Here is a 72,089-nt window from a genome sequence, read left to right as displayed (position 1 = left end):
CCCTGTGTAGGTCATTTTACTCATTTCACGTAGTCCAGTGCCATGAAATGACAATGGTATGGCGGTACATCCTTTGGGGGAGACAGTGGCTCAATCGGTAGAGAGGTGGCCAACAGTCCTACCGGACCCAGGTTCAAATCCCTGCTGGGGCAGGGAACAGTTTAAGGATTTGAATATCATTAAATCAGACTTTACCGATCTACCAGAAGACCCGCCGACATTTCGTAAAAATACCCCCGCTAATACCAATACACCAGTCCTGTATGAGACAGCCCTAGAATGTATTTAATATGGACGGTGGGTGTTAGTGCCGAAGTGGTGACATGTAGAGGTGTATGGTATGTAGGAGAACTACTGGGCCTTGATAGTAGGCTGTGAAGCCTATGCCCAGAGTTGGACACACACACAAAAAAAAACATAGCACTACTTCGTGACTAGCATCATGTTTTGGTGTTCATCTACTGTTACAGCTCATCATTCAAGATGAAAAGATGGTAATTGTAGGTCCATTTAGGGAAAAGAGAGTATTGTTCTATATTCTAGTGTTAATGTATCCTTACAGCTCAGCATTTAATGTGAGAAAATGGCAATATTAGACAAAGTGAAAGTGAATTGAGTATGGAAAACATCTAAGAATAATTTCTGACTGTTTGCTACGGTCCCTCATGGTTCCTCTACGACGGTTTTCTCTTATGCACTCAGGCTCCAAAGACCCAAGCCCAGCTGATTAAAATCGTCTGGAGTCTAATGAAAAAAGTGCTAGAGTTGTCACGATCATTGGAGGGTTAATATTTACAGCATTAACCCTCTCAAACACTTATAAATAGTTCACAGGTGCATAATTGCCTCTTGTATTAGCTAGAATAAAATGCTAGAGTTACCCTGAAGATAAGAGGGCCTCCGTGCCTTCTAGTGGTTGTAAAAGTAGTTGGGTAAAGTTTCACACGAGTTTCTGGGCTGAACAAGCATGGCATTCCATTGGTCAGTCAGTGGTACTCGGACGATAAGAGGGTGAGGCTGCGTCGGCCCCGTCTCCTGATGTAAGTGTTAAATTTTACTGTTTGGGGGTTAAATTTCGCTGTTTTTGCCACTAACATGATTCAGATAGGACACAGAGGTATCTTGCTACCAACCAGGAAGTGTCATAGGTCAAATAGATTCAACAGATGAGGGTTGTAGACGTCGTTTTGCTGGTTAGGGGATGTGTAGGCTTCTCCTCTTGCTACAGGTGTTGGGTTTTGCTGTTTTTGCCATTAAGGTGACTAAATTAGGACACGGGGATATCTTACGGTCAGCCAGGAAGCGTTGTAGGCCAAAGAAATTTTAGAAAATAAGGGAAATGGATGTAATGTTAATAGTCTTGAATCCGTCACCTAGAGCTATAGTCCAAATTGTCTAATTATCTATAGCCAGACGCCTTAAACCCGTAAGGGGTAGCCACAAACAAATCTTCTCCATATCGCCCTGTACCCTGCCATTTCGCTGCCCTCCCCCCATCGTACACCTCTTCTCTCGTATACCTCTCTACCCCATCCTCCATCACATCCACTTAACTATGCTCATTTTACTCTTACTTGGCCTAAAATTGCAACCTCTTCATATCGAATTCTGAGTTGTAACAATAGAATATTATGTTAGTCACGAACAAGTGCTGTTTCAAAGACGCAACTGAGACGCGTGAAATAAGCTGCAAATGGACGAAAATTTGGGTCAAGTTAAGGTGAAAGGAGTAGAGTACAGAATCCTCCTAGATAACATAAAAGTTTCCGGATTAAAAAGAACTAGAAATCATCATCATCATCATCATCATCATCATCATCATCTATCTACTGCTACTATCTACTGCCAGACGCCTGTCATCATCATCATCATCATCATCATCATCATCATCATCATCATCATCTATCTACTGCTACTATCTACTGCCAGACGCCTCAGTCATCATCATCATCATCATCATCATCATTATCATTATTAAATTTTTTCGTGCCTTCACTCTTTAAAACATGCATACAGTTTGAGTTACACACTGGTATTCGCACACAGTAAATACGCACACAGAGCACTCACACAAGTACGCACACACTGAGAAAGCGCACTAACACGCACACATTGAATACGCACACACTCAATATGAGCGCACTGAACACGCACACAATAAACGCGCGCGCACGCACGCACGCGCACACGCACACACGCACACACGCACACACACACACACACACACGCACACACACACGCACACACACACACACACACACACACACACACACACACACGTACACACTGAACACGTACACACTGAACACACAATTTGACTACGTACACAGCACGTACACAATGATGCACGCACACACCGATGCACGCACACACCGATGTACGCACACGCTGCGGCATGTACTCACTAAACAAACGCACACGGAGCAGGCACACACTAATGCACGCACGTATTCATTCACGCAAAACACTGATACAAGCACTGATCAGAGCACACACGCACACTAATATACACACACACTGATACACACAGGCGCTGATACACACAGGCACTGATACACACAGGCACTGATACACACAGGCACTGATACACACAGGCACTGATACACACAGGCACTGATACACACAGGCACTGATACACACAGGCACTGATACACACAGGCACTGGCACTGATACACACAGGCACTGATACACACAGACACTGATACACGCACACTCAGATACGAGCACAGATACACGCACACAATGATGCACACACACACAGGTTCACGCACACACACACACACACACACACACACACACACACACACACACACACACACACACACACACACACAGCCACTAAACAGGTGGTGGGTCATATTTAGCTGACGTGTCGGAGTGTGGAGATACAGACAGATACGAGAGAGAGAGAGAGAGAGAGAGAGAGAGAGAGAGAGAGAGAGAGAGAGAGAGACGAGGGGGGGGAAAGAGGCATGAGGTAAGATAGAGAGAGAGGGGGGGGTAAGGGGCATGAGGTAAGTCAGGCAGGGAGGAGAGGGGTAGACTGCTGCTGTTCGTGTTCCTCCTCCAAATTCCCCTATTCGTCAACGCGATAGGATGGCCGGGGATACTGTAGAGATGGAAGGCAAAAGTGGCAGGAGATGAATTATATAAAATGGTGATTCCTGAACCTTACCTGTATCGAATCGTTCGTATCGTATCTTTTTTAAAGGATCTAACATGCTTGCATGTGTTGTCGGCCTTGGTCACATAATGGCGGCTCTCCACACTGCACAATCTTTTGCAGCCTCCCTATTCACTCCCTTTTCCCTGAAGTCACACACTATGACCTCGTCCCAGGCCTTTTCCGGTCTGCCTCTCGCAGCCCTACCTCCGACGTTCACACTTCTCTCTTCTCACCCAGTTGTCATCCTCCATCCTCCCCACATGTCCTAACCATCTCAATCTATCCCTCCTCATCACAACAGTACACTTTTGCCCCATCCCTCCTCTTAATTCGTCAATAGTAAACCTAGCTTCCCCCTAAACCCAGGCCTAGCATTTAAGTAAGAACTACACGTCCATCTAATCATTGTTATTTCTGTACGAAATGTGTTGAACTACGAAAACCTTGGTTAGGTAAAGATTGGTTTATTCCCCTGAACCAGAGTGAGATCACTCTTATTTTATTCTTATTGTTATCAAGCGATTTTATTCAGCTTATGAGCAGCCTCTCGTACTAAAGACTTTATTAGTATTGCATCTGACTCCTTCTGTTTGAAAAGTGTACCCTAAGCTGAATAAAATCATCAGGCTGTTTCAAGAAAAAAATGAACGACGTTTCCTGGCTGAATGGGTTAACACTAACATGATCATTTGTCCCAACATTATCCGATTTATTCACCTTCTCGATAACTGACTGAAAATTGGTAGTCGTCGTCGGTGACAAGTTGGGGCTTTGACCATAATGGCTTTCAGGTTGGCTCTCATGACTATACCGTTCATATATTTGCATAAAGATTGTGATTTACACCCTTCCTTGATCAGGGCTTGCGCTCTGACGTCGTGCGTTGCGTGAACTAAGGGGGTAGGGGGTGAAGATTGTAAGTACCCCCACCCCTCCAAAGAAATTGATTAAAAGAAATAATACGTGTACTCTATTGGATGACTTGGATGTGGACGTATTAGAACATGTTTACACGGTACAGCAATTCCACTATGACACGAGCTATTGACAATGTTGGTGCTCTTGGGTCTAAAGAAGCTTTTTTTTTTTTTTTCGGTGACAGTCCGTATTAAAAAATGAGTTCATTATTCACACACCCGTCGGACATGGCAGATGATACAATAATCCTGGTTAACAGCTGTTTATTTCAAAGGTGCCCTGAGGTTTATTATAAGTCCCAAATATTCCTTGCTAATTAAACAGCCGATGGAAAATATGTTAAATACCATTGTTAGATTTACCAACATTTACAAACAGCCACACTGATATATTATGGATTTTTATGTTTTAGCGCCGTAGAAGTGGCTAACTGTACACACCATCTCTAAACTCCCACCTTCTCTATGCCCGCTACTCCAGTCCCCCTTCCCTACCCCCTCACCTCTTCCCTACCCCCTCACCTCTTCCCTACCCCCTCACCTCTTCCCTACCCCCTCACCTCTTCCCTCTATCCCCCTCCCTTCTTCCCTCTACCCCCTCGCCTCTTTCCTACCCCCTCGCCTCTTTCCTACCCCCTCACCTCTTCTCTACCCCCTCACCTCTTCCCTACCCCCTCACCTCTTCTCTACCCCTTAACCTCGTCCCTCTACCCCCTCACCTCGTCCCTCTTCCCCCCTTCCCCTCTTCCCTCTTCCCTCTTCCCCCCCTTCCCCTCTTCCCTCTTCCCCCCCTTCCCCTCTTCCCTCTTCCCCCCCTTCCCCTCTTCCCTCTTCCCCCCCTTCCCCTCTTCCCTCTTCCCCCCCTTCCCCTCTTCCCTCTTCCCCCCCTGTCCTCTTCTCTACCCCCTGTCCTCTTCTCTACCCTCTCCCCTCTTCCCTACCCTCTCCCCTCTTCCCTACCCTCTCCCCTCTTCCCTACCCTCTCCCCTCTTCCCTACCCTCTCCCCTCTTCCCTACCCCCTCCCCTCTTCCCTACCCCCTCCCCTCTTCCCTACCCCCTCCCCTCTTCCCTACCCCCTCCCCTCTTCCCTACCCCCTCCCCTCTTCCCTACCCCCTCCCCTCTTCCCTATCCCCTCACCTCTTCCCTATCCCCTCACCTCTTCCCTATCCTCTCCCCTCCCCTCTTCCCTACCCCCTCACCTCTTCCCTACCCCCTCACCTCTTCCCTACCCCCTCACCTCTTCCCTATCCCCTCACCTCTTCCCTACCCCCTCACCTCTTCAGTAAAGGTATGTAGTGATGGAGGCTGTGGACTAAATCAGTAAAGGTATGTAGTGATGGAGGCTGTGGACTGAATCAGTAAAGGTATGTAGTGATGGAGGCTGTGGACTGAATCAGTATGAGTTTGTGGTAATAGTGGGTGTGGACTACCTGAGTTTTTGAAGGTGGGGACTGTCCATGGGTGTAGGACGACTGACTGGTTGTGGGTGAGTCACTGACGTGTTTACTGATTGAACTAACCTACTACCAATGACTGACTGATGATGAGGACTAACATGGGGTGTGGACACGCCGGTCAGTGAGGCTGTGGACTTTGAGTCAGTAGGGCTGTGGACTGACTGGGTCAGTAGGGCTGTGGACCGACTAAGTCAGTAGGGCTGTGGACCAACTAGGTCAATAGGGCTGTGGACCAACTAGGTCAGTAGGGCTGTGGACCGACTGGGTCAGCAGGGCTGTGGACCGACTGGGTCAGCAGGGCTGTGGACCGACTGGGTCAGCAGGGCTGTGGACCGACTGGGTCAGCAGGGCTGTGGACCGACTGGGTCAGCAGGGCTGTGGACCAACTGGGTCAGCAGGGCTGTGGACCAACTGGGTCAGCAGGGCTGTGGACCAACTGGGTCAGCAGGGCTGTGGACTGACTGGGTCAGCAGGGCTGTGGACTGACTGGGTCAGCAGGGCTGTGGACTGACTGGGTCAGCAGGGCTGTGGACTGACTGGGTCAGCAGGGCTGTGGACTGACTGGGTCAGCAGGGCTGTGGACTGACTGGGTCAGCAGGGCTGTGGACTGACTGGGTCAGCAGGGCTGTAGACTGACAGACAGTAAGGGTTTGGAGTATTGAAGGATGTGGGGTGAATCATGAAGGGCATGGAGTGATGGATGTGCACTGAATCAGTAAGAGTTTGGAGTGATAAAAAGTGTGGACTGACTAGAATGAATGTGGTCGACTAGAATGTAGACTGACTGACTGTGCCGACTGCTGATCAGTGAATTAATTGCTTAAAGGTACTGAGAGGCGGAATCAGTGACTGCAGAGTGACTGGGCCTGTGACTGCCTGACTGACTGGAGGTGTAACAAAACGGAAAGATGGTTAAGTATTCAGGACGGGGCGTGATATAAATTTATAAAGGGCCAGTGATGAGGTAGGACTTAGCTAACCAACTGACAAGAGAGGCAAACGACCTGAGTTATCAAAAAAAGCACAAAGGTGTAAGCAAGTCCATAATGATGTACACTTATTTATGAAACACGGTTAATTTATGTGATCAGCCTGGATTCCACAATACAGTGTAGTCAGTAACGGTACAGAAAAGCCAGGCATTCATTACGTTTCAAGTAGCAAATAAAATGGGTCATGTCTACACCTTGGCGCTCTTTTAAAATGGTACGACCCTATGACAGAACTGATGACGACTAAGGGGTGACCAAAGCCTAGATATGATTAACTGAAGGCCGAATGTTTGGAGCTATACCGAGTCGTGAACTAAATTTACTATATCCTGACTAACAACTGATTGGTGTAAAGTCAACTAAAATATTGTTAGGTTCAAAGTCCTCGTACATTACCGGATAAGAAAGATCAGGATACTTCAGGGTAGTCAGCGCATCCTCGGAGGGGTAAATTCAAGACGAGGTATCAATGGCACCGAGCAGTATGTTGAGGTGGTACAAGCTGGATGATTTCCCTCCTGTAAATGCCATATAAAATTAGCAGGACTTACAACAGTGTATTCATTATATCTGACTGTCTCTTTGTTGAAAATATCCACACTTATTTTATCGTCAAATATGTTTACATTATTTTGGCTTTGTCACTTACTGTACTAGATATTTTGCCCTTATTATATTGTCTCATTGTACGTAGTGTTTTGCGAAGTACTTACCTAATCTTCCCTTCAGATGAGGTTCTTTGTTGAGGTCCCTCCCACCGTCCCGGTCAGCATCATCCCTCATAATCTTTCCCACGGTCAGCATCACCAGTGTCCCTCCACCATCGGCTTCTCTCCAGCATCCCAGCCTTCACTCCACCTGCCAAGTAGGAATCTTATTTGTTTCTACAGTTCATTCATCAATTTGGGAGTTTTTTTTTTTTTTTTTTTTTTTTTCCGGCCATATTACGTAGCTCAGACAGATTATGAAAGTACTACGGTGTTACACATCCATAGCACTTTTTCGTAACAGGCACAAAGTTCTGTGTTAATTATGCGACAACTTATCAGTCAGGACGGGGATTCAGTTTTGAGCCAAACTAAAATTAATGTATCGTCTCCATAAAATAAGCATGTTAGATGCAGCCACTCATTATGTCAGCTTGATTCCAACATTTTTCTAATACATTAAAAACTACAAATTCAAGAAACTAGCAATTTAGTTTAAAGGTAGCAGTGGAAATTTGATTGAAGCAAAATCTTCCTAAATAATTGCAATTTAACGACCAAGAACGTTGAAAATGCCCTTTATGGCGAGGCTTTCCAGTTCTTTAATAACTGTACTGAATCTGTATCTTATTTAACTCAGAAAAATTTCAAGGCCGAGACATGTAAGCATTTTGGAGACGAAACTAAATTGCTGATCAACGTATGCAGCGGTATAATCGTTATATTAAACAGTATAATCAATCATATGTCATACCTGTATCAAAAGCCATAACCAAACTGTACCTGGCGTGATGAAATGCCAACACTGCTCTGGCATCCCGGTTCAGTTGTCCACTCATTTTATCTGACCTCTTGTGTCAAAGGCATGATTTCTTGTATTCTTTGCTCATGTCGTTCTCTGGCTTTCTCTCGTAGTTATTTTTCTACATGGCTGTTTATTTTCACTGTCGTGCAGATATTTAACTGACCAAGACATGTAATTACAGTCAGATAACACTAAAACACATCTTACCATTTACAGCTTCCACAGTTCCCCACGCTGACGCTTCATCTCCCGCCCTCACCTAATCCTGGCGACATCACAGCTCTGTCTCGGCAGCTCTTCACCCCATGCAAGATGAACGTACTCTCAGCAGCAGTTCTCTTAAGGTGTTTGTATGCACATGGATGTTTTAGTTACACATGCAGATATTTTAAAGATATTCCCAGGTCAGAAGTTAATTTAGTAAAGAACATCAAATCATACCATTGCAGCATACGAAGCTTACGCACACGCCATAGACCACGCCCACTCCGACGTCGTAGGTGCGCCGCCTCTGTCCCTGTGGAAAATTAACATTGTCACATCATTTCTTCCCGTAAGTTATTTTATTTCAGTAAAATAAGTCATTACTTCATGGGAGTGCCTTTACGTTTTTCTGCAATGCCCTTAGTTTTATGCAAAAATCGTACATGTGGTCTTTAGCTGACTCATTTGCAAACATCTTTTGAAAACTTGTCTCCATAAAAGTGAATTTATGCTAATTTATGGTAGTTGCTCGTATTTTTTCTTCACTAATTTTCGCCCTGGTTTGCCTAGTGTTTGGTACCTCAAGTTGAAAGTATAACCAAGCAATTTTATTAAACTGAAGCTCAAGAATGAATACAGTGTGATTTCTTACCACTGCAGCTGCTGTCGACGTAATGGCCGAAGTTCCACACACGCTGCAAGTCCCACGCCGACCCCGACACAACGACCTGACGAGGCCACAAGTCTCACTCCGAAACAACGACCCCTCCACGCCGACACAAGCCACCACGCCGACACAACCACCCTACGCCGACACAACCACCCTACGCCGACACAACCACCCTACGCCGACACAACCACCCTACGCCGACACAACCACCCTACGCCGACACAACCACCCTACGCCGACACAACAACCCTACGCCGACACACATCCCCCGTCGCCAAGGTCCCCCCTCTCTCCGACGTCGTAGGTGCGTCGTCAGCATCACTGTGGAAGATTAACATGGTGACAACAACAATTCTCAGTTATAATTCTCTATCATTTGTATTTTTTCAGTATATTTCAGTGACAGCATAAAGGGACGTTCTCGTGAGCTTCGAGTTTTTTATGCCTCAACGATTTTGCATGATTATTGCACCTCAACAGCTCCCTAAGCTTTGTCGTATATATATACATAGCATGCCTAGGTAATTTATCTTAATATAATGTTCCTTATCTAAAAATAACATGGTAAGTAGAGTTATTATAGTCTGTTTTCACCCGACAGAACTGGGCCACTCCCGCAACTTGACCTGTATGTCCTGGTTGCATCATATTCTAAGTTACAAAATAGGAATGAGTATCGATTATAAAACAAAATCTCCAGTTTGGGCACACTTAGCCATCAACCGACCATATTGAGTCTGAATGTCAGGTTAGGGTAAACTCCAAAAACTGCTGAGCTGACGAGAATAAGGCCAAAAATGAAAGGGTTGCCAACAGCTTGCTTACCGGCATCCCGAAGAAGTAATGCCTAGGCTTGGTTTCGTCCTTGCTTCCCTCTTCGTCCTCGCGTTCTCGTCCACCCTCATCCGTCCTCTCGCGTCCTCGCCCACCCTCTTGCGTCCTTGTCGGTCCTCGCCCCCTCATCCGTCCTTAATCACTCAGCACATCAGGTTTAGGGAAGCTGGGTGGTCCACGCTGCATCTCCGCTCCTCTGTGCTCGCCTGTCACAACAGAACCACTTGTCAAAACCTAATCTGCTTTAAGTGCTGTCTTATAACTAGCCCAGTAAAGCCACACTTGTTGAGGAATGCACCATATCTGACATGTATATTAGGTGTCCAGGTCTTTACTCTCCAGGTATTCAGTCATTATTGAAAATATTTTGGTATGTGTTACATTTGGCTAATTTCAATTATATTTCAGGAATATTCAGTTACCTGTCTTGTTGCTGAAGTTGCTCCTGCTGCTGCTGACGACGACCACGACGACAACGACCACGACGACGACAACCACGACGACGACAACCACGACGACGACAACCATGACGACGACGATGCTGCTGCAGATGCTGTCGCTCCTTCGGTGTTGTGTATCGCCGCTCCGACAACCTGTCGTGTCTCAACAACGTCGACAACCACAGACATGACCGGCCGGTCAACCATACAACCAACACCAACCAAGTAAGCTAAACAGATGACCTAAGACCTCACTCCTAACTTCACCTAGCCTAGAAAGCCAACCTAGATGACCATAACTCTGCTGCCTAACCCAACTAAGCTTGCCCCATGACCCCCCCTGCTCCTGGCTATCCCCCACCCCCACCCCAGCCTACCCTCCACCCTACCATCACTACACACCAGCGAGGCAACCTGTGGGGGAAAAGATTAAACCATATAAGTATAAAAGGTTGGGGCATATTATTACAAGAGATTATTAATAAGTGCATGAAAAGGATTAAGTAGTGTATTCAAGAGTTTACTCGTTTGTTCATATAATTATAAATGCTCACTTGCAACAACGATTATCGCAAAATTATAAGCAAATATAATAGCAATTTACAAAATTATTGCATATACCTGTTGCTGAAGCTGCTGTGTTGACCCTTCAGTACGATGACGCCTGTATAATTGTATTCTGGCTGACTCTGACGGATTAATTCAGATCAAGAAGGGTGTCCAACAGAAGGGATTAAAAGCAGCCTCCATCCATCCATTTTGGTGCTGGAGAGGGACACCATGTGGTGGCACTGATAGTACCAAAAGGATGGTGGGCTGCAGGACGGGTAACTTCAGTAATCAGTTCAGTGGTTCATACATGCATTTCTCGTACTGAAGGTGTTAATTCTTGCTTGATATTCACTCCTCACTGCTGCTGAACATTGTGCCAGCGAGCGAGGTAAGAGCCTGGAAAAAAAAAATGCAGAGTTTAGCTAATTTGTGGGGACGAAGATTGAGGCGAAATAGGAATATGTCATTTATCTTACTAAGACTTATTTAGCCATAGCATTTTTTATTCTGAAACTGAGCTTGGTAAAATAGGCTGTAAAAGATCGAAAATCCGGTCCAAAACCTGAGAACTAACATCTTACACTACCCATAAATCAGTTTTAACCTCGATTCAGTGACTTTTTTCGTTTGGTTCATGCTGCCTTCAGACGATTTTATCCAACATAGGATTTGTAATAGTGAAGTGGTGAAGGCTATATCAAACCCCACTAGACAAAAAATTCTCTAAGCGGATTTAAATAGCGAGAATAATAGGCAAAATACGCCATATTGGAGGAGTTAATTGCATTGTTGAAGGCACATCAGTGGCAGAAATTGATCCTGTAATAAACCACTCCAGTCTGATATCAGGCAACCATCAGACGATTTTATTCAGCTTAAGGGATCTCTCGTAGTTAAAGGATTAATGAAGGCTGTGTCTAACCTCTTCAGTTCGAAAAAATAATCCCCACATTTTGAAAACATATCTCTAGTTACAGAAAAATACCCATAATTCTCTTAATTCGTAAAAATAAGGTAAATGCGGTTGTCTTCAGATGCGAGGAATAAAATCGGAAAATTAGTCATCGGTTCACTGGGGTTAACGGGAGGATTTAGTCACGATCAGGCACCAACATACGTGGCCTATTGCCAGTCTTACTGTTTGTGGCAGAGTAGGAAAAATTCTTACTGTAAAAACATGTATATCAAAAATGAATTAGGCAGACAGCAGGCAGTAATGAGGACAAGAGTCTTGGTGTTGGCAGCATTGATATTTCACTAAGTTGAAAATACAGTCTGCCGGCTTCCTTCACCTCACTGGCAGACATATTGCAAAGACCGGTAAAATTTCTAAGAATATTTGTCTATTTCTTAAAAAAATATATATAAATTAAATTCGAGCTTCTTTTCCGCCGAAAGCCACCAAAAACTTGGAAAATAATTCATACTTGAAATAATACACTTTTAAATTCCCTTAACAGACCTGAAATGGAGTGGAAAAATCGCCAAAGTCATCAGCTGGGCAGGTGGAGCCAGGAGATCCGTACTGTAGGTCGTCTGGGGTTCAAATGAGAGGCAGTGGTTGCCGCCATAACGTCATCAGCTTGGTTGGTTCACCGCACCGCCACCAGAACCACATCCACCTCCCCAGCACCACGCCCGCTTGTTTTCCGCCATTTTAATGTCAGTTTATTCTATTATTACTACTTCTAGTGCTATATTCCTATATTTTTTCGTAGAATTAATACAGCTGACCTAGATCTCGTGCAAAGCATATCCTAGGTTAAATAATGAGATCATATATTGCCTTGAAACCAGTGTTACGAGTCGAACTCCATCCTGTACACTTTTCCATACGTATGTTGATTCCCAAGCTCATGATTCTTCTTTCTATATTTTTTGTTGTTCAGTATGTCCTACCAAATTACTGATACTAAGTTAAACAGATAAAGTTAAGCTTCGTTTCACCTTATTCTTCGAAGCCTCATATTTGGATCGTTATCTTGGTACTGTTTTACTCTCGATCTCCATTCCTAACTCTGTATAAAACTAGGCCATATCATATTTCTAGTGCATACTTCTAGAGCATTCTTCTAGAGCATATTTCTTCCCGTACTGTCATAAGGTGTGATTTTATTATATAGATTATTTTGAAACATTTTTAGGGAAATAGTACTGTCAGATATTTCATACATGCATTCCTACTGTGCTGGGCCTTCTATCCTTTATTCTAGCTAACGCAGACTATTGTCTAGACCTTAGATAGAGACTTAGGAGCCTGATAGTGTTAGTACTGGTACCATTAACCCTGTCATGGTCGGGACAGCTCCTATTCTAGTCAACATCAGGGTATTTTATTAAGTAGAATGAGTGAAAGTGGTCTAACAGTGAGGGTGTTTGTGGGTGCGTGGTGATTGTGTGGGGGTTGGGTTTGTTTGTGTGTGTGTGTGTGTGTGTGTGTGTGTGTGTGTGTGTGTTAAGTCATGGTATAGATGTGTTATGTTTATACTGTGCCGATGGAATTTCACAACATGATCTTTATCCCCAACAGTACCAGGGCTGAACCACAACACAACCAGCAACACCACCACTTTTATCACCCAGGGAGGTATGTGCCCTAGGAACACATCCAGTGGGGGAGAAGTAGCCTGTTTGGAGGGCCTTGTTCTCGTCACGTATACCATCTCACTCAACGGATGGAGGTATAGTGGCTGTTGTTTTTGTGCATGTGTGTGTGTGTGTGTGTGTGTGTGTGTGTGAGAGAGAGAGAGAGAGAGAGAGAGAGAGAGAGACAGAGAGGTTGGGAGGTGCATATGTTAGAAAATGATCATGTATATAATTATGTCAATGGTGTAAATGACGATGGTATGGTGTAAAACTGTTTGTGTACGTGTACGAGAGACAGAGATAGAAATGGAGATAGACAGCGATAGAGATATAGACAGAGGCGAAACAGATAGAGCCAGTGAATCTGGCAGAGTAGAGCTGCACGTCAGCCCTCACACTACGGAGGTCTGGCTGCAACTGATGTCTCTCTCTCTGCCACACTCGCCCCGACTCCACTCTGACCCCAACTCGGAGGATTTTCCAGTCTATTCTCCTTAATTTGCCTGTAATTCCACCAGATTTTGTACTATAAGGTAATAAACTAGCGATAAATTAATGTTTTTAGAGGGATTTCCATAATTTGGTAAAGTTATTGCGTTATGTATGCTGTACGATCAAGTGCCTGAAAGATTGGTTTGCCAGACGTACAACGGAAGGTTGGATCAATAATTGACGTATTTTTTACTGTTTATATTTATTTAATGGGTAGTTTTTGTCCCAGCACAGCACACCATATCACCACACACACAATACATGCATCACAACACACCCCAGCACACCACAACAGGCGGTGCAGCTGCCAGGTCACATAACCATCCTTTAACGCCCCCTATCTCCCTACAGGAGGACGGTGGACTTCAGGAAAGAGAAAATTCAGCCTGCACTCCACTGACATCACGTGCAGACCAACCTACGACCACAAGAACAGTAGGAGCAACAGCAACAAGGGGTGATTCAAACGAAGTCTACGAGTGTGTAATTGATTTTATTGCAATCTAATAAATAGAATACACCACAGAGTAACATTTATTGCACCCTCAGTAGCGTAGGAACCCGAGGAGAGGCTTTTAAAAACAATAAATTTACCCTAGTTACCCCTTTATTAATCATAGAAAACGGTTGGATCGAAAATTTTGGGGGTAAAAAAAAAAATATTGGGGTCTCCCATCATCACCATCATCATACGACACATGATATCCGAAGCAGTGTCGACCATAGCTAACGATCTAGGTAGGTGTGTGTGTGTGTGTGTGTGTGTGTGTGTGTGTGTAAGGGTGGCGATGACATGTCGGGTCAGAGGCTATGACAGTGAAGCAGCTGGCCTGGCAGCTTAGTTTTGTCTGACGTAGACCACATTACTTGGCCTGTCACTCTGGTCTGGCTCCTCTCTATCGAGGCAGGTAGTGTTCTTACGGGATTATACAGTGTCCCAGGATTTATTTTGGGGTGTTTTATTTTTCCGAGACCCATCAGTTGTGCCCCGTATAATCTATCAGTCCAACTTTGTCTTGACTTTAGTACAGTTAGTCCTTTTGATTATTATTGATAAATCTATAACTTTTCGTGTTTTAGTAAAATCTAGCCAAGCAGACCTTTTTTTCGATAAATCCAGAAAGTTAGGTATTCAAAGACACCATTTTGGCGTACATGGGGGTCAATAACATACTCAGAACTCGTAACATAAATTTTATTGGTTACAATTACTCGTACATCTGAATGTAATGACTTAATAATTACATGATGAATTATAGCTCACGTTTTCACTAAGTAATTAATAGACTCAGATCTATACCTAACAACTGAGGCTCACATAGGCTTCAGAGACTTGAACTGAGTGAAGACTAGCATAATTTACCTCTTTCCTGATATAAAATACATCACTATAACCAAGCTCTTCTAGCCTTGGGTCCCTAAATGTTAGACCTATTCACTTGGTTTAGTGTGGATATAAGGTACATATTCCCGTTGTCTGAGACTCCCTAGCACCTCTTTCTTGCCTGTTTTGCATATTACACATTAAGTTACACTAATAACCTACGTAGAAATAATCTTAAGAAAAAGGTGCTACAAGGAATATTGCCAAGATGAAGTTTCTGCAATGTAAAATTAAATAACTAAAGCTAACACTGATTTGAACTTATATACATCTGGGCCTCAGGTCGTGCTGGAGTCTGCTACCTTGACGCTGCTTCCTTGCCACACTGGTCATACCCTGCTGAAGTTTGGTCTGCCCCGCCGTGAGAAGCCTGACGGTGGTGTGGTGTCTTCCCCTACTCTGAGATGCCTGGTGGTGGTGTCGGCAGGGTGTCGTGTCTTCCCCAGCCGTGAGATTACTTGCTGCTGCTGCTGGTGATCTGCTCTGACCTGCCGAGAGAAGCCTGGTGGTGATGGTGTGATCTGCCTTGCAAGTCGGGTCGCTCCCCTCCAGGATGTTCTGTGGACAAATGCTACTTTTGAATGCATATTTTATATAGAGGTCTCTATTAATATATTCTGTACTGAAGTATTAATAATGAAAACTTAAATTTTCTGTCTTGTTTCATTACCTTTTTAACTCTGGCTTTGACTTAATATAGGTGATAAGTATATTGCACTCTGCAGTCTTGTGTGTTGTGGGGACGGATTTTGTGATGAGCTAAGACATTCTGATTGCTTCACCAAATTACTACTCAGCCGTGCGATCAGTGGACATAAAAGATTATACAGTACAATGATATACAGCTAAGCATATAAAAGGTTATGGGAATTCTCCACCATGCAATCAATGGACCTAAATTAAAGCCTATATTATAAAGCTAAGCCTGAAGAGGGTTGTAGGAAGTAGATAATGATGCAGGGTAGACACTGGTAATGTTCACTGAGCCGTGCCCGCAACACACAAGAACTGGGTGGCGTAATATATGGACCACCTTGTATAATAAGAGGCCGTAAGTGTGTGCTGATTCACAAACTTGCCATCAATGCCCCGTCATAACTATTATTGTGTCTTGTAGGAAGCACAAAGAAAACAGGCCACAGAATACCTTCTTGTCTCTTGTTCCTCCTACACAAACATACACTCCTTTCACTTTTACTTGGCACGGAGTTTCATTTAAAACATACGAGAATGTCACGCAGATCAGTATCAGAAACAGCCAATACTACAATTCTACATCTTTTCCACAGCACTCATTCGTGACTAGCATCATATTCTAGTGATAACTATCGCTACTACTCGGCAAACAGTATGGGAACTATTTATAAGCTATCTGTCTATCCATCTATCTATTGCCAGACGACTTAATCCCGAAAGAGGTGGCCACAAACAAGTCGCCTCTATGCCACCCTGTCCCCTGTCATTATGCATCACTTTCCCTAATTCACACACATCCTCTCTCATATACATCCCAACTCCATCCTCCACTTTTAAGTAATACATTAAAACAACCGTGAATTACTGTTGCACAAGCTGAGCCCTAATCTTACCCAATACAAACACGAAGAAGCTTTAAAGAATATAAAACAATGCCTTGATAGCAGAAAACACTAAGCCCACTAGTACTGACAACCTACACCAAGAAACGTAACTAATTTCAGTCAGAGACCAAGTGAATGTGAGAGGCACACAGTTCATCACTTCAGCTCAAGATCCGTCCCACCTTTGTAACCTTATGTTGCATCATCCTCTTCACAAAGAAACAAAATCGAACAACTGCCCAACGCTACACAGATTATCTTTGCAACATATCCCCTCCTCCACCAGACTCTACACTTCCCAGACACATACATAAACTCACAAACACCTCAGCCAGCCTAAACTTTCTATACCAGACACATACATAAACACATAGACACCCCAGCCAGCCAAAACTTCTATACCAAACACATACATAAACACACAGACACCCCAGCCAGCCAAAACTTTCTATACCAAACACATACATAAACACACAGACACCTTAGTCATCCAAAACTTTCTGCCAAACAGATTCCTTCATGTGCCACCACCAGCCATACACCCATCAGACACTACCGAACCCAGAGACACGAGTACACCAACCTTCCCTGCTACAATACTAACACAAAATATAACAGACATACAATCCCCTGTGCTCATACTGCAAACTGGCACCCCCACACCACAGCACACCCACTCACTTCCTGCACCACACCACCACAACACAGACAGTCCTTCAACATAGCACTGGGTTCACATCCGGAGGAGCCTAAGATGTAACAAGAACAACAACAACAACTCAGGCCAAGTTAAAGTGAAACGAGTATAGTTACGAAAGGAAAATTATTTCAAGTTATACTGCGGGTACACAAAGTTACAAGGCCGCAGGGAACGGACTGCATACCGAGGGGTATAATACTGTGGCGGCTTAGGAGGCTTTATACCACCTTTTCTTCAGTGATTTATTGTTCAAGCGAGCTAGCGTAGAAAGCAAGCGAGCGAGAACACTATATGACATGGTATAATAGGGTGGCAGAGAACAGCGCCAAGACTGTATTGTCTAGGAAACTATTAAAGCCACAACGGATCTATGGACATCATTAGAAACCTAGTAAAAAAAAAGAAAAAAGGGGGAGTTACTTGAGGGACTTTTCTCAAAATTTGCCTCGCCAGTTCTGATAAAAGGAAAATAAAAGTACCAAACTGAGCACCAGAACAGAGTTATTTTAGAAGTTAAAAGCTACTGCTGATCTGTTCTGACAGCTGGAAAGCTTATGAAGAAGCAATTGGTACTACTTAAGTAAAATAGACTTAGCTTTTAACATCAAGCGAGATGGATGGATGGACGGATGGATGGATGTGGAATCGTGGATACTTGGACCGATGGTAGAGTTCCTGCTGTTTCGTCCTTCCACCTGCCGACAAAAATCATCATCAGTATCATCATCATCATCATAGCTGTCGTCGTCATTATCATCATCATCATTATTAACACCGTCATTCTCATTATCATTACCATTCCCATCATCATCATCATCATCATCATCATCTTCATCATCACCTACCTATTTATTTATATCTGTTTATCTATAGCCAGACTCCTTAATCCCGTAAGGGGTGACCACAGGCAAATCGCCTTCATGATGTACTGTCCTCTACCATTTAGCTCAGTTATCGCACTCGTATGTTTCTACTCTTTCCCTCCATCTCATCATGTCTCCCCATCCCCCTCTACCCTTCCAGGTAACTCATATGCACTCTTCTAGTCATTTTCTTATTCGCTATCCTCTCTACATGGCCAAACCATCTTGAAGTATTTCTCTTAACGCTTTCAGTCTCATCCACATCAGCATCACAACGCTCCTTCACCTGCCCATTTGTCCTCTCAAGTAGCTCATTCCATTACTCTCACTCTTGACTTGTGTCCTTTCAGCAAGATCCAAGCTTCACTTCCAAACCTTAAAGCGGGAATCACAGCATGCAGTGCACTTTTTTTCATCCTCAGTTCCCTCTTCCTAATCACTGCTTTTTAGAGGACAAGCAACCCTCCTTCCCTGATGTATCATTTCAGTCACTTCATCTTCTAATCTTCCATCCTTATTCATCATATTACATAAATACTTAAATGCACTCATATTCTTCCATATCCTGACTATCCAGCCTCACTGTGCATTCAGTAACCTCATACGTTGAGATGTTAAAGCATCACCACCATCAGCACCAACATCATTATCACCATCAATATCATCACCATCAGTCTGTGACACACCACTGTATGATAAGCACCCTTTCACATTTCTCCACTCTGATCCATTGATTGTTAGCCTGTTCCGTCCTTGCTTGGTAGATCTGCATCATATGATCTCTCCATCTTGTTCTCTGTGCACCTCTTCTTCTCACTCCATCTCAGGCTTGCCTTTCAGTTACGCTCGCTGTCCTTGTTATCTGCTCAGTGAAAGACGTGACGTGAGGTGTATGTGTGGAGTTACCTGGAAACTAGCTCAGAATTACTAGATGCGGCAGCTTCAGGCCCCTTTGGTTAATCCCCTTGGTGTGGTGTGATGTAGGAGGGTGATTTTGTATGGTGTGGTGTGAGAGGCTGGTTGGTGTGGTAAGGTGTGGGGTGGTGTGGTGTGGGGTGGTGTGGTGTGGGGTGGTGTGGTGTGGGGTTGTGTGGTGTGGTGTGGGGTTGTGTGGTGTGGGGTTGTGTGGTGTGGGGTTGTGTGGTGTGGGGTTGTGTGGTGTGGAGTTTTGTGGTATGGTATGGTATGGTATGGAGTGTTGTGGTGCTGTGTGGCTTCACTATCCCTAAAATTTACAGGAACGTAGTACCTCGTTCGAAAATCATTAGTGAGAAGCAGATGGACATGATCGCTCTTTGATGTGCCCTGATAAAACGTAAACAAAACGTGTGTTGCATCCTCACAACTATTGCCAATATAAATAAGGATAATTATTCCATTTAAATAATTCACTGTCCAGAGAAAGACCAAAACTGAGCTACTATTTCGGACACACATCCATCCCTTTCCTTGCGATAAATAAAGAGACAGTGAACAATGATTTTTGAAACCCAGTGAGTGACCTTAGGAATCCAGTATGTTTTTTTCAGAATATTGTGTAAGTGTATAGTATTTCTATTGCCAAGAAGAGCAACGATATTATAGGCCTCCTTGGCACTCTTGAAATGTAAAGAGTTCGAGTGTGGGGGAAATACTGTGTATTCGCACGCACACACACAAATACACACACACACACACACACACACACACACACACACACACACACACACACATTCTCTCTCTCTCTCTCTCTCTCTCTCTCTCTCTCTCTCTCCTACACACAATCACCAACTACATTTGAAAAGAAAGGAAAAGGAGAAGGTGTCTCAGCCATTGACATGAAGATCGTCGCCGTCACCATCATCATCATCATCGTTGTTATCATCATCATCATCATCATCATCGTTGTCGTAGTCGTCGTCATCATCATCATCATCGCCAGGAGCATCACCGTCAAGCGCAGTAATCATTACAACCCTGTTAAAGAGTTACTACATAAGTTCCATCACCGTCATCATCATCATCATCATCATCATTATCCCAACTGCTTCATCATCATTTACAATCACCATAATCTCGGTCCAGTTAGTTGGTTCAGGAGTTTCAACATCACTATCATCAGCAGCATCACTATCATCATTATCATCATCTCCGACAACACTATTATCATCTTCATCAGCCTGTGACACACCACTGCAGAATAAGGACCCCTCTCACCTGTCTCCACTCCGATCCTTTGGTTCTTAGCTTATTCCGTGCCAGCTCGGTGGATCTGCGAGTATTCTCTCTCTCGTTCTCTGTGTACCTCATCCTCGCATTCCATCTCTGGCTTGCCTTTTAGTTACGCTGACTGTCCATGCGTTACCTGTTATGTGGATGACGTGACCTATGGACTGAGTGTGGAGTGACGTGTAAACAAGAGGACAAATGTACTCTACGTGTGTTGCAGCATCACTACTATACCTTGTTCACTCTAACTTGGTGTAAAATTGCAATTTCTTTCTTAAATTGTGTGTTATGACAAGGGGTTAACACCAGAGTGGTGCTAGTCACGAAGAAGTGGTGTGGAAATGATGTAGAACTGTAAGTCTGTCTAATTCATTCACTGCACTACCGTATATCAGTTGTAAAAAGATGACTCTCGGAGTAGGTAAGATGTAAGAACAACACCACAGTATACGTGTGTGTGTGTGTGTGTGTGTGTGTGTGTGTGTGTGTGTGCATGCGCTTCAGGACAAAATAATTAACATACAATTTTTTTTTTCCATCACACTGTCCCTCTTATATCTGAACCGCACTTATCAGTTTCCACTCAGGTCCCAAACTGTACTGTTGGGTGGACAGGGACAAGGGGGCAGGCAAACCTAGTCCATCAGTCTGATCGGCACGAGATTCTACAGAACGACACTCTCACTGCTATTTCACTGGTGCGAGACACCACGATTGAGAGGGTACATGGCAGAGTTCCAGTGAATTGCACACTGATTGTGACGTCATTATTCCACACGTTCTCGTTTAGTAACCAGAATGACAGAGGATGTATTGTTGGTATAACTACCATAAAATTTGGTATACTGTGAATACTGGAAGAGAGGGTATAATTAATTATGTCAGACCTATTATGATTCAAGTGTAAGGACGTTAAATGATTAAGAGAGTAAATAATTCAGCAAATGTTGATTAGTAACCAGTCAAGAGACAAGAAAGTTTATCTACATCCAAGTTTTCCAGTATATAGATAGATAGATAGATAGATAGATATAGCACACAATTTACAACATTGTTTCGGTATTTCTTTAATATTACAAAGTAAGTGTGGACTGCTAATGGCTGACATGTGTCTTGTAAATAATTGTTAATATGTTTTGTTTTTTTATAATATCGCCGGGTGGGTAGAGGTAGACTGTTCCACGACGTATTCCTCCATGTTTTAAATGACAGTATTATAGATAAACGCTACATATTCGTTGGTTTAACTGTGTAGGGTCTGAATAACAATACATGTTAATGCCTCCCAGTCATGACAAAATCCCCCGTATTCCTACAAAATAACGTGAACAATTAGTGTGGAAAAAAATTCCACACTAGTGTGGAATGACGTCAGCCTGCCCACATCCATGCTCGTCGTTCAATTGTTTTTCCACATTAGCAGACGATTTTACAAAACGGCAACACTGGACTTATACAAGGCCTCCTTATCTCCCCCATACTAACAGCCCCCTTGTCTCATCAGAATTACGTCTAGTAGCCTTATAGGTATTATTTCTTTGGGCCATGATACATCCTGGCTGCGAGTGCGATATCCTTGTGTCCTAATGTAGCCACCTTAATGCCTAAAAACAGCAAATATCCAATACTTACCTCAAAGGAATGATACAACAGCAACACACACACACCCTCGTCCTTCCACTGTCCGGCGACAACTAGCAAAAGCAGCCAAATAGCGACGCCTACCAAGACTAGAAACTTGTCCAGCTACTTTTACAACCACTAGATGGTACCCGGGCCCTTCTTCATGGTAGGGACAACTCTAGTATTCTATTCCAGGTACTGCTTGGCGATAGCAGTCAGTTGAGTGAGTCATAGTACTCTGAGAGTGTTAATGCTGTCTCTATTAGCTCTCATGATCATACAGCTTTCTTAACCAGCCCTATCCAAAAATAAAGTGCAAAGGAAGTCTTTGCCTGACTGATGGGAGGTGCCCGTGTGTTATCATGGCAACCTTCCGACACCACCACAGTTACATACACAAATTTCCCCACCAGCAACTTCCATTAGTACTTTGTGTGTGTGTGTGTGTGTGTGTGTGTGTGTGTGTGTGTGTGTGTGTGTGTGTGTGTGTGTGCATGTCTCACCATAATGCACCGATAGATACCCACTCCATCCCACCACCAAACACCTTTTTCGTTTCATTTCTTGCCACAGAAAACATTAATATTCATTGATCGTTTTTACAGATTAGGTCGGAGTATGTTCTACCACTCTGTGATGAAATAACGGGAATATTGGCATCAAATATGAGTACAAAGATATTTTATATAAAGTGTGAGACTCAGTGGGCAATACGCATGGTCTTGGCCTGGCTCGTGCAGGGAGTCTGTGTTACCATGGCAACCCCCCCCACCTCACCACACCATCGCAGACATACACACATTTCCCTTCCACTAAGCTCCATAACAGAATACGTGTGTGTGTGTGTGTGTGTGTGTGTGTGTGTGTGTGTGTGTGTGTGAATGGATGTGTTGTGTGTAGGTGGGGTCGGGGGGTGTATGGTTTAATGTGGTTGCAGTGTGTGTGTGTGTGTGTGTGTGTGTGTGTGTGTGTGTGTGTGTGTGTGTGTGTGTGTGTGTGTGTGTGTGTTTCTACCTGTCTGTTACTTCACTACTCATTAAAGAACCTTCGCTATACATGAGAAGACATGCTTTTAAAGTTAGGGCACAAATATAATGACCTATGAAGTCAGCTACACTAATAATAACGCCACGCTTCGTCTCTCCTTACTGTCTCCTTGCCTTGTGTCTGTCCTTCTTCTATCTGTCTGCCTCCCTGTCTTCCTGTCCCTCTATTGCAAACCACAAAATTCTCAACTGTCCACAACGTCCTAGATTATCATAGTATCCTGCAGTATACTATATTTTCTTTTTTCAGCGCAACTTGGCCCAGATTTTCGTCCTTTTGCCGCTTACTTCACATGGGTCATTGGCAGAAAAGGGCAACGCTATGGCTCCTCTTCAATGGCACTTTTTTGTGACTTATATTTTCTAGCATTAATCTATTGCTACAACTCAGTACTCAAGTTGGAGAGATGGAAATTTTAAGTCAAGTAAAACGAGTACAGAATTAGTAAAGCCAAATAGCATACCTTTGGAGGGTGCAGCGGGAACAAGGCGAGATCACAGGAAGGAGGACAATGGAGGGAAAATCCCGCAAAATCTAACCACCAGCTTATGAAGTGACGCCAACAACACTCGTGCCTTACAATCGGTTCAAACGCCCAGTCCGTTTTATCAATAAACACCTGTGGTTCTGAAGTAAGATAACAGGAAATCAAATAATCGTGTAGACGTGATATACTGATGCTCCCTCTCCACCGATTCTACCTCTGACCTACTGTTTATTGCTTGTTCGTCAAAGTGCTTCAAAAATTGATGAGCCTCTCGCTCGGACATGACGGCTGACTGACCCTTTATCCTTGTCTTGTACCCCTGACCTTTTACTGAATGCTATAAAAAACGAATTACTTTATCCAAACCTAATTCAGAGTTTAATGACAGAGATGATCTGCACGCTTGACTTCCCCGCGCACCTTTTGTGACGCAACAGACTAAGTCGGGGTGGGCTTTCTGTTCAGAGAAAAGCAGTAAAATGGATGGGTTACTGCGAAAAATTAGTCACTGTCCGCTGACTCATCCTGTTTGGATTCCAGCGACAACGTTCCCCAGATTGTAAGGACTTGTACGGAATGGCAAATTCTAAATCTAAATATATAACATATTCTGCTGCCTTTTTTCCATAGTCTTGCTAACAGACAGACAGGCAGACAGGCTGGCAGGCAGACAGAGAGACAAATACGAATATATAAACCGGGCTAAATACATAACTTCCTCTCGTTTTCGAGGTCGGTTGTACTAACACCTCCTTCTAGCAGAAAAAACGAGATTTTTTCGCTTTCCTCACTACCCATTTTGTTTCAGCCTTACTCGTACCGGATCACATTAGTCAGCAATGATGTGCGTGTTTGGGGATTAATAAAGCTTTAGTTTCAATTTCAATATGAAGGAAAAATGCAGTGAAAATATTGACAGTACCCTCCAACAGTCTTATACCAGTCTTCTCCCATTCGCCTCTGTCTACGTTTTTTCCTGTAACCATTCTTTTCCCCAAATGGAGAGTTGTAGCAGACTCCTGTATTCCAAAAACTAGCATGTTATTCGTTCTACGTACAGAGTATTGTGCGAAAATCTTGCTCGTCACTGGCCACGGGATTTTAGGTAAAGAGATTTTGAAGTGATGTAGGGGCTGGGAACTCTATGTATCTTGACTGCTTTTGGCCTGGAAGTTTACTGTTATTATTATTATTATTATTATTATTATTAGTAGTAGTAGTAGTAATAGTAGTAGTAGTAGTAGTAGTAATAGTAGTAGTAGTAGTAGTAGTAATAGTAGTAGTAGTAGTAGTAGTAGTAGTAGTAGTAGTAGCAGCAGCAGCAGCAGCAGCAGCAGCAGCAGTAGTAGTAGTAGTAGTAGTAGTAGCAGTTTGAGAGATCAGCATTCCAGATTTCATTGACGAATATTATGGACCCTTCAGGCTAGAAATGTCCGGTAGAGTTACAACACTTGAGCAGTGTCTGACTTGATTGATTCCTTTTAATTCAATAGACGACATTTTGAGCATTACTTCTGTTCTTGAAGTCTATGAACAACAAAGCTTTCTCATTTTCCAACCAGATTTTCATATAGTACTTTGTCGTAAGGGTATTACTGAGTTTAGAGCCTTCATGACTAACACAGATAGTGGAGTACCAACATATCCAGTACTCCAATGCTAGGGAAGCTATGTGGGGTGTTTTTGGTTATGCCTGAGTTCGCTGGCTTTTCTTTGCTTTGTGCTGAAATTCTGGTGTCCTCAGTTCACCCATTATGTACTCAGAGCATTTTCACAGAATGCTTATCTAATTAGACTTGTTATTTAAGGCTAATATTTAAGCCTGTTAATATTAAAAGAGGGTAATTGTACAAGATTGCGGTTATTTATTTGATGACATGCTCAGGTTAGGAAAGATACTCAAACATAATTGTATTTCATGTTTAGTTGTTTCAACATCTTCACTTCTTGGCTCTGGAAAGATGATGTTAGGTCATTTTGAAGACTAGTGAGTAGAGGAGGACTGGCGGGGATGTGTTGTGGTGTGGGGCGGGATATGGTGACACACTGCAGTAAAGAAATGCCACATAGCTCTCTGTTGGCTGCTCCTGTTACTGACTGCTAATCACCCCTGCGAATGTATGAATATAATAGTTAGCATTCACTGCCATAGATCTTTCGTAGGTTAAATAAAGTCGTCTTGAGATAGTAGGAATAAAATAAAACAGTATGATCTAGGATTCATTGGATTAATCACATCACAATCGGGGTCTTCTATGCCATATTGTACTGCATGTGACTTTGAAGACTTTGTGAGGTGTGGCTGTGTGAAAGTGCAGCTATGTGCAGGTGTGTGTGTGTGTGTGTGTGTGTGTGTGTGTGTGTGTGTGTGTGTGTGTGTGTGGAGATATGGCTATGTCTAAGGTTGATGTGCACGTATGTAAGTGCAGTACTGTGTGGGACGGTGTGGCCTTATGTATTCAGGGATAGCTGTATATATATGAAGGTATGGCTATATAGAAACAGAACAGCTTACAGCTAGAAACACTGATCTGAAAGCTTTAAAATTAGAAATTCGATGAATTAGTTAGTGCTGGTTAGTGGCATATAAATATGTAAGCAAAGGAACATCAGTGAATTGGTTGTAGCCTATATTAAGCTTGTAATGTCGCTAAATTGGTTTCTGTATCGTTTTAGTATGCAGAAAAACATAATATAACTAAAATATTAGTTATTTACGAAGTAAATCTACCGCATCAGTAAGAGTAATCAATAAACAGTACCATCATTACGGGCAAGGAGTGTCCTGGTGGTAGTAACAAAGGTGGTAGGCGTAGGCTGTCACCTGGGTATCCGCCATATTGAAGGCGTCTGGATGACAGATCAGCGGCTTCACAATCAGGTCCTGAGGTCGTCTCCACCTCTTTCCTACCTCCATGGGTGGTTCAGTGTTTTCCTCCTCCCCCCCGCAACCCCCCCTTCTCTCTCTCTCATTGCCTAATATTTTGTTCTTGCTTTGTTAAATTTTTTTTGGGTGGGAGTGAGGATATATATATATATATATATATATATATATATATATATATATATATATATATATATCCATCATCCAATCCTACGTTGCCCCATGAGGAGCGTAGAAGCCCGGGGCTAGGCAGTTGGTCCTGACATTTAAGATGAGAGTGACCAACCTCTCATCCTTGAGTGGCAATACGTGAGCAATAAACCCCAATCACCCCCTGGATATAAACCTTCACCGGCTCAATCCGATTGGAGCACAATAATTACCCACTAAACCACCAGGCGCCCCCCCCCCTCCCAAATATATATATATATATATATATATACCGTATCTATTTGGCGGGGGGTCGTGGTGCGCCCCATATTTTCGTCAAACTAATAATACTTATATGAATACTGTTATTTATTTACCAGAATATATTTACTAAACATCTTTAATAAATGTTGAGGGCTCCTAATTCCACCCGAGTTATCTGTCTGGCTGTCTGCCTATACATACATACATTCATATATACAGTACGTATGAACATATATGCATGTATACGTACATACATACCTACATACATATACACATACATACATACATACATATATACATACAAAAAGGACATAGAGATTAACCTAATATTGGAAATGAAAGCTATTTAAATACGTTTGCTGATGATGCCAAAATACAAAGGAGAATTACTAACACAGACTCTTGTAAAGAGCTACAAGAAGAAGTAAATAAACTTCTTGAATGGAGTAATAAATGGCAAATGGAAATCAATGTGGACAAGTGTCATGTAATCAAGTTTGGTAAAAGTGGGAAAAGACCTGATTGTGATTATAAGTTGGGAAGTTCAACCCCATACATATCAGAAAAAGAGAAGGACCTAGATGAGATTATCAATAACAGACTATCTCCAGCTGACCACATCAGTGAGAAGGTACGGAACATGTATACACTGCTTGCAAATATGAATCTGAGGCCCAAACAACAGCAACAACCTATCTTTTGGGACATCGCTCATAATAAAGGGATAGAAAGAAAATCTAATAACCTCAGCATGACATCTTTATTCAATACTTCTTACAAACAGCTGAAAATGATAATACATATTTTGGGAAATCCTTCAGCATGAACATAAGAGAAAAATACCCACTGGAGAAAGAATATTTACATACTTGTACCGTATATAGAAAAAATGATGGGCATGCTTCTTTAAGAGGAATCCCAATATTGAAGTTTGCCATGATACAGCTGATGCTTTCTATGTGTTGGAAGCTAACCCAAGTACCAAAACCAGTTACTTTTGACAGTTGCTGGAAGCCGTTGGAAAAAATTAAATATAAAATGTATGACTTGTAAAAATGTTGGAGTCTCACCTGGATTTTAACTTTGTTTACTTATGACTGAATGTTTCCCACCTCAATGATGATTGTGTGGCTACTTGCCATGCTTTTAATCAAACACTGCTCTTATGGTATTACCTCCTAGGGTTGATGGTTGCCACCCATCTACTACTTTAAAGTTGTTTCATAATAATGTTCACAAATTAACACCAATTCTTCACTTGACATTGCTTGTGACTCAAAATAATGTTGTTTTGAAGTCATAAATGCATGTTTTTGTGCTTTTAACTCCTTGATCATGAATATGAGCTCCTCACATTGCTTTACATAAAGTAGCATTTTGCTGGCACACATCCTAGATTTTAATCCTTTCAATCTGGGTAACATTTTGTACTTTTTTCACCTTAACCTGGCTTAGAGTTTCATCTATCCTCAGCTTATTATATGTAGCTCATTTGCTGAAACAGACAATATGGTTTCTTTACATCCTTTCTATTGCACTTGTTTGTGACTAGCACCAATTTCAGTGTTAGTATGTTGCTTCAACTCAGCATCCAGCAAGGAGGGAGCAGTTTTTGACCAAAGTCTGAGTAAAAAGAATATAGTTTATTCTTGCCCTTACTTGACAAGTTTATTCAGCTTTGGAAAATTCTCTAGTTCTGAAGGTGGTTATCAAGACATCATCTAAACCCTCAATTTGAAAGGTCTGCCCTTTGCTGAATAAAATCATCAGCTGGCAATATAAAAATGATGATGTCATTTCCAGGCTCAGATTTAAGTGACTGCTGACTTTACTGAGTTATGGTCTCAACAGTTCTGACTACTGTATCTCCACTAACTGAGCTCTGTAAAATTTGGGATCAGTCTACTAAGCTCCATTTCACTATTATATATATACAGTACAGTATGTCTATGTTAATTATCGATGATGAATTACAAAATTATCACAACCTTTTCATACAGCTGGTTGTAAACGGGGGGGAAAATGGTTTGTCAGTTGTACAGTATAACTTAAAAAACATGTTTCTGTAAATTACTGGAAAAAAAAAAAAGCCCCCATACCATTTTTTTTTTTTTTTTGAGCATGTAACACTTTAAGACCGGATGTCCTTCCTGATATCAACCAGCGACCTTTGGGTTGACTCAAACCTCCGACCCTTCGGGCAGAGTGGAATGCTCAACCCCACTGAGCCACGGTAGCTATAGTAATGTAAAGTGCATTTTTTCAAACCTGATAAAGATCCTTAACTCCCTTATGCAGACTGAAGGGCTGACATGACTAGTAATCCAAGGACTCTCAATTCTACCTCATAAACTAAGACTTACTGTATTGAATATCATGCAACCATAATTTAATATTCAAGCTGTGTGAGTAGCTTTCATCATTTGAACACAACAAGTATGATAATTAATACAATATCATGCCATACTCTGTTTCATTCCATGAAGGATATTACTGGATCATGTGAATTTTGGGTGATATTTTAAGTGAATTTGGAGATGTCTTAACACCTCTTCCTTTGCAATTTATTCTGCCCATTACAATTCAGCATCTTTTGCATATTAATGATGAACACTATGTTGATATTAAAACAATATAACAGACAAGAGGATGTTAAGGTACAGTCACAATCAAAAGTCCTGTTGCCTCTCCTGCTCTTCTCACCATGGATCTGAAAATCAGTGAAGTAAATATGCTGAAATTAACAGTGATGATACTGATCTGTGGCTAAATAAAGCCATCAGTGTCTATTAATGTGGATTCACTACAATGATTTTCAAAGTCCAGCAAGAGAAAAACAGAAGGGACAGCTTCTGATGATGACTGTACAAAATGCAAGAGGTGCTGTGAAGTCTTATCCACAGTAGTTTCAAGATAAAATGTTACAATAGGTACGATTTCTTAAGGCCATAAAACCCTTTAATCCAATGACACTTTAAATCTTTTCTTGCTGCTGCTGTTGTTGTCACTGTTGTTCTGGCTGCAGGTACAAGTGGGTGTGAAGCTATTGGAATGCAGGTTGAAATCACCCTTCAGGCCACCCTCCTCCTTTAAGGGGATAGAGAGGGAATTGAGGAACATTTGTGTAGCTGGCAATGGAGCAGACTGATCTTACTAGTGTCACCAGCTGAAGATGTCCCTTTCCAGCACCCAATTATTTCTTAAGAAATAAAATCCACTCAGTTTAGAGAACAATTTTCAACCTGGATGGGTTACACACTGCCTTAACTATACCCTTTATACATTAACTTGGTCCAAATGTTTTTCCAATGCCAACTATTTCACCAACCTAAATGGCAGAATGGACAATGCTATGGCTCCATATTCTTTACATACAAGTAGCACTTTTTTTGTGATTAGCACCACATTCTTGTGTTAACCATTTGTTAAACTCAAAATGGAAAGAGATCAGTTTCAAGCCAAGTTACTAGCAATCCTTCATAAGTTAAACAATATCGCTTGGTAGCAGCCTCACTACGACAAAAAATACATCATCTTTATGGTGCTGGAGAAGGATGCCTTCATGTGATGGCACCAATATATCTGGCCTGCTTCACTGCCTACTTATACAAACATTCCTCAGTTCCCAACTATCCCCAAAATGAGGATGATGAACTGCAGGAAGAAGGTAGTTTCAACCTGCAGTCTGCCAGATTCACATCCAAATGAGCCTGGGGAACACCATCATCGCAGTAAAAGGGTTAAAACTGAACTGTACACACACCCAGTAGCACCAACATCTGCTATAGTTCACTCACCTTAGCTTGGCTCAGATTTTTTCCCTTTTGTATTTTATTCCATTCATCTCAGTGACAAACTAAGACAATAATACAGATTTACATCCTTTCCACAATTCTACTGCTTGAATAGCACTACATTATATCCTAGTGCTGATCTAGTTATTACTCAGCAGTCAAGTCTGACAGAGAATTTTTTGGGAAGTTAAGATGAAGTGACTATACCATCAGTTTACATAATCATAAATACACTTATTTACACACATATGTACAGCAACACTATGTAATAAGTTGTACTATAACTACATTTAACTTGGTACAAGCAGAAAAAATCCAAAAAGCAAAGGTGTTAAGTCTTTGTTATAGTACTTTTTAAAAATCCAAAAAATAGTGTTGTTATGCCTTCCTTCTAGCAGTTTAGTTATCTTAACCCAACCTCTGAAACCTACCTACTCATGGCGGGATCCAGGGGTGCTGCTCAGGATACTAGGGCAACACCCTTGGTTTTTCACACACAGATTAGTATACTACACTTTACAAATATACACTGCATCTTTTCCTGACTATTATGTTTATTTCTCTTGTACAAACAGTGAGTGACAAACCAATGGTTTCCTGTATGCCAAGAAACCAATTATAATGCTGAGTGGTAACCAAACAACCAACACATATGTGTTTCCTATGTGTCAACAAGTGGGTAGATGGAGGATTAGTGCCTCTCCTCGTAAAACAACTAACTAGGAGTCAAACAGCCACCCTTTACAGGATTATGGTGTCTGGCTATAAATAAACAGATAAGACAGATAGATCGATAAACATGATACTGCCCACCCTTAGTTAACAAACTACACACTGTACTATGGGTCACAAAAGTATTGGTGCACAGAGGGTTGGACACCTACTGAAATAATTTCAACAACTGTTGTACATTACCAAAGTCTCATTGTGTATTAACAATGTTTGTTTATATAAACATAACATTTGCTATATGTTTGGAATAGGATATTGCTAGTTGATGAAATATGACGCCTCCCGGCATCAGGGATACCAACACGTGGTAGGAAAGACACTAATATTTCAGTGACCTTCATTCTATGTTCCCAAACGTTTCACGCATATCGTGCACCCAAAGTTTTGTGACCCATATTACATCCATGTTCATTAACAACAAACTACTGTATATGTTTCATGCCAATGTTCACAGTGTCTCATCCTCATTTCAAAAGTAAAAAAAAATACAGTATATCAATATATAAGATGTCATTCAGTTAGCTTGTAATACGAGTGTCGTACATTCATTACTTGGAAAAGTGATATGAGCAACAACTCAAAAATATTCCTGGCTTCACTTCTGCTACCACTGTGGAAGACTGGGTTAGAAGAACAATGAAATGCACTGACTATATCCTTATCAATTCAGTTCTATATATAGGATAGGAAACCCTCTGTCAAAGCACAATAGTTCATGATCAAAGGGCTCCACAAATTGGGCTGCATTCTACGTGGCATAGGAGGCATTACAACACCTACTTTTTTTTTTTTTTTTTTTTTGCTTATTTCACCTTAATAGCCTCTCATAATTATGCTATTAATAATTTTCTAAAACTGACATTATTTGGGCAGGGAGGCAGTGTCTGCGCTGGTAGAAAAAGGCTGCTGTTCCAATGGACACAGGTTCAAATCCCAGCGGGGGCAGGGAACAGTTTAAAAGATTTAAATTTTGTTAAAGTAGACTTTACTGACCAACAAAGACCTAGTGACATGTTGTGAAATACTCCCATAAATATAACAGCATGTATTCAGACTGGGCAGTGGGTATTAATGCCAAAGTGGTGATGTTGAGGTGTATGATATGTAAGAGGACTGCTGGGCCTCTGGGAGAAAAAAAAAAAAAATTGCATATTGAACACAAAAGAATATTAGGAAAAAAAAAAAAAAAAAAACAGACATGTTCCGAAAATTCTATGTGAAACGTTCCCTGCATGACATGTGAGTCTATACTTCATGTTTATATAACTACCCTAGTTAAAATAGATAACAAAAACAATCATAATAATAATAATAATACTAATAATAATAATCATAATAACAATAATAATATTAATAATAATAATACACTGTAGTAGTGGTAGTTGTACAATATTATTATAATAGTAATAATAATAATCCCACCATCCACTCACTTGATGTAGTGCTGCTCTCGGGTGTCTGCCCTTTCCTCTCCTCCAACTTTCTTTCCTTCCATCCTCTTCTGTCTTACTTTCCTTCATTCTTTCCTTGTCTTTCTGCCTACTGGTGACTTTACACTCCCACTTCTGTGTTTCTTTCCTTCATTCTTTCCTCTTCCTTCTGCTTGTGGGTGACTCTACACTGAGTGACAAGCCAAATGGCTTCCCGTACACCAGGAAACCATTTACTACGCTGGGTGGTAACCATACAACCAAATTTTGGCACCTGGTGGTTTAGTGGGTAATTATTGCACTCCAGTCGGATTGAGCCGGTGAAGGTTTATATCCAAGGGGTGATTGGGGTTGATTGCTCATGTATTGCCACTCAGGGATGAAAGAGGTTGGTCACTCTCATCTTAAATGTCTGGACCAACTGCCCAGCCCCGGGCTCCTATGCTCCTCATGGGGCAATGTAGGATTGGATGATGGCTGGCTGGATGGATAATAATAATAATAATAATAAAAATAATAATAATAATAATAATGGCTGATCTTTTCATTTTCAAATATGCCAATTTTTATCAGGGATTCAATTGCACATAAAAACACAAAATATCAATATGACTGTCAAGTGTTCATAAGTAATACTGCCTTATAACTGTGGTACCTACTATCAGAAACTTCCAGCCACGCAACACCATTCATAAGCACTCAGCACACAAGCATCACACCAAAACTGTCCTTCCTAGAGAGACATGCTGTCAGTGCACCAAGCCAGACAATGCTGCATCCATCACCCTTTTCTGTCTCAGCTGTTGTGGTCACCCCAGGCTCATCTTGAGGTGAAATCTGAGTAAAATGCTGATTGACGTTGTTATTTTCCTGCAGTCCATCAATCTCCTTTTGAGGGACAGGGTGACAAATGAAGGATGCTTGTATAACCAGAGAGTTTCTTGGTTTTATCTATGTCCCTATGTGAAAGCATCCCTCTCCCACATCCATACTTCAGTACCAACACAACAGTGTGTACAAGTTTACCTCACACAGACCCTTAACCCCTTTCAGTTTGGTTGAATGCTAAATGCAACCTGACTAGAGAAGTTATTTAACCAACAACCAATGAGATTCACTCCTAACTCATAACCAAGGTTAGCTGAATTTCTAGTATTCAGGTTGTGGGAGTGCCCAAGTTCCATCAGATGAAAGCAAACCAACTATAACAACTTATCCCTTTATAGCTCGGTTGAATGCTAAGCATACTCAGCCTGGAGGGGTGATTTAGGTAGAAACCAAGGATAGTTCGCTGAATTTTTGGCAACCACAACACAGAATTCAGGTTGCTGGAATGGCCAACTTCCACCTGATTAAAACAACTACAGTACTGTGTAACAACGAAATCATTATGCCCACATGTAATGCAGCCCTTCTCATCAAAACACAATTAACCACCACGCGCACCTCACTTTCACAACACACGTTCTGGAGGAAGATGCCTTCACATATTGGCAGAAACATAACCAGACAACTCCACTGCTTGATTACACAAACATCCCTCAGCTCCTCTTTATCTCCCCAACTGAGGATGGTGGACTGCAGGAGGACAAGTTCAGCATATAGTCCACCAGGTTCAAGTTTGGATGACCATGTTTATACTCATACAAGCCATACAGCAACAACAACAATACAGATAATCCTTCAACACAAGAGTTCTCTGGGAGTGACAGACTGGTTCCTTGAAAGAAGTGGTAAGAAACAGGGAAGTGAGCATGGAAGTGAAAAAGTTACTACATGACAGTATTGTGATACCAACTCTAACGTATGGAAGTGAAGCTTAGACGTTGTTGGAAGGACACAAGCAAGACTGAGAGCAGTCGAAATGAGTTTTTTAAGAGCAGCCTGTGGAGTCACATGGAAAGACAGGCTGACAAATGAGGATATAAAGAAGCGTTGTGGTGTGGATGTGGATGTGATAGGAAGCATCAGGAGGAATACACTGAGGTGGTTTGGCCATGTGGAGAGGATGGAGGGTGAAAGACTGACGAAGAGAGTGTATGTGAGTGAGGTGGAGGGGGGGAGAGGGGGAGAGGGAGGGGGAGGCTGAGGATGAGATGGAGGGATGGAGTGGAGAGGTATATGAGAAAGAGGGGTGTGAGTTGGGAGCAGGGGAGTGAAATGGCGGGGGACAGGGCAATGTGGAGGCGATTTGTTTGTGGCCACCCTGAATGGGATTGAGGCATCTGGCAATAGATAGATAGATAGTCCTTGTTAATATTTAATGACAATGGTACTTATGATCCAGTTTACCTGAGAAAATTGATACAACAATGGCATTTCAATTTCTATCTATATTTATAATGTTTATCAGTGATATGCATTTACAGGGTGGTCCTTGTATAATGCTCCTCTTCCGCTCTGCCATATGATTTCCTGTGTGTTGCGCCATGGCTCACTCAGCATTATCAGTGTCTGTCCTGCATTATTTATTAGTGTCCTACTCTCACTGCCTCACCCACACCCACACCATTAGACTGGGCTGTTCCCACAGTGTATAAGATACAGCCAGGTGAGTCTCTACTAGAGTGTTGTTTGTGGGCAGCCTGTATTTGCATTAGGTACTGCTGAATTCTTACAACATTTTTGGTTACAAACCAACTCTCAGTCCTAATTAATTTTGATGTAAGAGATATTCAAATCATCACTGAAGATGATAAATGGGATGTATCATGCAGCCCTTCAAAACCTCTTAAAATATGTGGGATGATTCACAACACCATTACCAAGGTAGATGTATATTGCTAGAACCAAAAGCAGGCAAGTGGCTATGTCAGTTAAAAAGCACAAAGGAGACTGCCTGGATGCATCAGCCTGGCATCATTTATGTGCATGTTTACATAAGCATTTTTATTATATTCCACAAAAGAAGCTACAGGCACTACAATAATTTTATTTTATAAAGAGTGAGAGTGAAATGTGTACATGGATATGAGTAGAACTGAAAGCAAGCAACTAGCTACATAAGTTACCTAACACAAAGGAGACAGCCTGGCACTGTGCATCTGCATGCATGTTTATGTAAACATTTTGTTTTACCACAGAACAGGCAACCTGCACCAAGTATTTTTTTATTTATTAAAAGTGAGGAAGAGATGGACAGATGGATGAGTAGAACTGAAAGCAGGCAACAAACTGTGTATTATAGAACACAAAGCAGACAGCCTGGCACCATTACTCTGGTGCCGGACATCTGTGTGTATGTTTATATAAACATTCTACAGAACAAGCTAGAGGCACTATGAATATTTTGATTATTACCATCCAGGCACTCCATGAAGTGCTGCTCTTGGGTGTCTTTCTTTTTTTTTTTTTGTGAGGAAGAAGGAACCAAAGGCAACGAGCCTGCAAAACTGTTCCTTCCAAGAGAAAAACAAAACTTCTGCCTTTCTTTCCTTCGTTCTTTCCTCATCCTTCTGCCTACAGGTGACTTTACACTCCCTCTTCTTTCTTCCTCTTCTTCATTCTTTCCTCTTCCTTCTACTTGTGGGTGACTCTATACTGGATGACAAGCCAAACAGTTTCCTGCAAACCAGGAAACCATTTACTACGCTGGATTGTAACCATATAACCAAATTTTGGCGCATGGTGGTTTAGTGGGTTATTACAGCGCTCCAATCAGATTGACCCAGTGAAGGTTTATATTCAAGGGGCGGTTGGGGTTTACTGCTCAGGGATGAGTGAGGCTGGTTTGCCTAGCCCTGGGCTCCTATGCTTCTCATGGGCCAACGCAGGATTGGATGATGAAGGAAAAAAAATTAAATAATAAAAAAAATGAACAGTGAGAAAAATGTGTAGATGAATATGTGTAAAAATGAAAGCAGACAACTACCAAATTTTTTTACTTTCCACAAAAACTGCTGGTACTAAGAATATTTTATTATTTATTAAAAGTGAAAGTGGGATGCATAGATGAATATGAGTGGAAATGAAAGCAGGTGACTAGCTATGTAAGTTATGTAACACAATTATGGCACTATTAACCTGGTTGGTCATATCTGCATGTACATTTATTTACACATTTTATCTTTTACAGAAGGAGGTATAGGCACTAAAAATACCTGGTTATTTATTACAAGAGTTAGAGATGCGTAGATGGATATGAGGAGAACTGAAAGCAGGCGACCAGCTGTGTAAGTTACAAAACACAAATTTGGAGGCAATCAGGCAGTGTCACACTGGCAACACCTGCATGCATGTTTATGGAATCATTTTATTATTATCCATGGAAAGAGTTATTGACACTAAAAATATTTTATTAATTTAAAGTGAGAGCAAGATGCACAGATAAGAACATAAGAAAGGATTACTGCAGTAGGCCAGTTGGCCCATGCTAGGCTGCTCATACACAGGTGATGAAACTACCAGAATAAGACAAGGATAGCAAAAAAAAGCTACAATAGTGCAAAATTCTGGGCCAAGTTAGTGTAAAATGAGTATACTCATTTAAAATATTAGAATGTGACCCTTGGATTTATCGAACTCTCAGGTTTATCAAACCCTGCTCCATAAAATTACTTCGATATAATGAGGGTTTACTGAACAAGACAAAGTATTACAACACCATGCTAAAATCCAATACGTACTTCCTTATTTAACATTACTTGATGCGTTTTTCACTACACGACTGTTACAGGCATACCCTGGTTTAAAGATGTACAATAATTGGTTAGGTAAAATCCCATCGTTGGGCGGGGATTCGTATATCAGGGTACTTTTGACATTTAATGTAATGTGGAGCGTTTACCAGCCTTGGGTTCCCCTCAAACCAAGCCCAAAACCCACCCAAATGAGCCAAAAAACAAGTTTAAAGTCATTCTAAATGGCCTAACAGCTGTCAAAGAAGCTAACCTAAGCCTAACACCTGTAAATAACTTACTCAAACCAACAGATACAATCTGCAAATGATCAAATATAACTCTGGAAAGAATCAAGTTTGGTAAACTGTACCCCATAATGACAATGTTCACCCCATCTAAGACTAAAACACATTATTCTAAGTCTAAAAACAGATAATAAATCAATCTAAACACACATTTTTAGTCAAAAATATCATCAAAATCAATATGGTGGTATTTCTACCCCTACCGTTCAGCAGGGTATGGCATCTAGGGGTATCATATATCGAGGTATAATTGTATTTACCATCAGAATGTTTTCACATAACAAGCAACTGCTCATCTGTATGCACTCAGGACGTGCAGTGATGGGCCACGACTGAGAGTCCACAAAAGCATTTATCTCAGTACTGTACTGTATATCACTCCTTTCTTGCAAATGCTTAAGCACTTCAATACATGCACATCAGTACACCCTGGCTATATCAAATGTTGCTAAATCGAATTTTGGCTCTATCAATTTCCTTGAACCTATCATATGACCTTAATTACATATCAAACCAGCAATTTTAACAAGGAGATGCAGCAGTTGACTGAATGACCATGTGCATGGTGGGGGACAATGGGCATCAGGAGGCTAACCATTAGGGTGTAGTGTCATGACCGATCAGGAGACACATTTCAGGTTTTGAGCAACTGACCGCCTTAAATAAAAAAAATGAGTCCCTAAATTATATGCCAAGCATGGAACACATTTTCTGCATGTAAATATGTACAAAAATTCACACTGCGGACAATGCTTCAGAGTGCTTTCCATAATGAGATTTGAGGTGACATTTGACCCGTATGTTAACCATCTGTCCAGAAAACAATGAAACAAAGAATAAAATGGACTTCTGGAAGCATCTAGAACCATACTTGAGTTCCAGAAAAATAATTAAACTTGTGACAATGCAGTGTACTTTTTCTATTTCAGGCTTTTGCTTAGGCACATAGAAGTACGTGAAATTCAATTTCTTTTGACATTCTCATGTATGCTGTCATGCTTTTTGGGTACCTTTCATGCTGATAATTTATTTTTCAGGTTTGTGTTGTGGTACTAAGCTTTACTGCTAAAATGAGCAAGCAAAGAACATGAGCAACTATCAAACACACCGTGTTGTTCTTCACTATCAGATCTTCCTCTCTCTGAACTTCCAACCCATCTACAAGTTGCAAGACATTCCCTCTTCTTGAAGGAGAGCAAATATACCAACAACAAGAGTGTTACTCCAGACAGCCAAAACACTTACTGGACTTTGGAGACATGCAAACATTCCGACACAATAAAATATGTGAAGACGAAGCTCCTTCATTTGATGGAAGAAGGCTCACATGCACCAAAACAAGGGATGGAGGCCGCAAAAACCAAGAATTTTGTTGAAAACTTAATCACTGGTTTGACATAGCTGTGTGCCAATGTCACAATCTGTCTGTGTGTTGCTGTGAAAAGGAGATGAAAGTTCCAAGATGAGAGGATGCCTTTGAAATTGACCAGAGAACCACGTGGAATATGGAAATCGGTGGAGTAGACTGGGAGGTGACCAACATCATGAAAGATGGAAGGCAAGAGAGGATCTCATGCAAGAAAGACAAAAACAGCAGAGAGAAAACAGGAAACGGAGAGAGGTAGCGTTCTCGGCAGGTGTGGCTGAATTAACTCCAGCAGAACCAACCTCAGGTTTGTTTTCATGTTTTTAAGGCTCCAACATGCTTGCATGCATTGGCCTTGGTCACCTAACGGAGGCTCTCCCTGCTGCTCGAACTCTAGCAGCCTCCCTATTCAGTCCCTTATCCCTGAGGTCATGCTCAATGACTTCACCCCAGGTCTTTTTCGGTTTACCTCTCGCAACCCTACTCCTAACATTTCTCACTTTCTGCACCCAACTGTCATTTCCCATCCTCTCCACATGCCCAAACCACCTCAATCTACCCCTCCTCATCACAACACCAATACACTCCAGTCTCATCCTACCTCTTAACTATTCCATTGTAATACTAGCCCCCCAGGCCTCGCATTCATGGATGCACTGCACATCTACCTCATCATCATCATTTCTGTACATTTGAGCCTGTGAATATCCTTTTCCTTTACTGCCCAGGTCTCACTACCATACAGCATTACATGCCTAACACATGCTGCATACATAGATCCTTTAACACAGAGGGAGAACCCTCTCAGTGTCAGGAGAGGCAACAGCTCCCTGAACTTTTTCCAACCACTTCTCACTCTACCACAGAGCCAGCTCCAGTCCCAACTCAAGCACTTAACATGTTTCCCAGATAACAAAACTCTTCCACATACTTGAGAGATTCACCAGCAAGATCAATCCTTTCATGTCTGACAATCTCCATATGATCTCCCTGACACACTGCACACATGAAATCAGCATTATCTCGCAGTTCACCTCTAATACCACTACATCTCTTGTGCATCCCCTTATTACAAACACTGGAAAGGGTGGAATTACTTCCCACATTCTTGCATGAAAAAGGCAGCTTTAGCCTGCAGTTCACCAGGCTCACATTCTGATGAGCCTGGGCCTATAACAACCAAATATTTTGGCCCTTTACTTAAATGCATAACAAGGAATAACAATTCATCATATCTCTACTTTTCACACGTTTCTCCACAATCTTCGTTATACATTACCTTTCATTTTTCCTTTCTTATGGTCCCACAGGTGGTGATGAATGACAAATCATTGGTCACAGAGGCAGACATTTAGCATTCCACCTCATGCAGTTCATAAACAATATGCTATTTTCTTCTTAATGGGGCTGGAGAGAGAAGTCTTCATGTGGTGGAACTGATATAGCCAAATCTGCAGCCCAGTTATGCAAACATCCCTCAGCTCCCTCTCTGTCTCCTGAAAGGAAGGTGGTAGGCTGCAGTAAGAGCAGCTTTACTCTACAGTATACAAATGTCCCTTAGCTTCCACTCTGCCCCTTGAAAGGAGACTGGTGGGCTGCAGGAAGAGGCATTATGAAGCTTCTTACACCACTTACAGTACAACCCTTACTACAACTAGTTTACTCTCACCTCATGGATGACTGTTACTTTTCTACACCAAATGATGAGCTGTTGTAGGAGATGGGCAGTAATATAATTATGTTCACTAATATAACTAAAGATGGTCTGGCCATGTGAAGAGGATGGAGATATGAGACTGACTAGATGGGTGTATGTGAGTGAGCTGGAGGGGGGAAAGGAGGAGGGGGAAACCAAAGATGAGATGGAGGGATGGAATGGAGAGAGAGAGAGATATATGAAAGAGGGGTGTGTGGGCTGGAGAGAAGGCAGCCAAATGGCAGAGGAAAGGGCAACATTGAAATGATCTGTCTGTGGCCATCCCTGATGGGATCAACAAGTCTGGCAACATACAGACAGATAGAATATACTGGGCAGTCTGTATATAACACTTGTCTTCCATGCAGCTTGGCCACTGCTTGTGTGTTCTGGGGACAGCTCAGTCAGCATGATCAATGTTTCTTTTCCATTATCTAATCATTTCCTACTCCTACTGCCACAGCTACACCCAAGACAGCAAACATAGCCATCCTCACAAGATGAAAGATACCACCTGCTGAATCTCCAAAGAAGTGCTATTTAAAGAACCACCTTTTAAGTTGCTAGCTATGAAGAAATATCAAGGAAATGTGGAGATCATGGAGAGTGAGAGACTAAGTAGGAGAGTGTATGTGGGAGGTATATGAGAGGGAGGAGAGGTGTAAGTCAGGGGGAAGCAGGCAAAATGGCAAGGGATAGGGTAACATGGAGGAGATGTGTATGTGACAACCCCTTATGAGATTAAGGCGTCTGGCTCTAGACAGACGTGTAGATACATAAATGGAGGTTGTATTACCTTATTCTGCCCTTAAGTAAAAGGTAATGAGCTACTGTATAAGGGTACACAAATCTTTGTCGGGTATGATCAAACTGACTACATTATTATGCTTCACCCTCAAGTCTCCTAGAACACAGACATTGCTATTGTTTTTAATTTTAACTTGGCCCAGGTTTTTGTCTTTTGCAGCTTCTTTCAAGTAGCTCAGTGGCCAAAAAAGACAATAATACAGCTCCAAATCCTTTTCATAGCACCTTTCATAACCAGGACAATATACAAGTGTTAATCTATTGCTACAACCCAGAATATCAGATGGAGAGATGGAAATTAAAGGCAAATTTTTAGTAAAATGGTATACAGTACAAATTCTAATTATCAAAATACTTGGGTCCAAAAGCTTTATGGAAAATGGAATATTTTGGAAAGTATACCATATAACCAAGTTTTGGTGCCTGGTGGTTTAGTGGGTAATTACAGCGCTCCAATCGGACTGAGCCGGTGAAGGTTTATATCCAAGAGGTGGCTGGGGTTTATTGCTCATGTAATGCCACTCATGGAAGAGTGAGGCTGGTCACTCTCATCTTAAATGTCAGGACCAACTTGCCTAGCCCTGGGCTCCTATGCTTCCCATGGGGCAGCACAGGATTTGATGATGATGATGAAAAACAATTACAGGTATACTGATCAATTGGAGAAAATAAAAAAAAGTCAACAGTACCATGAAGAGTAATAAAATAAAGTGTCTTGTATTAGGAGTGTTGTGGTGTGGATGTGGATGTGATAGGAAGCATTATGAGGAACACACTGAGGTGGTTTGGCCATGTGGAGAGAATGGAGGGTGAAAGACTGACGAAGAGAGTGTATGCGAGGTGGAGGGGGGAAGAGGGAGGGGGAGGCAGAGATGTGATGGAGGGATGGGGTGGAGAGGTATATGAAAGAGGGGTGTGTGAGTTGGGAGCAGGGCAGTGAAATGGCAGGGGACAGGGCGACGTGAAGGCGATTTGTCTGTGGCCATCCCAAACAGGATTGAGGCGTCTGGCAATAGATAGATAGATAGATAGTCTTGTATTAGTAATACTGTATATTATCTGTTATTATATTTGTAGGTGGGAGTGCTCACCATCCACTCAATCGATATAGTGCTGCTTTGGGTGTCTGTCCTTTCCTCTCTTCCTTCCTTCCTCTTCTGTCATTCTTTCTTCTTTCTTCTTCCTACAGATGACTTTACACTCTCTCGTGTGTTTCCTTCCTTCTTTCTTTCCTCTTTCTTCTGCCTATGGGTGACTCTACACTGAGTGAAAAGCCAAATGGTTTCCTGTACACCAGGAAACAATTTACTATGCTGGGTGATAACCACATAACCAAATTATGGTGCCTGGTGGTTTAGCAGGTAATGAAGGCACTCCAATAGGATTGATCCCGTGTAGGTTTATATCCAAGGCATGGTTGAGGTTTATTGCTCACATAATGCCAGTGATGAGTGAGGCTAGTCACTCATATTAAATGTCAGGACCAACTTGCCGAACCCCGGGCTCATACACTGCTCAAGGGACCACATAGGATTGGATGATGGATGGATGGATGGATGGATTATATTTGTCCACAAATAAACTGTCTTCAAATATATACAGTATTGACTGTGTGAAGGCAGATGATATCAGACCTTCTTACAGCATTAAAAAAAAATTAGGAGAAAATAGAGGTTTCTGGAAGTCAGCAGTTCAGATTTCGGATACTGTACTGTATTATCATGCCCCACCTGGCTGGGTAGATACTCTGGTGTGCTAGCTGTACAGGAGTTTCTGGAGAACCTCATAGGATGCGTTGATGATCCCCCAAGACACAAGGGCCCGGGTGTAGTTGACATGTGCTCCACTAAACAACCTCCTCATTTTACTGCCTCTTGATCTATATATATCCCAAAAGGTGTAGTTCATGGATTGGAATGGCCCACCAACCTGCTTCAAGCACAATTTATTAGATGTTTCCAACTTCTTCCTGTGTTGTACATAATAATAATAATAATAATAATAATAACAATAATAATAATAATAATACAGTGATCCCTCAATTATCTAGACGCTCAGTATCCAGACGCTGGACCTTGGCTCTATTAAACCACTGTCCAAATTTACTTGCTATTATCCGAACATAAAAGTGCCTGAAAAAATTCGGTCGGCCAGCCGATATGTCCAAACATTCAGTATCGTGGCCGCTGGGCTCGAGACGTGAGCGGGAAGTAGTCCGTAACCCACAACCAGAGCTGAAGTGCCCGTCTGCCCCCGCACTGAATGGTCAAAGTGGCATGCTCGTCTGATCGCTCCCAATGAACCTCCAGCACCCAAGCAATACGACCGTAACCCACAAGCGGTGTCAAAACGTCCGTACGCATCCCCACCGAATGTCCAGTATCGTGCAGCCACCTAGCTAACTCTTTCCTAACTGCCACTGAGATTGCATATATTATTTTGATGCCAACATACATCAGAATGACTGGAAAACAGTGCCAAAATAAGAAGGGGTACCATACATACAGTAGCGTTTCGGTAGGGTGTTTTTTGATTTTCAGTGGTTTTTGCATGGTTTTCTTTGAGTTGAAAATTATTTAGGATAATCCTATGTATGTTTTGAGGCCAAAATATGCCAGAATGACTGGAAAACAGTGCCAAAATAAGGAGGGGTGCTGCATATATAGTAGTATATATAGGGTGTTTTTTTCTTTTCAGTGGTTTTTCTGCATGGTTTTCTTGTTTACCATTAATTTTGAAATTCCTATGTGTGTTTTGATGTCTAAATATACCTGAAAGACTGTAAAACACTGCCAAATTATGCATAGGTACTGTACAAATAGGTTAGGTATACGTTGGTGGTGGGTACAGGAAGGATCTAGGTATGGTAGGGGAATAGTGTTCATCATCCGGATGTTGACACTACCCGGACATGCCTTTGGCTCTAATATGTCCGGATAAATGAGGGATTACTGTAACAATAATAATAATAATAATGATAATAATCATCATCATCATCGTCATTTCTGATGCTCTGCTCCTCCTTGAAATTCATGAACAGGGAATAGCTGTGACTAAAATGCCTCCACACTACCTTATCCTCACATACCTCTCTCAACCATTCTTCCTTCTCTTCTTTCTCATTCACCAATATTCTGCTCCACTCTCTTCTCACATACATATAAGGCCCACCTCTTCCAACACTACCCTCAATCTCACTTTCACAAACTTTCTTTGACACCCTATCTATGTGCATTCTGTGTACAGCAACATCCTATTTATATGCATTCTGTGTACTGTACAGTGACATCCTATCTATGTGCATTCTCTGTACTGTACAGTGACATCCTGTCAATGTGCAGTCTGTATACAATGACATCCTATCTATGTGCATTCTTTGTACAGTGTATGCCCATACCACCTCACTGTATTTCCCTTTATCCACTCAGTAGGCTCTGAAATTTCACAATTCTTGGTACTGCAAAAATTTTTGCAAATAACACCATTTGCAAAGTAAAAAAAAATACACATGTTCTCTTAGAATTAAAGCTGAGCTGCATGAGAAGTGACAAAAAAAATCATTAATAGAGTACACTGTGCAGTACAAAAACTATGAAATCCATGAATTTACACCCCAGCATGATTCGCAAAGAATCTAGTGATGAAAGTCTGTTGTTTTTCTTTGACTGTTTCAAGTGGCTACAAGAACATTGGACAATTTGAGAGGATGGACGATGACAATTGGGTGCATAAAGTGAGAAGTGTGAATGTTGGGTGTAGGGCTGCGAGAGGTAGGCCAAAAAAGACGTGGGACGAGATCATAGAGCAGGACTTCAAGGACAGGGGACTGAATAGGGAGGCTATCAGAGATCGAGCAGCATGGAGCGCCGCAGATGGGTGACCAAGGCCAACACACGCAAGCATGTTGGAGCCTTTACTAACCCGTGGATTGCGTGCCACAGCTCAGGGTGGGTAGCGTCCCGTTGCGAGCCACAGCTCAGGCTGTGCTGGTCGTGCATTACCACTAATTACTCCACCTATGCGCAAACTTATGCATGGCGCTACGCAAAGATGGAGAAAGAAAGAGATTTTTTTTCCTTTTACCAGATGATGCCCTGGATGTTTATCATCAAGATTATGATAAAAACAATTTTTTATTTTGTTTTTTATTCATTTTTCACTATTCCCCTATGTAAACTTACGCATGGCCCTATGCAAAGACAGAGAGAGAGAGAGAGAGAGAATTTTTTTTTTTTCACCAGATGATGCCCTGGATGTTTATCTTCAAGTTTATGATAAACGAAAAAAAAAAAATATATATATATATATTTCCTTCATTTTTTGCACACCACAGTTTAGGATAAAAAAGGTAAATGCGCAATCCACGGGTTAATGATATGAAAGATATAAAAGGGACAATCACAGCCTGCTTCCATTCTTTTGGTACAGTTCCACTCCCCCAGGCTTTCATACATACTTCCAACAAACACTTCATTCCACCCTCTTCACTTCTCTTCATTACTGCATATACAGTATCTCATCAGTACCTGATTCCTTCCCTTTTTTCAGGCACTTCTCACCATACTTCACTTCTGCATATATCACATTTTCCAGCACCTCATTCCTTCTCTGCACATCACCAAACTCAATTAGCTATGCTTATTACTACACCACTATCACCATTCCCATCCATCAGCTTTTCAAAATATTCTTTCCATCTGCTCCTTACTTCACTGATGTTTGTTAGTAATCTTTCCCTTTTATACCTCACACTTTCACACTTTTCTTTCCACCCCCATTTTGGCATTTTCACACCTCTTTCCAGAAAAGTTTCTTACTTTCGAAATGGTTAACATTAATTATTTTTTTCAAAGATCATTTACCTCTTTACTAGTCATTTCGATGTTTATTATTCTAATACATTTCCATCTTCTTTCATGAGATCCTCTGTCTTGGATCCACTCCAGTTGCTTCATTTTCTTCTACTGTCCTCTCATCTTCTGCATCCCACCAAGCTGTACCTTTCTTACAAGTTGTTAACCTCACAACACACATATTGCCTTATCTTTCCTAACCAAACACTCCCTGTATGCACTCTAAAAACTTTCCACATCCATTTTTCCCAAATTCACAGACTAACTCCTCTTCTATCTTTGCATGGAATTAATCTGCCACAGCTCCGAGTCTCAGCTTCTCCACTCTCAGCCTTTCACTCCAATTTCTCCTTTCTATCTCTCTCTAACTGCTATGCTCCTTTCAATTTTATCTTGCATACTACAGTCCTTTGATTGGATACATTGCTTCATCCTCTCTCAGTTCTCATACCAACAACACTTCCAGTTACCTCCACATCTACCAGCACTTACTCAGTCATGCTTCTTTCAACATTTTCTTCAGTCTCTCTGTACCATGTATATCTGTGACTTTGCTTAACATATGAATTTCAATGCACAGCCTTCTTTCCTGACACATCCTTCAGTCATCATGTTTTTATTCACCCCTGCTACTCTGCAATAACCCAATACATCATTTACAGAAGTAGTGTCAACTCTCCCATTCACCCCACAAACAATGACTCCTGGGCATAACAATATACAGTAATAACAAAACTGACCTGGCACTGCTGGTGTGTCTTGATCACATTAATGGGGTACATCAGTGTCGAGATGAAGGCTCCCAAAAAAGCCCCAGACACAAAATCAGTCAGAATGTGGCTCCACCAAGACTGCTGGGGGTCAGGCAAGGCTTCCTTCAGAGGGGTGCGCAGGCCAAAGAATAGGATATTACTTGGTCCATTGCGAACCAGGATGCCAACCAGCCCTCGATAGTACTCTCGCACACCAAAATGCCATAGCTCTTGGCTTATGTGCATGCTATTTCTAAAAATAAATAAACACATCAATCAATCAATAATAATAATAACAATAATAGAGACAATGGAAAAACAATTAAATAAAAGAAAAGGCAGCACTAAAAATTTATATACTGTATATAGACATATGAAATGCAAATCACACTTCAGTTTACTAAATCCCCATGCAAAGGTTTGTCAGGGTACAGCGTTTTTTTTTTTTTTTTTGTCAAAATCAACTGAAGAGAGAAATCTGTATTTTACACAGGCTATTGGGGGATCAAAATCAGTTGCTTACATTCAAACAGTTGCTGGAAGGTGCTGCAAAAAGAGTAATCTCAGATGCATAATAAGACTTGTACCAATGTCAAAGCCTCAGCTTAGATTTTAACTCTACTGTGACTGAATTTCCTACCTATGAGCAGTTATCAAGCTTGTAAGCCATACTGAGCTCTCATGGTAGTATCTCCCAGGATCCATGTCAGCCATCCACCTACTGTACTTCAATACCTCGTACAAAGTTATATAATTAACCCTTAGCCGGCAGTGGAACTACATATAGACTGCAAAATCTACTGAAAAATTGCAGGGAGACTATATATAGATGCTTCACCAAAAACTGTCCCCCGTAAATCCTAGCAGAGACTATATATAGTCGGCAATGGGTAAGTGCCCATGAGCCTCAAATATCCCTAACTGGCAACATACGGGTCACAGGTGGCTTATATAAGGTTGCTCACTCAGTGACTCAATCAGTCTGTTGCCAGCTCACAGAAAGCACACAACACGCCTTTGCTTCTCCTGTAGACCTCAATTTCTAATTTTCTTTTGATATTTGGATACTGCAGACATAATCATGTCCCACATAAGGAGGAATATTAGTTGTAAAGATATTGAAATCAAGTTGAATGTAGTTTGCTCGGGAATGTATTAAAGTTCAGTTTGCTTACTTTGTACCGCTGTTGTAAGCAACGCTTCTGAATCCGAATTTTTGAAGTAAACGGCCAGTAGAAGCTGCGTCTCTCTCTCCTCCCACTTACTATGGCATTGTGACATTGGAACATAGCGTGGTGTTCCAATCTTGTGGTCGGGGGCATCTATATAAAGACATTTTTTTTTTTTTTTTTTTTGGGGGTGGTGGGGGGGGGGGGGCTTCTCAGCAACTGCTGCTGCCAGCTAAGGGTTAAACATGAGGGATACAAGTATGCACACTATTAAACTGCCTACTTCATATTTAAGGCATTTACATCACCTTCCTCTCCCAAGCACTATCACAAACAGCATCATATATGGGCATAGAAACACATCGATCCTCTCTTGGCAGACGAATAGTAGCCAGCATAAGGTGAGAAGTGAAAAAGAGGTGAAACAGCAGGTGAACTTTTGTCCCTGACTGTAAAAAAAATATGATGGGATACACATGACTCCCATACAACTCACTTGTACTTGCCATGGAACTTTTTGTCTTGCAACACAGTCTGAATACGCTCAAATGGACAAAGAATTGCTTCGGTGCAGCCAGCCAAAGTTGCCGCTACTGCCAGAGTTGCTCCTGCCACAAAAGAGATCTCATCAATTCTCACTACACATGAAGGATGTGTTCTAGCTATCTACATACTTTACTATCAAATGCCACATACCTTAATCCCATTAGAGGTGGCCACAAAGTGGGTGCTCTCATATCACCCTGTCCTCTGCCATTAGATTGCCCTCTTTCCAACTCATACTCCACTCATATAACTCTCTACCCCATCCTTGGCTTCCCCCTCCCCCACCCCCTCACTCACATACAATCTCCTAGTCTCTCTCTCTCTCCCACCCCCTCACTCACTCATATACACTCTCCTAGTTTCTCTCTCCCTCCCCCCCCCTCTCTCTCTATCTCCACCTTCCTTCCTCATCCATCCTTCATCTTAAACTGAAAATTTTCTGCACAACTATAATCTTTTTATTTTAACTTGGTCTACAACTGCCGTCTCTCCATCTTGAATGCCAAGTTGTACTAATATATGAAGGCTAGAATGATACTAGTCACAAATAAGTGCTTGGGAAATAAGAGGACCCATAGCACTGTCTCTGTTTTTGCCACTGAGCCACATGAAATAAGGCACAAAGGGCTGAAAATCTGTGCCATGTCAAGGTTAAAGAAATGTAGTACAGGAAATTAGTGGACTGTGGAAATAAGCTTTATAGCTAATAGTACAGCATTCATCATCATCACCATCATCATCATACACTCACCACAAATTGACTTAGGACCTACACACAGAATTGCTATGGGAGAGTCGTCTGTCTTTGCTTTGTGTTTCCACCTCTACCAAGTGAATTTTTGGGGCAAGAAGTAACTGGCAACTCCTCTGGTGTTGGCAGGAGGTGGCGAAACACCCAGCACATCAATGCTTGCCCAGAAGCGAGAGTGGGACTATATGTTCCCATCGCTCCGAGCTTGCATCTCCCTCTTGTTTCGTATGCATTACTGTTTGCCCTGTTATTTTCATAAAGTCAAGTTGTCATGCCTGGAAAGTACTGCTCAAGGGATGAGAGGGTCCGTATCACTGCATGGAGGCAGGATAATGTCCCTATCGACACGATTTGTGAAAGTCCTGGATGCACAAAGTTAACCGTCATGAAGATTCTTGTTGCAGCGTGTGGCCTGCCACCTGATGTAGTACCAGAGCACAAGCATGGCAGTGGAAAGAAGAGGACGACTTCCAGAGGTACAGATACACTTCTGAAGAGGGAAGTAATCAAGAATCCTCAACTGACAGCAGCAGAACTGAAGAGAATGCACCGGAGTGCTCACCATCCACTCACTCCATGTGCTGCTTTGTGTGTCTGCCCTTTCCCCTCTTCCTTTCTTCTTCTTCTGTCTTTTGTTCCTTCATTCTTTCCTCGTCCTTCAGCTTATGATTGACTTTACACTCCTTCTTCTGTCTTTCCTTCATTCTTGCCTCTTCTTTCCGCCTGTGAGTGACTCTGCACTGAGTGACAAGCCAAATGGTTTCCTGTACACCAGGAAACCATTTACTACACTGGGTGATAACCATATAACCAAATTATGGCACCTGGTGGTTTAGAGGGTAATAAGGCGCTCCAATCAGATTGTACCTGCGTAGGTTATATCCAAGGGGTGGTTAGGGTTTATTGCTCATGTAATGCCACTCGGGGATGAACGAGGCCGGTCACTCTCATCTTAAATGTCGGGACCAACTTGCCTAGCCCCGGGCTCCTACATTCTTCATGGGGCAATGGAGAATTAGATGATGGATGGATGGATGTGTTTTGATGTCTACATAACTCAAAGAAGGAAGAACACTGCCACAATTAGGAGGGATACTGTACATATAGGTTGGGTAAAGGTTGGGTACTGGAAGATAGGATATTGCTCCATATCTATATTTTGTCCATATCCACATGTACCGATTACATCAAATAATCAAAGGGATTACTGTATTATTATCAGAAAAGCCTGACATACCCTGAGACAAGTCTGGGTTGAAATGAAGTAGTAGTTTGCTATATTGGTCATACATCCCGAACATGATGGAAGTGGAGATGGTTTTCTGACACAGTGGTGGCAGGATCCCACGGTATAGATTTTTCAGTCCTTCACGCCTTAATTGCCTCATGGCTTTGGCTGACGATATCCCATGGAGCATCTGTAAAAATAAAATACTGTATATAAAACATAAATAGTAAAAGTCCTCTCATTTGGCACCTGGTCTTACGGTATTTACGGTCTTTTGGCAGTTTTCATTAATAGTCCCATGACGAAGTTCTCTGCTCTTCCAGCACATAAGCTGAGCCAATCGGCACCCGCGATGGAGTTGCCAGCTCATCGCCGATAACTAGTGCCCATAGTTGCCAATTTGGCACTCCTGGTGCTAGAGCTAGTGCTTTTCATATTAATTTTGCGCCTTTCATAATAATTTAGTGCCAATAAATATTAATTTTCTTCTATATCTAGCGCGTTCCGAAGTCCAATTTAACGCAAAAATTTGAACAGTTCACCTACAGCTTAGTGCATTTTAAAGTTGAGCTTAGCACTTTAGAAGATTTCTACTTGTCAACATGGCATGTACAGTTGTTGGCCATCATGACTCGTGAGTGTCTGGCTTTGTAAGTGGAACTTATCGAAAGTTTGGAAACTTTGTCACACTATTTTACAGTGTACATATGTAAATACACCTAGATTAGGGCAAGTTCATGTGTACTGTATCATTAACTACATTAAATGTAAGTTCCTTATAACATATTTAATGCTTAGGGTTGACCAATAATACTTGCTAGACTCTGTGACTTCATTAGGGTGACCGACCATGTTTGCTAGAAACTTTCTGGCAGGTTTTCCTGCTCATTTGGCAGTTTCTGCTCTTTCAGCACCTGCTTGGTCCCAAAGATGTCAAATGTGAGGACTTTTACTGTACATACCAGTACACAAATAGGTAGGCAGAGATTCACTGTGTGTGTGTGTGTGTGTGTGTGTGTGTGTGTGTGTGTGTGTGTGTGTGTGTGTGTGTGTGTGTGTGTGTGTGATCATAATAATACAGACCTCTTTTCCCAGAGAGAGAGAGAAAGAGAGAGAGAGAGAGAGAAACTGAGAGAGAGAGGGGAGGGGGGGAATAATATAATTTACTCAAACAACAGTAATGGAAAGGGCTAACTTTGTATGGTGGCACTGGTAAGAACGGTGGGTGGAGTTGCTTAGTTACACAAATGTCTCTTATCTCTCCCTGTCCCCCTAAAGGAGCATCATGGATTGCAAAAGAATGGTAACTCTGGCCAGCAATCCCTCAGGTTCATATTCATATGAGCATGGGGTTGCAACTACTGTACTACTACTACTATTACTACTGCTATTACAACAATGTTGATGGCATAAAAGATATCAGCAGCATAGAAAAGAATATGGTAATAAGGTGTAAAATGCAAATGAAGTCATTATGAAGAAGGTGCTATATTCTCTTCACTCTAACTTGGCCTTAAAATGCCATCTAATCATCATCATCATCATCATCATCATCTCCAATGCTTTCTCTTTTCCTGGGAACCTCAGGACAGGTGATAAGCCTGACAGAACTACCTCCAGACAACATCCCCACACACTTTTCTCACTCTCACACAATCTTCTCTTTTTCTCTCACCAATAAAGGTATACTCCTCGTACTCTTGCTTGGCCTAAAACTGCCATCCCTTCGTTTTGAATTCTGAACTGCTACGTGAGTGTTGGGTGATGATATTTCACCGAGCATGTAAAAATGCTATTCAATACCGGTAATGGCTATAAATACATCTGATTTAGTTCCCCTCAAACTAAAGTGAGAACCTAGAACCAAACGTACTCCTAATCGAGAATATACATATAATTGTGTTCAACCAATCCACATACACTCTATTACAGCCAGCATAAAAATAAGAGGATGGAGAGTGAGACACTGATAAGGAAAGTTTATGTGAGTGAGGTGGAGGATGGGAGAGGGAGGGGGAAGCCAAGGATGAGATGGAGGGATGGAGTGGAGAGGTATATGAGAGAAGGCAGTGTGAGCTGGGAACATGGCAGTGAAATGGTGAGGGACAGTGCGACATGGAGGCGATTTGTTTGTGGCCACCCCTTAGGGGATTAAGGCATCTGGCAATGGATAGCCTACATAGTCTATCTATATGTCTATTGCCTGATGCCTTGACAGATAGATCAACAGATAAAAACAACAGCTTAATATATGAGAAGCCACTGAAATAATTGAGCAACTAGTTTTTTGTACTGTGTGCCATACAGACAGGGAAAGAAATACAGTAGTGAATATAAAGTATATGTAGTTACAGACAGAATGAAGAAGTGGTGTTGGCCAGATATCATGCTAAAAGGCATGGCCTCAACCAAAGCAAGGCCATGACAACAGAGGTACTTACCATGCATTAATAAAAATCCATACACAGGTAAATCAATCTTTTTTACACAAAAAAAGAAGCAAACTAGAAAACTTGACATGGTCCCATTGCCATCCATCTAGTTATCTCCCACTGACCCTAGGAGGTAGTATGTTAGAGTGAAGTGTGACTACAGAGCTTTGTAACTAGCCACACAATCATCACTCTCGAGCAGAAAACTCAGCCAAAAGTAAATTACGTGATAAGTCGAAGCCCAGGCCAAGACTCATTTTTACAAATTTTCTCATTCATTCATCTTCCAATCCTATGTTGTCCCATGTGAAGCACAGGAGTCCTGGGCTAGGCAAGTTGGTCCTGACATTTTCGATGAGAATGACCAGCCTCACTCATCCCTGAGTGGGATTATTTAAGCAATAAACCCCAACCAACCACTGGATATAAACCTTCACCGGCTCAATCCGACTGGAGCGTCATAATTATCCACTAAACCAACAGGCGCCAAAATTTAGTTATATGGTTACCACCTAGCATAGTAAATGGTTACCTGGTGTACAGGACACCATTTGGCTTGTCACTCAGTGCAGAGTCACCCACAGGCAGAAGGAAGAGGAAAGAATGAAAGAAAGGCAGACGAGTGAGTGTAAAGTCACCCGTAGGCAAAAGAAGGAAAGAATGAAGGAACAAAAGACAGAAGAGGATGGAAGGAAAGAAGGATGAAGGAGAGAAAAGGGCAGACACCCGAGAGCAGCACTACAATGAGTGAGTGGATGGTATGCACCCCCCACCTACCACTATATTTTTTTCCCAACAATTAAACTCCTTATCTATCTCCCCCAAAAGTAGGATGGTGGACTGCAAGAAAATGGCAACATTAGCTGGCAGCCCATGAGGTTCATATTCAGATGAGCCTGAGGCCACTAGCATAGTCAGTGGGGTGGTCAGAGTGGCACTGGCCAACCCTAAAATATATCAAGCCACTCTAACCTTCAAAAGATATACCCCCTGAACCATTTCATAGTTATAATCAGGCTTAGCCACTCTTTGGTGTTCCCATTTTTAAAACCCTTGCTATGCCCCTGCCTGGAACTACAACACCACTGAAACTGTGGATATGGGGAACCAATCATCAGTGAAACACTCACCTGCCGGAACATGACCTTGTTCATGGGGAAGGTGATGGTAATGTTGATAAAGGCAGCACCCCAACCACATACAAACTCCCGTGTGTTGTCAGCTACGGGAGTGTTACTGATGCTTGATGGGGTAGGCAGTGATTCCTCCATAGTGGTGAGCTGGGGCTGGTCAGGCTGGGATGGCAGGACACCAGCTAATGAAGAAGGCAGACCAGCTCCTGCTTCCTGCCCCACCATGCTGAGCCCCTAATTATCATATATTAATACCTCATACCATAAGGCAGTGATACGTGGGATGTTTAACAGGATATGAGGTCTGTCCAAAAAGACACCAGACTTTTTAAATAGTGAACCAACTAGGCAGCCTATTATGATTGCAATGGGAGCACTGTTTAGCAGTACTGAAAAATATGTTAAGTGAAAAGGTATTTGTTCATTAACAGCTCATATATAAAGGCTCCAACATGCTTGTATGTGTTGGCCCTTATTGCCTAACTGCAGTTCTCTACGCAGCCCAATCTCCGGCAGCCTCTCTATTCAGTCCCTTATTCCTGATATCACACACTACAATCTCATCCCATGTCTCTTTCAGTATTAAATGGGAAATAACTATACAGTTCTCTCACAGTCTGCCACATTCCCATATCATAAAGTCTACCTATATGCATCACCCACAAATGCTGCATAGAAAAAACTGTGTTAAATGATGGCAAATCAGTCACTTCAGCCAGATTTTTTTTTTTCTTTTAATACTATATTCTTGCTATCAACATCATCCATACCCCTTTTCCTACCTAGGGATCAGGGGGAGGTAGGGTGATGATTATATTACTCAGCTTGAGAGATTTTCTGCTCTGGCTAAGTTAAAAATAACCTTCAGGTATTGTACCTATCCAATATAAGAGCTTTTTTCTAAGTTAAATAAAAGCATCTAAAAGAAGCAAGAATCAATAAAAAATAATATCAATGGAGAGAAGGGGTTAAACTGCTGTATACAATTCATTTCACTTCAATACAGGGAAACATATCTACATTACCAAGACAACTGCCTTGCCAAGCTTCCTGCAGTCCACTGGATTCACATCCAGATGACCCTAGGGTTGCACCATCAACAACAACATAAGCTCAAGACACCCATTCCAGTGTTACTAACCATCACTGCTGCAGTAGTATCTTCAGTCTCCAGTTGTATCTACCTCATTCTGTTCTGGGTAAAAAGGGAGGAAGTGTGTTACTAAAGTCAACTTACTCTAACCTGAAAAAGATCCCTGATCCCATTCAACTCAGATGATAGACAATTACAGCTAGACTTGAGGGTCAATTTGAATAATAACCATGGAGGCTCATTTCTACCTCTTTACTGTACTGTGGTTCATAAAATTTTTCAAGCAACCAGGATTTAGCATTCAGGCAGCAAGAGTGGCCCAGTTCTATGCGATGAAAACAACCTGACCATAATACTACACATAACAGCACTAGAAAATAATACAGTAGCTATCTGCAAATAATAACCATGATAATTATTCAGAACAATAGTGCTCCTATCAGTAAAAATAAATATATAAGTAATCCCTCATCCTTGCTCATCACACTACCCAAGCACTAAAAGAAACTCATATTTTCCATTTCCTCCTCATTCAACCTCACAGCACATTCCGTGACCTCGTTTCTCTCAAAGACCATAACTTTACTCCTCCCTACAATCACCTTTAGATTCTATCCTATCTTAACAACCTATTTAATGCTAACCTAACCAAACTAATCCTAACCTACCCTATCATTTCTGTACTCATACTTCCTTCTTTTTTGATGGATCTTCTTCTTAGTTGAAAATGCACATGTATACACCTTTACAAGGTCACTGAATCAATTCAAAGGCACATAAAAATTTCTTTAAAGAGGTGGTCCCATGTCTCCTTAAGGATTACCAAGCAAAATAAAAGAACTGAGGAAAACTGCAAAATAATGTGGTCTTGTCTCCTCAAGGTTTATCTTTCACCATTTGTTAATGGGAGTGCTCCTGCAGTTTGTCACTCATGACTATCTGCCATCAAATTTTATGAAAACCACAGCGTAATACTGTATCACTGCTGAAATGCCCAGTTTCGTAAAATGAAAGCAAGCCGACTACGTTAGGTTTTGCCTATGACTTGATATCTCATGCTGATTTGACTAGTAACAAAGCACTCACTCCTAATACGTAACTGATAATTAAATTTCAAGAAACCATGCCATTGTAGTCACACTGCAAGTGGTTCAGTTCCATCAGGGGGAAACCAACTTTAACCTACAACAGGGTACCTGGAGTTGCTATGACGATCAGCTTCTGCCGAGTTACGTGCATTGATAATCCTCCTCTTACTAGATCTCCAACCACACTCCTGTATCTCATCAAACCTCCTGTTACTTTGACCATGTGACGAAAACCTACAATGCCAGTCACATTTTTTAGCCTGTAGGTTCTACTCTTCCAGTGGCGATCAGCTGTTGCGTCGGCTGTCTCACGGCTTGTTATTATTTTCATTTTGATTTTAACTGTGGGCCAGTTTAATATCTTTGTTATACTGTGAATGATAAATTAGACTGAAATAATTACAGTGTATCGCAAGAATAACTAATATGCATTTTATAAAACATTTATCATCAGGGTCACTCACGTTTCAGCATGACGTCATCAATGCAAAATTATTTTGTACGTAAGTTAAATACTGTGAAAAGATTGTGCTAAATACATTACAATTAAAATTCGTCTGCAATAACAAGAAAACAGGAAACCAAACCTTGTATCAGCCTTAGCAGGATAGTGTCACCAAAGTTTTGCTTCCCTAAGTGATAACGTACTTACGAGATAGTAAAATATGCAAGGGAGTCGGTGCTTATAAAGGATGCCTCTTCTTACTTCTTCCTTGATGAGGGTTTTGCTGCGGGCATAGGTAAAATATGTACGTGGGTTTGCTTTAATTTCCTGGACATGATTCCTCTCAAACTAACAGGCATCTCTTATTGTTCAGGAGTATGCGTCATTTCGAGCTCTTGTTCTCCTTCTCCAATACCTTTTTCATGCTTCCTATTTCTTTTTTGCTTTATCCGGCACTAAAGTAAAAGCTGTAGATAACATAAGAACGTCGGAAAAGATAACAGCAGTAGGCCAGTTAATCCATTCTAGGCAGATTAGTATAAGTGACTGAACTACTGGAATAAGATATGGATAATAATAAAGAAGACGGTGGCACTGACCATGCTCTAGACCTGTCCACCCATTCATCCTACCACTTGGCACTGCCCCTCCATTCCTACTTGCCCCAAAATCTCTGTGTGCCTTTGTTTCTCTCCCTCACCCCTTCACCACATTGGTTTGGCTTCCGATTCTGAAAGCTCCCCACGACGTGCGACCGGAAGGGTCTGCCTCCATCCCTCCCGCTGGATCTGGCACCTCGCAGCCCACTCCTTGTTTCTTGCCTTGCAGGAATTGTTATCTTCCCCTCTATCACTCTGTTCCATCTCCTCGTCATGCTTCCCAGTGGTGCCTAGCAGTTCCATTTCAGTCCCGAGTTTGACTCCCTTGCTGGTCTTTTTATGGATGCCTGTATTTACACCAGATTTCTCTCTCCTTTCTAGATATTTGCCTGTGCCTTCTACCGTGCTTGCTGTCTCTCCTCTCTTATGGTACTGACTTTCCGACCTTGACCGACTGCTGTTTTGAAACAATCGCTCCATTTCAGGTAGCACCACTGGCACTGCCACTGAGCTCTATAGTATGGAGAGGCTTTCTCATGGGTAGCACCACGTAGTTTGTGTAACAGCCGACGGGGGCCCAGGGGGGCGCTGATGTTGTTTACCTACTGTACACCACCGACGCCCACGTCTTTTGAAATCAGCCGATGAATTCGGAAAATATAGTGCTATGGCCCACTGCTTAGCTTATGAAAGCAACAGCGAAACAGAAACAGCAAGCTAAGAACACTGATTTACAATTGTGGAGGCGACGAGTTCAGGTGTGTCAATGTGGCGACCAAGCTACACGCTCGCTGCGGAGACAGCCTCTCCGTATTATACAGCTCAGTAGGTAGCACCCACGAGTTCAAGGTGGTACTGGCAGACCTTTTACCTGAGGTTGTTAATCTTTATGATGCCAGGCGATACCCCTGAGCTCTATAATATGGAGAGGCTTTCTCATGGGCACCGCCGCATAGTTTGTGTGCTCGCCCCCAGGGCCTCAGGATGGCGCTGACCTAGTGGCAGCCATTTTTATGCACCACGCCTGACCCCCTTTTAAAATCAGCCGATGAATTGGAAAATATAATGCCATGGTCCACTGCGCAGCTTACTGAATCAACAGCAAAACAGAGACAACAGTATTCCAATCGCATTAGCATGGAATAGGCGATGAATGCGGCGTTTCAATATGGCGGCCAAAGTTACACGCTTGCTGCGGAGATAGCCTCTCCAAATTACCGAGCTCAGTGGGCGATACTGTGTGGGAAGCCATCCCATGTTCTGAGCTTTGCCTTTCTACCCTCCCCTGGGTTCCTTGAATCTTCTTGCGATTTGTTTTTGCCTCTGCAGGCTGAGTCATGGTGGTGATGGGTTATAACACTTGCAGGGATGTGGATTTACAGAAGCTCCTCTATTATCATGACTAGCAGCAGCAGCCCTATTCATTGGCTCTTTTAATGTCAGTATTCCTATGGTGACCCCAGAATTTCTTGTGGGTCCATAAACTGGTTGGATAGGTCCATCTTTCGCTCCTCCTAGAGAGTGACTATTATAGTCTCCTTACCCCTGTTGGCCTGCAAACCTGCTTTTGACTCACACACTGTTTGTCCTTCTACCCAGGACCTCTGTATTCGAACTCTCCCTTTCAAGACGGTGTCTTTTCAATTGGGTCCTGTCTTGGAAGTAAGCATTTTCTTTTAACTGACCTCTCTGGTCTCTCTAACTTCACAGTCTCACTGGCAGCTCATTCCAGACTGCTGGTGGACCTTTTGTGCACTCCATGGTTATCCTCCCAGACAGTCGGAGTGCTTGTGGTTAATTTGGCGGCTGAAATCTCCTTCTTCATTAAGGCAGGTCGATTGGTTTCCAGCTTTTGCCAGGGAGCAGTGTAACCTGTCCCACTATACCATGGTGGTCTGGTGACTGCACCCATGCTGCTTGAGTTTGGCACTTTACCAGCAAAGCCTGGCAGCACAAGCATTGTATCATCCCCTAGGCTGCCACCAAAGCAGGGATGCTAAATGCAAGTGGACTTTTCACTCACTGAGGCACTCTGCATGGTCAACTTTTTTGTTTCAACGTGTTGTCCTCCAGCTCCACTACCTGGATACAGAAATTTGTCCAGTCTATAAGTAAGCATTCTGTCTCTCACTTGTGTCCCTTGATGAGGAATGGCATTGCTATCACTGCTCTTAAGAACAGATTAGTCTTTCTTGCTATTTTCTTCTGGTCGGAACTTGGTGTCTCTATACTCCTCACTGTGTCGGACAGTTTCCAGCAGATCGTCCAGGACACTATCTGAGTTGTCTTCTGCATGCTCACCTTTTGAAATTTGTCTCACACTGTGAACTCAAATGAGTGGCAAGGCCTTTGACTTGGACTAGGTTCTAACTGTGCATCCTACACATTCCCTCTCCCTTCCGAACATCTTTTCTCCATCTCTTTAATGATAGTTGGTTTGGGGCATTTTTTCTGAACCTTGGATGGTTCCTCTTCTTTTTTCCCTTCCTCAAGCCTAGGAAGGGTGTTTCTTTACTCTCCTCTTACAGACCTATCGTGGTGCTGTCCAGCATGGACACAGTGCTTGAGGGTATGGTTTGCAGATGCCTTACATCAGTAAGGCACCTGCAAACCACTGGAACACATCGGCTACCGTACCTTAGGGGGAGGCAATAATGGGTTCAGGGATGATCGGGGATAAACTAAGTTCCTTTCTCTATGCCCTGGGTGTGACAGGCTCTATTTCGTCATGGATGCAGAGTTTCCTTGGTGGTCAATGGAGGCTACCCTTTCATCCCCCTCTCAAATCAAGAGTAGTATGCATAAGGGCTCTGTCAATATCCCCCTTTTTTCAATGTCCTTTATTCAGATGTGCCCTGAGTCCCAAGTGCTTCCCCTTTGTCTATGCTGACGACATCTTCCTCTGCAGTGCAGAGAATGCTCAGTTGTCTCCAGCAGGGAGCTGATGTGAGACTGCATGGGTCTTTGCATATCAGAGTGTGTTCACTGCATGTAAGAGTGCCCTTGTAATGAGGTATACAAAAACACGCGTTGCTCAGAGGCAAAGCGGGGATCCTCTCTTTGGCTTAGTGTTAATGTGCACGCCAATGAAACGCGAGGGCCTACGATCGAATCTCTGCAGGACAGTGAGATTAATTTGTTACGTTTCATTCTGGTTCTTACATTGGTTGGCAGCGGCGTGGGATTTGAGGCGAGGTTTGGAGGGCAATGATGTTGTTGATTAGCTGGCAGAGCCCTAGTCCTTACATCCCTCAGTACGCGGTACTGAGGGTTGCTTTTGATGCAGTTCAGCAGATCGTATACAAGCTCCTCCCTCCCCCCCCCTCCTCTTTCTCTCTCTCTCTCGTGTGTGTGTGTGTGTGTGTGTGTGTGTGTGTGTGTGTGTGTGTGTGTGTGTGTGTGTGTGTGTGTGTGTGTGTGTGTGTGTGTGTGTGTGTGTGTGTGTGTGTGTGTGTGTGTGTGTGCACGCGCGCATTCACCAACACAGGTTACACACACAGACGTCACTCACACAGACACTCATATACACCAACACTCACTCTCAAAAAAAAAAAAAAAAAAAAAAAAAAAAAAAAAAAAACCGGCAGGTCCCTACAGTGACGGGCAACCTATGCTCCCCGCCCTCTAAAGGGCGACGTGGGAGGCCCCGCCACTGCCCCTTTCGGGTCTTCCCTAATCTATCAGAGCCGCTCTCTGTGCTTCCTATAACCAGGCCTTAATGGCCCCCCCTCATGGAAATGCCCTAACGGCACCCCTTCAGGGTTCGGCTTCGTACCACACAGAGAGACACTAACGGCAGCCGGGAAAACAAAAAAAAACACCCACACACACCCTCAAACACACACACAATCACCCCCAAACACACACACAAGCAGTCAGGGTCTATCACTCAGGGACAGAGTCTCGTTAAGACGAGAAAAACGCCAATAATCTTCCTCAATAAATGAGGTAGAGTCCTGCAATATAGAAAAGCAGGAAAAACTCCCAAAAATAATCATCAGTAAATGAGGCAAAGTCCAACACTCGAGAGAGACTGGCCAGAGGTCTGCTCACCACGAAAGCTAGGCAGGGAGTGACCGACACAGGAGTTTCAGGTTGTTTCTATCATTCTCTGGTAACATATTCAGTCAAGAGGTTTCACAGCTTTCGTAACACCTCTTCCTCAGCGATTTATTCCCCACACTGCACATCAGTATTCTCTTGTATGACAAGAATATACAAAAGAATATTAAGGTACACTATGCAAAATAAATCGCTGATGAAAAGGTGCTACGGGACTTCCTCTACCACTGACAATACGGCCCTTAGTCCTAATTGAAAACTTTTTACTAAGGTGGAGTAGGAGGTTTCGTTGTACATTTTTTGTTATTTATTTTGCGTATTTCACTTTCACAGACTCGTATACTCTATTATAAGGCTTTGATATCGACACAGCAACATATAAGTGGATTATTAAGTCGTAATGTGGAAAAGAAAAACAGCCGAGGATAAGGAATTAAGAATTATCCCAAGCTACCCGAAGTCATGACCCTCAAGGTTTTATTCTAAGAGGCACTATAGGCTTCGTAGCACCTTTTACTCAGCGATTTGTTCTGCACTTTACACCTCGGCATCCTCTTGTACGACACTGATGCAGAGTACGTCGATACAGGGACGATAAAAACAGCACAGACGAAGTCGTTCAGTTGTAATATGAAAATATATAGCTAAGAAGAGGGGTTACGAAAGCTGTACGACCATCATCGAATCAGATCAGTGACAAGTGAGCAAAGTGAGTCACCAAACATATTAACCTCCATTTAAAGTTCGGGGTTAGTCGCTGTCGTTCGGATCTCAGGGAAGGACCCAGGAACGTAACACCTCTTCCTTCCCGATGTATCTTGCACGTTGCACCTGAATATACGTACTGTAAGTGATTATACGTAATTCTTAGGACATCTCCCTTGGCGAATCGTTCTGCACGTTGCACCTGAATATCGTCGTGTGTGTACAGTTTCCGTGTCGATATTAAAGCAATATAAATAACATACAGGGAATCGCCATTATGTAATCCAGTTTTCATCCACGCAACCTCGAACATACATCGTCTGCATATGTCAAAAAGTGTTAAAGATCGACTTTCTACGTATACCAGGTAAGTATGTATGGAACTAGATATTTTTTTATTTTACTCTAATTTGACCTAAAATTGCCATCTCTCCATCTAGAATGCTAAGTTGTAGCAACAGATCAATTCTGTTATCTACGCTCGTCACGAAGTGCTTTGGAAAGGATGTAGTGCCGCGGTATTGTCCAATAACCTACGTAAAATAAGCTTCAAAAGGAAAAATATATAGGCCAAGTTAAGGCGTAAAGGGTATATATATATATATATTACCGTTTATAGGAGAGAAATTAAAAACTGTATTTTTCTGTTTTATTCATCTATAACTAAGACAATATACTGTTCCGTAGGTACAGTTTTATAGAATTTCATAACCCTTCGGCCTAAGCATCTCACGGCCTAGAGGTTCCTTGGGTCTAAACGTCTTATGGCTTAAATGTCTTACGGCCTAAATTCCTAAAGACCTAAAGTTCTAGCCGCCTAACAGGATCACGGCCGAAAATAATACGGCCTAATAGTCCCGAACTCGATGGCAGAACAGAATGTGACTAAACGACCGTACATCCATCATCATCATCATCAGCAGCAGCAGCAGCATCATCATATCATCCGAGAACTATCATATCTTTGTAACCGGCATGTGTTAGGAGTGTAATGCTGTATGGCAGTGAGACCTGGACATTAAAGGACGAGGATATTCGCAGGCTCAAACGTACAGAAATAACAATGATTAGGTGGATGTACAGTGCGTCCCTTAGTGCGAGGCCTGGGGGGGCTAGGTTTAAGATGGAAAAGCTTGAAAGGAAGAATGGACCTGGAGAGTATTAGTGCTGTGATGAGGAGGGGTAGACTGAGATGATTTGGGCATTTTGGAAAGGATGGGAGATGACAAATGGGTGCAGAAAGTGAGAAGTGTGAACGTTGGGGGTAGGGCTGCGAAAGGAAGACAGAAAAACACCTAGGACGAGGAAATAGTGTGATCTCAGGGATAAATGACTGAATAGGGAGGCTGCCAGGGATCGAGCAACATGGACAGCAGCCATTTGGTGACAAAGGCCGCGCATGCAAGTCTTTAAAAACGAAACGAAACGAAACGAAACGAATGAATTCTTCCAGAAAACGAGGTCTCCCTTAAGATGAACAAAATTATTGGCAGTGAAGTAATGGCATGGGTACGAGGAGTGGCGTAGCCAAATTTCGATTAACGGGGAGGCAAGTTGGCGTCAAGCCACGCACAATGCCACACACTGTCCACACATCATATAATCCGAAACTTCATACGGGAGGGCCAGCGGGAAGCTGGCGGGCGGGTGGGCAAGGGTCAGACTGGTGAGGTCTGGCCCCCTTGGACTCCCGTAGCTATATGCCAATGCTTTTTTCCCACCTAAGGATGGGGCGAGTTGGGATTATCGGAATATCAGAAACTAGCAAAGAGGATGTATGAAAGTGAAGAACTTCAAGAATGCTGGCGTCCGACTGCAGGAAAATAGACAAGGATGAATAATATTTAGCAGATGCCATATCTGTCTCAAAATGACCGACGAAGGTAAGGAAGGTGGTACAATGAGGTGGTGGTTCTCCCTGGGGCATGAATCAGAAAGCTCAGTTTATTACCCAACCCAACACTTGGAACTCCCAACATCCTATGCTACTATCTATCTCTATCTACCTCATTGTCTTTATCTTTCTATTTCTCTCAGAATGACCGACGATGGCAAGGAAAAAGGTGCACTGAGATGGTGGTTCTCCCAGAAGGCCAAACCTACAACTCAACACGACATCCTAAGATCTCTCTCTCTTCCTCTCTGTTTGTCAGTTTGCCTTAATTTCTATCTTTCAGGATGACTGACGATCTCTCCCTCTCTATTTCTATCTTTCAGGATGACTGACGAAGGCAAGGAAGGAATACTCAGGTGGTGGTTCTCCTTAGGGCGAGAATCAGGAGGCCCAACCTATTACCCAACCCAGAAACTGGAATGCCCCGACATCCTATGGTACTACCACGTCATCGTCAGCGTCGTCGTCTTCCTCACCCCCATCGCCGCCTTCTGCGTCCTGCTGCCCTCCTTCAGGAAGAAACATTGGCCTTCTCTCTTAGTGGTCAGTGTGTGTGTGTGTGTGTGTGTGTGTGTGTGTGTGTGTGTGTGTGTGTGTGTGTGTGTGTGTGTGTGTGTGTGTGTGTGTGTGTGTGTGTGTGTGTGTGTGTGTGTGTGTGTGTGTGTGTGTGTGTGTGTGTGTGTGTGTGTGTGTGTGTGTGTGTGTGTGTGTGTGTGTGTGTGTGTGTGTGTGTTCTTACCTAATTGTATCTTTACAGGAATGAGTCAAGCTCGTACTGTCCCGCGTCTTAAACCATATTTCTCGTACATATCCTTAAATTTGTGAACTGTTTTGGCACACACTATTTCATTCGGTAGTGCATTCCACTGATCAATTGCTCTATTTGGGAAACTAAATTCCCTTACGTCTTTATCACCTCTCTTTTTATGCAGTTTTTTGCAGTGTCCTCTTGCTGATGTTTCCCCATACGTTAACTAATCATTTATGTCTATTTTCTCCTTCCCTGATATGCATTTATATAGCATAATCATGTCACCTCTTTGGTAGATTCAGTTTATTTAGTCTTTCTTCGTAGCTTAGATCCCTTAAGCTTGGTACCCATCTCGTAGCGGCCCTTTGAACTTTTTCAATCTTATCTGTGTTTTTTGAGATGAGAACTCCAGACCACTGATGCACACTCCAGGGTTGGTCTGATGAATGATGTTATTATCTTTCTTAACATGTCTTCATTTATGTATGTAAACGCAGTGTATACATGTTCCGTACCTTCTCACTGATGTGGTCAGCCGGAGATAGTCTGTTATTGACAATCACACCTAGGTCCTTCTCTCTTTCTGATGTGTGTAGGGTTTTATTTCCTAATGTATAATCCCAATAAGGTATTTTTCCACTTTTACCAAACTTGATTACATGACACTTGTCCACACTGAATTCCATGTGCCATGTATTACTCCATTCATGAAGTTTATTTAATTCTTCTTGTAGCTCTTTACAAGAGTCTGTGTTAGTAATTCTCCTTTGTATTTCTGCATCATCTGCAAACATATTTAGATAGCTTTCATTTCCAGTGTTACTGTCTGTATCATTTATATACACTAAAAACATGATTGGTGCCAGCACTGAGCCCTGTGGTACTCCACTAGTCACTTCTTTCCATGATGAGTACTTTCCCCTTAGTACTGTTCTCATTTTTCTTTTCATGAGAAAATCTTGCATCCAACAATACAGTTTGCCTTGAATTCCTCCTTGATGGTACAGTTTCCATAAAAGTCTTTGGTGTGGTACTGTGTCAAATGCTTTCTTGAAATCTAAATAGATACTGTCCACTCATCCTTCTCTTTCCTGTAATGTGTCTGTTACTCTGTCATAGTAGCTCAACAGATTAGTAACACATGATATTCCTTTTCTGAAACCAAACTGACTTTCTGTTATCATACTGTGTTCTTCTAGGTGATTTACCCAAGCTTTTCTTATAAGCATTTCTAATACCTTGCTTACAAAACTGGTTAGTGATACTGGTCGGTAGACAGGTGGATTTTGTCTAATCCCTTTCTTGAATAAGGGAACAATGTTTGCTTTCTTCCAAATATCAGGTAGTTTACCTTGACTCAAGGATTTCTTGAAAATTAAAAATAATGGTTTACTTAACTCCTTTGCACATTCACGTAGCACCCAACATGAAATTTCATCAGGACCATTTACTTTTCCTTTGTCTAATTTACTTAGCTCCTCCTGTATTTCTTTCTCTGATGTTTGTATATCTGGTAGTGTGTGTGTGTGTGTGTGTGTGTGTGTGTGTGTGTGTGTGTGTGTGTGTGTGTGTGTGTGTGTGTGTGTGTGTGTGTGTGTGTGTGTGTGTGTGTGTGTGTGTGTGTGTGTGTGTGTGTGTGTGTGTGTGTGTGTGTGTGTGTGTGTGTGTGTGTGTGTGTGTGTGTGTGTGTGTGTGTGTGTGTGTGTGTGTGTGTGTGTGTGTGTGTGTGTGTGTAGCCTCCCATGCCACTTAGAATTCGTTCTTCATTTTTAAAGACAAAGCAATTTACATTACAGATAATGATGTGTCTGCTGACCGGTCTCGTGCTAACCATGGTCTACGGGTCATCGTCGTGGGTTGTTGGGGAGACAGAGGTGTGGGCAAGCGCAGGACCGCTGCAGAAACCAGAACGAGGTCGAGTGAGCGTCTGGGCGGGCCTGCACCATGTTAACCTAACCTATGTTACGGAGACATTGACGCTGAATGAGAAGGTGACATGGTCCTCACAAAATGACTTTACTTTGGCCCACCACGCTGCACTGAGAAATGGTTGGCCGTGGCCTTTGCTTAGTCTGACAGCAGAACTTGGCCGGGAGGGAACAGCGTGGGAGGGTCGGCTAGGTCTTGGACTGAAGCAAGCTGGTACTATGGCCTCCTTTCTAATGGTTGGTGTCATGTACGTGTGGGCAGTGTGGGTTGTGTTGTTCTTAGCGGCGCCTCACCTCATTGCCAAACCTCTTATCTTGTGTGGTGTTCTGACTGGTTTGGTGACTCTGTTGTATGCAGCATGTGTGGGCTCTCATGTGCCCCACTATGTCCGAGTAGACGGGGCGGTGATGATGCTGCACTTGGGGATGGCCTGGTGGATGGTAGCTGCCGCTGCAGTTGTGCTCACCATTGCAGGTATTGCACTTTTTCTCTATGATGCAACCCGCCCCGGCAGCCTGGCAACAGTCTTTGAAATTGATTTCGGGATGATGCATTACTACATGTCTTTACCAAAACAAGACCCCTTATTGGCCTACCATCCAACACAGGATACGTACACTCAGCTCTATCCAACGGATATAAATGACTGGGATACTTCAACTTGCATTCCACTGGGTTCACGGGCAGACGAACCTAAGGTCACAACAGCAGCAGCAACAAGAAGTGAGAGGGAACCAGATATCAGCTGCCTTACCAAGCAGGGCATATCCAGTGGCACAGCCCCACCACCAACTACAAGCCATGATGACACAAAAGAGGACCTCGAACTCTCAACAGAGGAGACCCCGAAAACATTCCCAATCACCTCTGATCACCAATTTCCGTTTCAAGACACACACCAATCCACCACTGAGCAAGAACTAAGTGAGGTTTCCAGCCGAAGCAACAGTGAAGTAAGGAAGGCTGTAGGTACCTCAAGGCCAAGGTTTCCCACTAGATCACTAATGCGGTCATACTACAAGCTTCGTCCACACAGACTGTCTCTGAAAAGCAGGTCCCGATCACAGGCTAAACTGGTTGATTGTGAGGCTGGCTTGGAGGGAAGTACTTATTTGTAAGACCTTTGATTTGTAAAGCTATGTAATTGTAAGGTCATAGGCGCGCACACACACACACACACACACACACACACACACACACACACACACACACACACACACACACACACACACACATACACATACATACACACACACACACACACACACACACACACACACACACACACACACACACACACACACACACACACACACACACACTCTCTCTCTCTCTCTCTCTCTCTCTCTCTCCGATCACAGGCTAAACTATTAGACAATGAGACTGGCCCTCGATGAAAGCAAGTATTTCTAAGAGCAACAATGTTGTAGAATTAAAACTGAGTGCAAATAATGAAAGCAAGCCCCTCATTGTTTTTAAATCACTCACAGAACACCTGTAACTATCATTAGGTGTGATTAGCCTGTATCCCACATTACAAAGTAGTCAGCAAGAATACACAAAGGTCAAATATCATGAAATACTTCAGCAACATAGGGCTTGCCAACACCACCCGCACTCATTTTCCAAAATATGGACCTCACAAAACAATTAGAGTAAATTTGAAACTACTGATATTTTCTTAACTAGGTACAATGTAAGGAATTCACAACTAGCTTAATTTTTGCTGTAATTAACTTGGCCCCAAATTCTATTTCCATCTCGAATGCTGTGTTGCAACAATAGATAATCACTAGTAGTGGTGATAGGCTCTTTTTACTCTCACGTAGCCTAAAACTGCCATCTCTGTATCTTAAATGCTCAGATATAAAGATTAACACTAGAATATGATGCTGGTCATGAAGAGGTGCCATGGAAAGGATGCAGGGCCGCAGTATTGTACTTTCCCGCCAATGAGCTGCGTGAAATAAGCTGCACATGACCGAATATCTGGGCCAAGTTTAGGTGAAACAAGTGCACCTTGTACCTCTCATGTATTAGTTCGTGTCTTAAGCAACTGATTATTTCGTGTGCATTTTCTCGTACTTGTTATTTTGGGTAAAATATTTTTGTACAACTATAGTTAAGTTTTCATGACTGAAATAAAAAGTATAGATTTTCTGATTATGGGATCCTTAAGAAACTGATACGTTAATGAGATAAGGTATGTCTGTCTGTCTGTGTGTCTGTCTGCCTGCCTGTCTGTTATCCAGTCCTTTTTAATTCTGCTAGCGTAGGATCTCAAGCATAAATCACCCAGCCTCAACAATAAAGGCGAGTGCCCAGTTTCTTTTTCCCCGAGTGGCATTATGTGAGCAATAAGCTCCAACCACTCCTCGAATATAATCCTATATGGACCGCATCCGTTAGAATGCCATAACCCATTTAAGCACCAGGAGTACATTTGATTATACTGTGACCACCCGGTGAAAAGATAAGGAAGTGGAAGAGAAACAGTCCCATTCTCAATGTCATATATTAATCACACTATTTTTATATATATATATATATATATATATATATATATATATATATATATATAAAATGTGTGTGTGTGTGTGTGTGTGTGTGTGTGTGTGGGCGCGCGCGCGTATTCCTGCATCAGCATCAAGACTGCGAAAAGGGATATGTTTGATACAGGGAAAAAATGTCTTTGCGGTTGATTTGGGTTCGTACCTTAGTGGATACCACCAGCACTGCAAATGCGCCCACCAGGGTATTCTTATGAGAGAGAGAGAGAGAGAGAGAGAGAGAGAGAGAGAGAGAGAGAGAGAGAGAGAGAGAGAGAGAGAGAGAGAGAGGGTGGGTAGAAAGTGCTGAAAGGCTGAGACGTGGATCTGTGCGTAAATGCGGAAAAATGATGGAGGATGGGTAACAGCCCTATATCGATGTCACCACGCGAAGGCGTCCACCCTGTGCTAGTAGGCTATAGGAAAGTGAGAGAGCGAGTTGATGTGGTTTTTATCGCCGCCTTTACAAGGCGAAGCGGTAATGTTTTTGACCGCCTCTGTGTGTGTGTGTGTGTGTGTGTGTGTGTGTGTGTGTGTGTGTGTGTGTGTGTGTGTGTGTGTGTGTGTGTGTGTGTGTATTTGTTCCCACTGTATCTCATGAACGGCTTGAGCTATCAACATGAAACCTTCAGTGTATCACGATAAGGCCAAAACCTTGGCCGAGTTCGAAAATGGGTACCAGGAGTCAAGGTCAAGGTCACCAAAATGGCTGCCAAAGGTCAACTAGTTTTTATCGCCCGCCTTTAGCACCGTTATATTTCATAAACGACTTGAGCTATTAACATGAAACCTTCAGGGTATCAAGGTATGGCCAAAATCTTGGACTTGGCCAACAGTATATTCTGGCGGGCGATTAGCATCCGGCTCCCGAATGCTTTTCTCACCGGATTAGCAGCCTCCCGTTTAATACATCTCCGCCTCCCTTTCGACACATTTCCATACTTAAACACATCTCTTCCTTTCCTCCGGACACGTCTACCCCCTACCTTTCGTCACCTCTTCCTCTTCCGTTTGACACCTCCTTTCCTTCCTTTTGACACATCTCCCCCCCTCCTTCTGACACATTCCTCTCTTTTGACACATCTTCCAACTCCCTTTTGACATATCTCCCCACTTACTTTTAACAAATCCCTAACCCAACCTGGCCCACAGCCATCATCCTCACCTATAAACCAGCCTCCACCTTTCTTCAACACCCAGCCTTGGGAGTTGGGGAGGGGAGGAGGGTTGGCCACGTTTCCAGGTACAATATCAAAGGGGGACGCTTCTCCCCGCCAGGCCCAGCCCTTGGCCGCCTCTTAGGCAAATGAGGAGGTACTCTGACGGCTTTCTGCTCCATCACCGACTCCTCACCTTCCCTTCTGCGCACCCTCAGTCCTTCTACTCTATATCTTCCTCTTGAATTCTCCTTTCAGCTCACTTTAACCCCTTCTCCAGTTCGCTTTAACCTACCTATATACTCGTCTTAAATGCTTGCTCCACGTCGCTTTAATTTTTCTACTCCAGATCTTCATTAGTTATCACTCACGCTTACTTTAATCCTTTATATTCCTCTTTAATTCTCTCTGTCCTCTCCACCTAAGTCCTTCTTCTCAATATTTTTCTCTGAATTCTCGGCCCAGTTCTCTTTAGCTTATTCTCCTGGAGAGTTTAGTATCTCTGTACATTCCTCTTAAAACCTTCTTAGGCCTGCTCCTACTCGTATATGTTCATCCTCTACTCATTATCATTCTCTTGCATTCTCCCTCGACTTCACTTCATTCCTTCCGTAAATTTCTCTTGAATTTTTTTGCTCCGGGTCACATTCTCTTTCAGTATGTTTTTATCCTCACGCTCCTTCTCATTCTGATCTTTTTATTCTTATATTTTTTCCTCTTAAATTCTCCCTCCCAGTTTATTTTAAATCTTTTGCATTATCCTCTTCTAATATATATATTCTACTTTAGTTTCCCTCAGTCTTTCCTTCTACACTATATATTCCTCTTATATTCTCTTTCCAGCTAACAATAATCTTTCCATATTTCCCTCTTAAATCCTCCCTCCAGCTCACTTAAATCCTTCTGTTTTTAGATCTCCACAGTACGGCATAGTGTGGAGCACTTTCTTTGCTCAGTTTCTTCTTCCTTGCAAACACTTCTCAGTTTGGTGTCATTCCTTTATTTCTTCACCAATTCGCCTCAAATTTGGTACAGTTGTTCCTTAGAGAGATACTCCCGGACACCTTTTATGCTTTTCATTATTCATTTAGGCGTGTTAAACCGATGTACGGGGTAAAATGTCAGACGATATAATCATAAATTAACCACTTCCGAGTTTGGGGGCTACAAGGAAGTTGGAAATATTGAC

At 42.4% G+C, this 72,089-nt stretch overlaps 2 protein-coding genes across 2 annotated transcripts; one reads left to right on the top strand and one right to left on the bottom strand.

Annotated features, from left to right (window-relative positions):
- Positions 1 to 40,387: 40,387 nt before the first annotated feature.
- Positions 40,388 to 55,824, bottom strand: LOC145408227 (mitochondrial nicotinamide adenine dinucleotide transporter SLC25A51). The gene is made up of 7 exons (XM_080278983.1): positions 55,770 to 55,824; positions 54,626 to 54,932; positions 51,073 to 51,253; positions 49,035 to 49,146; positions 47,358 to 47,622; positions 43,495 to 43,693; positions 40,388 to 40,757 (listed from the first exon to the last, which is right to left on the bottom strand). Exons 2-6 carry the CDS (start codon positions 54,851 to 54,853, stop codon positions 43,520 to 43,522), a joined length of 960 nt encoding a protein of 319 aa, XP_080135109.1. The 5' UTR covers positions 54,854 to 54,932; positions 55,770 to 55,824; the 3' UTR covers positions 40,388 to 40,757; positions 43,495 to 43,519.
- A 9,014-nt stretch (positions 55,825 to 64,838) lies between these two features.
- On the top strand, positions 64,839 to 68,312 carry LOC145408223 (dual oxidase maturation factor 1-like). Its single transcript, XM_080278978.1, has 2 exons — positions 64,839 to 65,057; positions 67,062 to 68,312. Exons 1-2 carry the CDS (start codon positions 64,839 to 64,841, stop codon positions 68,310 to 68,312), a joined length of 1,470 nt encoding a protein of 489 aa, XP_080135104.1.
- The last annotated feature ends 3,777 nt before the right edge of the window (positions 68,313 to 72,089 follow it).

The sequence above is a fragment of the Coenobita brevimanus genome, chromosome 76, assembly GCF_032717465.1.
Source record: "Coenobita brevimanus isolate Jiangsu-jjx chromosome 76, ASM3271746v2, whole genome shotgun sequence".
Classification (NCBI taxonomy): domain Eukaryota; kingdom Metazoa; phylum Arthropoda; class Malacostraca; order Decapoda; family Coenobitidae; genus Coenobita; species Coenobita brevimanus.
This window is presented reverse-complemented; position numbering and strand designations above follow the sequence as displayed.

Coding starts and splice junctions, on each gene's coding strand:
- LOC145408227 (XM_080278983.1), bottom strand. CDS start 54,853: ATGGTGGGGCAGGAAGCAGGAGCTGGTCTGCCTTCTTCATTAGCTGGT. Junction 49,147..51,072: donor CAACCCAGACTTGTCTCAGG/GTATGTCAGGCT, acceptor CTTTTGTGGCAG/GAGCAACTCTGGCAGTAGCG. Junction 47,623..49,034: donor AAGTTCCATGGCAAGTACAA/GTGAGTTGTATG, acceptor ATTTATTTTTAG/AAATAGCATGCACATAAGCC.
- LOC145408223 (XM_080278978.1), top strand. CDS start 64,839: ATGACTGACGAAGGCAAGGAAGGAATACTCAGGTGGTGGTTCTCCTTA. Junction 65,058..67,061: donor ATTGGCCTTCTCTCTTAGTG/GTCAGTGTGTGT, acceptor TTTACATTACAG/ATAATGATGTGTCTGCTGAC.